This window comes from Perca flavescens, chromosome 9 (assembly GCF_004354835.1).
Source record: "Perca flavescens isolate YP-PL-M2 chromosome 9, PFLA_1.0, whole genome shotgun sequence".
NCBI lineage: Eukaryota > Metazoa > Chordata > Actinopteri > Perciformes > Percidae > Perca > Perca flavescens.
Genome location: NC_041339.1, coordinates 21,166,235 through 21,238,323, shown reverse-complemented (window position 1 = coordinate 21,238,323; position 72,089 = coordinate 21,166,235). Strand labels below are relative to the sequence as shown.

General features: G+C 38.6%; 2 protein-coding genes across 6 annotated transcripts; one reads left to right on the top strand and one right to left on the bottom strand.

Moving 5' to 3' along the window:
• Positions 1-14,073: 14,073 nt before the first annotated feature.
• On the bottom strand, positions 14,074-53,313 carry xxylt1 (xyloside xylosyltransferase 1). Of its 2 annotated transcripts, XM_028588124.1 has the most exons (6): positions 52,982-53,313; positions 52,747-52,875; positions 51,795-52,426; positions 42,539-42,686; positions 34,911-35,043; positions 14,074-17,326 (listed from the first exon to the last, which is right to left on the bottom strand). In XM_028588124.1, exons 3-6 carry the CDS (start codon positions 52,332-52,334, stop codon positions 16,930-16,932), a joined length of 1,218 nt encoding a protein of 405 aa, XP_028443925.1. In that variant the 5' UTR covers positions 52,335-52,426; positions 52,747-52,875; positions 52,982-53,313; the 3' UTR covers positions 14,074-16,929. The 2 variants fall into 2 exon arrangements, with proteins under 2 accessions (XP_028443925.1, XP_028443924.1); XM_028588123.1 differs by having other exon boundaries at positions 52,747-53,313.
• A 1,522-nt stretch (positions 53,314-54,835) lies between these two features.
• On the top strand, positions 54,836-63,474 carry LOC114561225 (serine/arginine-rich splicing factor 11). 4 transcript variants are annotated; one of them, XM_028587093.1, is made up of 12 exons: positions 54,836-55,206; positions 57,022-57,155; positions 59,848-59,957; positions 60,675-60,764; positions 60,852-60,898; positions 60,990-61,123; positions 61,356-61,437; positions 61,581-61,694; positions 61,957-62,046; positions 62,221-62,292; positions 62,381-62,558; positions 62,716-63,474. In XM_028587093.1, exons 1-12 carry the CDS (start codon positions 55,085-55,087, stop codon positions 62,920-62,922), a joined length of 1,380 nt encoding a protein of 459 aa, XP_028442894.1. In that variant the 5' UTR covers positions 54,836-55,084; the 3' UTR covers positions 62,923-63,474. The 4 variants fall into 4 exon arrangements, with proteins under 4 accessions (XP_028442894.1, XP_028442897.1, XP_028442895.1 ...); XM_028587096.1 differs by lacking the exon at positions 54,836-55,206 and adding an exon at positions 59,463-59,582 and having other exon boundaries at positions 55,226-57,155; XM_028587095.1 differs by lacking the exon at positions 54,836-55,206 and adding an exon at positions 57,408-59,582 and having other exon boundaries at positions 57,137-57,155.
• Positions 63,475-72,089: the final 8,615 nt, after the last annotated feature.

Sequence of the window (72,089 nt, the reverse complement as noted above, 5' to 3'; positions counted from 1 at the left end):
CACTCCATAAACCAGAAGAAATATAAATACAGTCCATACTGAGTAGGATTATTCAGGACAAATTGAAGACAAAGTGTTTATTGTTTTTCTTCAGGTGGCTGTTTTTCTTTTTACCTTCCATATAAGAAAACCCTCGGCCAGGGCTACGCTTCATGCAACATTCAGGTGTATGTTTTGTGTGTGTGTGTGTGTGTGTGTGTGTGTGTGTGTGTGTGTGTGTGTGTGTGTGTGTGTGTGTGTGTGTGTGTGTGTGTGTGTGTGTGCATGACAACATGTAGATGTTTGTGTAAATGTAGGGTGGGATGGGATGTTTATTTACACAACCTTTGTCTACTGTATTTATACAACAGACATTTAACTATATAAAATGATTAATTTTGTATTTGAGGATGTAGAACTATACTTTAGAGGGAGATGAGACCTTGTCAGATTATTAAAACTTCCTACATTGTCTGGATCGGATGCAGATGGAAATACATTTCAATGTCACTTCTATCTGTCAGACATTTAAGTGCTTTGTCAGACCTAACGTAAAAGCCTCATATCTGTGTGTGTGTGTCTGTGTGTGTGTCTGAGTCTGAGTTTGAGTTTGAGTCTGAGTCTGAGTGATTCAAATGCAAGAGAAAGCAAGATTTTGTTTTCATTTGTATGCCAGTTTTCCTTTGCAGCCCATTAGCAGCGTATTATTAAGGTCACAACCCAAGTACTTACTCATCAGTCATTTTATTCAGGGCCAGTAACATAAGAGAGAGAGACAAAAAATATTGAAGGCTGCGTATGACGTGGAAGGAAATCCACAGAGAATAATCACCAAACACTATAGTGTAGTGTCCTTCGCTGTAGGATCTTTTAACTTATTGTTTTGGTCTTTTGGCCCGCAAACTCCACTCTTATCAACTTCATACCATCCACGGCAGTCAGCTGTTTTTATCAAAAAAGCTCTGACAACCCACTGTACACTATTTGCCCCTCACTAAACATGCAGTCAATTGGTAGGGACTTATAATGACGCTCCCAACAATAGACACTGGGCTTGTTGAGAAGTTACAGTGTGCTTGTTGCTATGGCAATGCTGGGTGCCTCTAGTCTAGGAAATAATTTATTTATGGTTTGATTGATGTTCACTGCCTAAATAAGAATAAACTTTATATAGTAATGCTAGCAGCCCCGGGAGGATGTAATGCTCATTACTTACCAGAAAATGGACAAAATATTAGGAAAAGGGAATCATCAAGTCATTTTTGGACATGTCAGACTCAACTCTACATTGTCTGACTTGGCTCAACTATAAGCCTCAGATGTACTTGGCTCAGCTGTTCTTTGAGATGAAATGTAATGTTGTAATACAATGCCCACTTTAGCATGCTAACAACTGTTGTAGATGAATATGCTGAAGTAACATTTGCATGTTACCACGCTAAGCCTGCTGAGAATTGAGTCAGTTTTAGAGGTTTCTAAAAACATTTTTAATTAGTAGCTCTAGATGAAAGGTCGTTGAGTCACCAAATTCATTGGGATCCTCTGGGGACCATGAATGCAGGTACCAAATTATATGGCAATCCATTACATATTTGAAATACTTCACTCTGGATCAAAATGTTGGACCAACAGAGCAAATGACAATTTAGTTAACATTACACTTGGTAGCAGGTAACATTGGCCAGCTAGTAGCTGGCTGAAACATGGTTAAAATGCTGTATGCTTTAATGTTGATGAAGTTTGTGAATTAATGTCCCTTCTGTCAACTAAATCAAACTTAGAAAAAAAACTCAAAATGTGAATTGAAGCTGCAAGTGATATAGTACATTCCTTTGTCTTAGTCACTTGTTTATGGGTTTATTGGATATAAGAGCCTTGATATTTATTAAATTGATTCATGGTGGTCTTTTTGCTTGCCCTTCTCCATATGGGAGTTAGAGATGAAGGATCAACTACAGCACTGCTTGAACGGAAGGGAGTTCAGTGCCTTTAGTAGGGCAGCTGCTCAATGTCACGAGGCTTGAACTCAAAGCCTCTTGTTGACTGACCAGTCATGGCCTCCTCACTGATTGGTTCGGTTCACTGCTGTCTGGACATTACTTGAAGCCTGACAAGATGGTTTTCGTGTGAAATGTGATCCTGTAATTCTCGCGTGATCTCATGATATCGCGAGAATCCAGCTGCCTTGCAAGGTAATGAAGTACCTGCATCCTGTTATGAAGTGATTGGATATATGCAGTGGCATGACTTGAGTAGCTGTTAATCACCACTGGAGCTTCTCTACTGCTAGCCTGTTGCATGTACTGTAGAACACTGACCTACTTATGTCATCTGCTGTTTGTGTCCTGACACACAGGCAACAGAAAGGGTCGATATATCAGGGCTTCATTATCCAACCTTTCCCTCTCAGACTCTGGGCTATTTCCATCGACCAGCTTGTGTAAGATGAAAGCTGTGTGTGTGTGTGTGTGTGTGTGTTGTGTGCTGGACTGCGTAGGCATCTATGTAATAGCTCCATCATATGTGTCATGAGCGAGAGAGATGTTAAACCGCGTGTCAGATGTTTCCGTTGGAACGTCACTTTGCTGCCAATCTGGTGATTGTATCAACAACAGTAAATACTTGCAGCAAATGCGCAGAAATAATGGAACAATACCATTTTAATCAAACACTCTCCAGCAAACAGATTCATTTAAATCAGCAAAAATGAATGTTTAATGTTGTTAAAGCCGGAACGTCGATAAAGCAGTCTGCATTCATCTGTCAAATAATATGGATTCTTACAGATACTAAATATGACAGAGGCTCACCATCCAGACATCTGATGCACTTTGAGACCTTGCACTTGCATCATTAAAATCAGCAGAGTAAGAGTGAAAAGTGTCATGTTATAATGGCTATTGATTGGATGTAACTACTCAGCTGGTAGCCAAGCAGCTGATGAATGAGCCACTGATGGCGAAGCATGAATAAAGCAGATGATGTAGCTAATGCTAGCACCACGTCAGTGTTCTGTCAGAACTAATGCTATATTCCACCGCTAAAAGATTTTCCAATTTAGCACCGAATGCTGTAATTCAGAGTGTGTACAACAAATGAATGTGATAACTTAACAATATTAATATGAGGGAATTGAGCAGCATGATGCTACAGTGACACTTGAATTGACTTGACTGACTGAAGTAGCCACAACAGCCTGTAACATCAGTTCCCAATGCAAAAATAAATTAACAGTATTATTTGAGTGAGTGAATTATTAATTCAAGGGAGCAAATTAACTCAAATTGCTACTGTAATTTGTGCTCATGAATTACTGATTCAGGTGTTATGACACAAATTTGAATAACTGATGTTTTATTTAACTTATTTCAAGAAATTACTTCTTTTACACATAAGGTACATAAAATGATTGAACTCCACTGCAATTGGGACACATTCAATCAAACTCACCCCATCTTAAGAAAAGTTTGCCACCTCAGGTTTCAAATCAGATTCTGTGGCTGAATACAAGATTAGACATTAATATGGACATTTCTCCCCATGGACTTTGAAGTAGGGCGACACAGAGACCTAATTTCTGCTAGGTAGAGCCATATATTATGTGGGTCAGCCTCCCGGCCAGTTTTCACAGTTTGCATCCTCCCAGAAGGCATTGTGATTCCATATCCTGTGAATAAATGGCTGTAATATGTCTAGGTCTAGCTCTTGAGACAGTCTGTTCATATATCTCACTGTCTGCTCATTGTGAGATGGTGTGTTACGTGTGGTTTGTGACACACCTCCCAAATCCATCTTTTGTACACACCTGATCTCACATTATAGTTCTTCTGGTGTCATTGACATGATTAAAGTGATGGTTTGGAGTAATTTCACCCTAGGGTCCTTTGCACCACGACCTCGAGCCAAAGAAACCTCCAGAAGCTTTTTTCACCTGGGTTGAACATTGGGAGAGTTAGCGTTATCAGCTAAATAGCTTAGTGCAGGGGCTAATGGATCCACGTTTGTATCTGGTAAATGACCCCACTAATAATTCCCGAAATGATACCAAACTTCTACACTAGTACAAATAGGTTATGCACTCATAAAACGATGGATTGTAAAGTTTGTAAGTACACCAGAAGTTTATGTAAATAACACTTGCCTGCTGGCTTCTGCTCTCTGCTGTTGTTGTTGCTGCTGCTGGGCAGTAAGACGAGCGCTTAGGGCCGTCTACAAATTATAACACTGAAAAGAGATGCAACAAAAATATTTATTAATTACATTTTTTTTTTTAAAGTAAGTGCTGTAGGGCTGTCCTCGACTAAAGAAGTTCTTAGTCGACTAACACTTATACGATTTTGTCGACTAATCAATTAGTTGATTTAATAGACAGAGCTGTGCGCTTTGAGAGGTGGTTAAGACTAGAAAAGCACAATATAAATGTTAATTACCATCTGTAAAACTGAGTTTCTCCACAATTAATCCTGCAAAAGCACCACTTTAAATCTTGTGTTTACCATAAATGTGCTCAAAAGTTTCTTGGAAAGAAGTAATTAAGCATGAATAAGCATAAAAAATGACTAATCGACTAAAGAAATCTTAGTCGACTAAGACCAAAACGACCAATTAGTTGACTAATCGACTAAGAGGTGGCAGCCCTAAAGTGCTGTAGTATAACTAGCATGAGACAAGTTATAATTGAGGTAAGTTTGGAGACATTACCATATTTAATCATTAAATTAATAAATATTTTTGTGGTGCAAAGGACCCTAGGTTGAAATTACTCCGAACCATCACTTTAAGACCTGGACATATGCACATATGATGGAAATGGGTTTAAATGTATCAAGGTTGTATATGTACATAACACATTTTTCACTGTGTTTTTTACATACTGTGGTCAATATTTGAAAAATGTCATTTACACTTTCAGCTGTAGTCTGAAAATCTCCATTTCACATAATGTACTCAAACTGATTCAACAGTACAGGTTGATACCATACATGTATACACTGTGTACTTGCATCATGTTGTTGCACCCCTGTAAGTGCAGGATGTGTAAGAGACATTGTTATTATTAAGCGCTAAATGAGTACTATTTTGTTCTTACATTTCGTAGTGCTTTACAGATGATTGACAAACCAATAAGACATATGATATGACATACTGAAATATCAGTAACATATAATAATTGCAAATAACTTGCGTAAACTTGACTTCTGGACTGCTCCAACTTTATTTAGTATACAGGCATCAATCTTCTCATCCAACTCTCGACAACAAAGGTGATATGTATTTCCCAAAATGCCAAACTATTTATTTAAGTAGTTGTTAGTAATATTGTTGATCTACAGATTTCAGGTTATTCTGTTGTTGCCATTAGTGAATTTCAGCTTGAATAAGAGCATCAAATCAGTGCGTATAAGATACATTTTAAAATCACACACATGATTCAGACCTGCAGTTTATTTAAACTAATGAGCCACAGAAATGATGTTGACACTCAGTGGCCCAATTTCAAGCTATTTCATTTTGGCTGATATTTAATCTGTTGGTGATTCACAAAAGAACCCTCTGCTGTCGTAATCTTTTCTCTTGTTTATAAGTTACAGCTGTTCTGACACTTAGAGGTGGAAAACAGAGCAATCTCGGAGGACCACAGATGGTGGTGCTGTGTATGAGTGCATGTTAATTTGTGTTGTTTTTATGCATGTGCACAAGTTTGGATGTAAGATAGGATCATGATGAAAAAGACAGAGAGAAAAGTCCTTTATCTGTAGTGTTCTAATGTGAAGGTTTTGTTTCATTTTTTATAGTGATACTGAACCAAAAATCAATCTTTAGAGCATGAAATACTAACCCCTCTGTATGCTTAAAAGGTGTCTATAAAACGTTTGTAGTTAGTTAAGTCAGATCTTTCCTTCGCTGGTGATTTTGAGAAGCTCTCCTTTAGCATGTTTTTACTTTCTGGATCCTTTGGATCCAGAGGCACATGGAAGTCTTTTATGCGTGAGCAGCAGCATTCATTGTTTGTCAGGAAATGATAAGAGTTCAGCAGCTTTTGTGGTAGTGAATGAAACACTTTAATGCATATTCACTGTGTAAAGGTGAGTCAGAGGCTAGGGCTGCTCGATTATGGCAACCATCATAATCACGATGATTTTGGCCAAAGTAGATCAAAAATAAAACATAGAAAATAAACTAGATCAAATATGTTGTAGTGCATTGCAGTGTATTTCCTTGGAGAACGTTGGCACCAAGATCTTGGTTGCAGCTGTCGCCGTGGTCCTGCTGCACTCCCTGCTGAGCTCAGCGGTACCCTGTGTGTCATGCTGTGTCCTGCTGAACCCTGCTGCTTCCTGCTACGTCCATCCATGCTCTGCTGGGCCACGCTACATCCTGTAACGCCCTGCAGCGCCCTGATATGACATGAACTACTACGACTACCATTTGAAGTCACTGTTCCATTATTAATTTGACTATTATCGCCATTATTGTTCATCATATCCCCAACCGGCCCGTCAGACACCGCCTACCAAGAGCCTGGGTCTGTTCGAGGTTTCTTCCCAAGAGGGAGTTTTTCCTCACCACTGTCGCACTGCTTGCTCTTGAGGGAATTACTGTAATTGTTGGAATTGTTGGGGCTCTGTAAATTATAGAGTGTGGTCTAGACCTACTCTATCTCTAAAGTGTCTCGAGATAACTCTTGTTATGATTTGATACTATAAATAAAATTGAAATGAATTGAATTGCCAAAACCTACCAAAAAATACTGAATATATATTTAACATTTTGCTAAACTATATTCAACATATTGCAGTCAGTAACTCAGCAAAAATGGGCAAAAGTGCACCGCTTAAAAGGAAAGAGAGGGCACTGGATTTATTAAACAAGTCACAACGAGAGCATCATTGTGAAACAAGCACAATTGTTAGATCTCAGTTATCTTGTTTTCATAATTGTAAGAAGCCAAGTCTTAATTGAAAATAAAATTTGATTTATTGACCAGCCCAATCAGAGGCATTGGTAAAAACAATTGTTTTACAGCCACACCGCGACTGAATACTACAAATGAAATTAATAAAGGGTAAAGACGGTAGTCCATTTCTCTATAGATTTTCTATTTTTGCCCAAATCGCACTTGCACAACGCCAACGCGCCGATCCTCCAAACATCCACAGCTGTCCTCCGGCTCCGCTGTCCTGCCCGTCTATCTGTGCTCCGTCCCCAACGTTTCTTTTTCGCTCTCTATCCGGTCCTCTTTCCTCCTTGTGTCTCAGCCATTCATTATCAAAATGTGGAGCACGTTCCATGTTCCTCCAGCATCACTCATGATGAGATCTGCCTCAGGTGCGCTGGGAGGAGTCTTCAGTTCTGTGCCAGGCAAACCAAAACACCACACTAAATAAAAAATAAAACACCCAAAACACCACACTATATACAACATAAGAAAACTCTGGCTGCCTGGCCTCACTTTGTGACATATATACATGTAAAAAGTATAAATATAGGCTATAAAATATGAAGAAGAATTATAAAGGACTATGGATATGCAGCCTACAAGATTTACATTACTGTATTAACAGAATTGTGATGAACAGTACTAGTAAATAAATAGAAGCAGAACTGCAGCAAACTATATTGCACACTGAATATTAAAACAGAGAATATTGCACAGAATGTGAAGTATTGCACTACAATACATCTCTACACTATCTTGTGGCCACAAGATAGTATCTTGAGGCCACGAGATAGTTATAAATATTTTTTTTGACAAAGTGGGACCAGGGGGGCTCCGTAGATTTTAGCCGATTCTGATTTAATTTTTTCTAACCACTTTACAGCACACACAAATATTTATTTTCTATCTTTTCTTTAATAGAACATTTTGCACAGAACATAGAACATTTTTGAACAGATAATGGATCACTATAAAATAGAACTATATAAATTACTCCTGGTGTGTGAAATTCACACACATCTAAAGTGCAATGTTAGAACCATTTCCTTCTTTTCACATCCTAAAAAATTTTGGTTTTTGGTGTCGTCCCTCCATGCCCTACTTTTTCCTTGCAGGTGTTCACGAGGTTCCCTACATGTGCGAGAATAGCGCGGACACGCGCTTCACACCGTGAGCAGGTACGCGTAACACACGGCGGAAAAGTTGAGAGAAAGGAAAAAGAGACTGTGCTGTCGCGTCCGTGTGTGCGTGCGTCCTTGAGAACTGTAACTCGTAACTTATGTTGTCAGTTAATTGTAGCATTGACTGGCATGAAATCGGCATGTCAGACTGACCTGCCGGTCGCCAGTCATGGCCAAGCACGTGAAAACCGGCCAATTCCGGTCACCGGCCTTTCTATTGGTGCATCTCTAATTAATATCAATCGTTTAATCTAAACCTGAGCAAAGCAGCAACCAAGAATATTTCTCAAAATATTTCTGGAGAGGTATGAGAGATGAAAGTAGAGTGCACAACAAAACAACAAAAAGAGAAGTGAATAATGTGTACAAATGGATGAAGGCCGCTCATTGTTCAGAGCAGTCAGTAGTATTAATTTGTGAAACCACTAGGGCTGGACCCGAATATTCGTTCGGTGGGTTGGTATTCGATTTGAAAATTTGACATTTGAATATATAATATATTTTTAATTTCTTTTATTTTGATTTATTTATTTTCTGCATTTATCTCTCATTCACACTCCAGTCCAGTTGGTGGCGGTAATGCACATTTAAGTTGGTTTGCCAACCGCCAATAAACTACAAAGAAGAAGAAGAAGATACAGTCGGTACACGATGACGCCATGATGCCCACTTCGAGCATTTAGCAAGCTGTGCAGAGAAGCTAGCGGCGATAACAAGTGCGGAAATGGAAAACTGTTTCGCGTTTTTCCGTTGTGATTCGGCCAGAAACTTCAACATTGTGAGGCGAAGAGATCGTTTTGGAATATAAAGCTTGGATATTACATTTCCTTGGACTCTTGGGGATTTATGAAAATCAAGTTTTGGTCAAAATACCACTTTGTTGCTGAAAGGACAACGAAAACAGGTATGCATGCACTCTCGGCTGCGCAGATTACGGCTGAATTGTTTTATTTTCTGTTACTTTGTAACAGTTGTGTACATGGCTGTATATTTTAAAGATTTAATGCAATAAAAACACTCATGAGTGGAAGTTTTATCGAGGTTACAGCGACGCCCCAGTCACAAAGTGTCCCGTTGACGTAGAGGTGGGCGATATATCGTTTAGACGATAATATCCAAATTGTTGTCTGGACGATATGCAAAATTGGGATATCGAATATTTCATAATTTGTACAATCCGACCCCCCAAACATGAAAAGAGCTGAAGGAAGTTAAAGAGAAAACAAATAACGCACACTATAACCTTCTAAACAATTATATGTAGCGATGTTAATACTGTAGGGGTTTGTTTGACTGTATTTTTTGTACAAAATCACGATCGTCCCGCACAAGAGTAAGCTGCTACTAGTTCTTACCTTGCGCGTTATGACGTTCACTCATGTCAGCAAAGATGGCGGCGCGCGATTGTGCAGTGGCTCTCCTGTTGGTGTATATTTATACAAGTACATACAGCCACACTGAACTAATCAATACAGGACCTCGATACAACACAGCCGTTACGAGAGCCTTCCAGGCGGCTCATAACATCCTGGAGGAAATAGCCTGACCGAGCCCTCCAGGTTGTTGTCGGCGCTAGCACGCCGAGCTAGCTATCTACCGGCAGAATGAGAAAATAACTCCGGCACGACCAGAGGCGGAGGACTGCATTTTTGTGCACAATGAATGGAGTACCAACTGCAGGATTGTTGCCCAGCACGGCTCACCTGACCTGGAGCCCTGTCGGTAATATACTGACCATTTTATTTACTACGAAAACAGCACACTGCCGTCTACATAGCCCCCGATGCTAACATTAGAACAAGTTTGGTTCACTGCTAACCATAGTGAACAAACTGCAGCGCGATCACCTGGATACGGGATACAGGGGACTTTTACAAGGCGTCCTTAAAGTCTGTTCCCCTCCAGCTTTCTCCTAGCATGTAGATTGTGTTACTAGAGGGAAGAAGACACTAGATCATGTATACTCTAACATCAAAAAAGCATACAGAACTGCACCTCTCCCTCACCTCGGCCAGTCAGATCACATCCAACTCCTGATCCCAGCATAAGTCCCGGTCAGAAGGACTATACAGCCCAGTAGAAGGACTATCAGAACCTAGTCTGACCCGGCCCTGTCCCAGCTCCAGGACTGCTTCCAATAAGGACATGGTTGTGTGCAATATGTTACAGAACAGAGCCCTTTGTTTATGGTTATGATTTCATCTTGCTTGTACATTTTCCCAAGAGAACCACTGAAATAGCCTCCGAACAGGGCTTCTTTTAACTTCTAGAAGGATTTCAAAAATATTGTCTGAATATCGATATCGAGATATTGAAAAAAAATAAAGAGATATTAATTTTTGTCAATATCTCCCACCCCTACGTTGACGGGACAGTGATCCTTGAGAGGTTAAAAGTGTATTAATTCTGAACGCGTCTGGCCTGTCTATCTATGTTGCACCAAATACAACACTCCACTCCCTTGTGAAGTCGTTTGGATGAAAGGTTCTCAAAATAATCAAAATGCAAACAAACAGACAGACACATAGAGATTCCTGCCTTTATTAGAGATAATAATATGTTCAGCCCCATCTCTCCTAAGCTTCGAATATTCGATGCTCATTACTACCGAAGCTTCGAAGATCAAAAAATGGTATTCGGACCAGCCCTAGAAACCACAGGCACACATATATATATATATATATATATATATATATATATATATATATATATATATACTATCAAAAATTCATGTAGAGCGTCTGTCAGGTAAATGTGTTTCAGAACCAGAGAAGGCAATTACATTTTTAAATTTGATATGGTCTGAATGTTCAAATTGGACTGACTGTCAGTAAAGTCTGGAATTTCAATTAGTTTACTCTTTCTGACAAAGCATTTTTCAACATAAGGCATCAGTTTGAGATATGTAATGTGTCATCGAACATTATTACGTTTTTTGTTTATTATCAAAAACTGTTGTGAACACTGAGTGAAGAAGGGTGTAATGGAGAGGAATTAAATAAGCTGCTTTATCATACTAATACAAACATATGTCAGGAGCTGGAACACCTTGTTTTTGTAATGCATTCAGCTGTTACTCTGTCTGATGGTACAGGAGGCAAAACAAATCTTACATTGCCAAAATAAAGAATAGTTTGACATACTTACAGGATGTGTGGGTGTCAGAAGGAGAGCTTTCAAAATGAGGTAAAACCCGCCATGTGTATGATACCGGAGTCAGTGTTTTACTCTGAGAACAGCGATGATGGTAATGAGCCAGCACTCCTTTAGATGGCCCTTCATCACACAAGTCAAATAGAAATTAAGGGAACGTAACAAATTTGAGGAGTGCTATTCTAAATTAACAAAAGAATAATAATTAGCAATCATAACTGTAATTGTACAAAAATATTTCCAAACTTTTTTGGTATTGGTCTTGTCTCCAAAAAATACTTTCATCATTACTATAAAATGCAACATTGCTAGAAGATTAGTGTCAAATTGTCAGACAGAACAATCGCAGCCAACAAGAAAGAGATAATTTAAGGCAAATATATTTTGCAAGTTAAAGATAGTTAATGTTGTGTCCTTGCTGTCTACGCGTCCATATGCTGTTCTCTTTGTGTGCGTGTCTGTAGGAGCATCATCATGTGATGTTTATGTTGGCTTTGAATGCGGTGCTGACTGAGTGAGTCATCTATGATTAGCAGTTACTGCAGTAATAGATTCTGCAGAGCATTTGTCTTCACTCTTCTGTCAATCTGTAGGACAAAGATCTGCACAGAAACACTCCACCAAGCTCTAGATTGAGCTGTTTGTTTCTTGGAGAAGAAATCAATGCTGCTGCTGTATCAAATCTATACCAACCCACTGTTTCTGCTGCTTGCCCTGAAGGTAAATGTGCTCAAAGCGTTTGAATGTTTGTCGATGAATCCGGGCTGAGGAATGAGAAATCACAGCACAATGATAGGCTACATAGCCCAGGGCTATTATGCCCAACATAATATAACTTCATTAGTCTAGAAGCTGTGATATAAGACCAGGAACCTCAAGTGTAAAACGCCACGTTGTCAATGGTTCAGTGTATTTGCAATATGGGATGACCAGTTGAAACATTGTTGCTTGTTTACCTGCTGCTAAAATGTCTAAATATCCTTGCAAACAGATAATTGTGAGAGTGGTCATTTGGGCTTATGCATGTGCACAATTTCACGATGACTAGGAACAAAGATGTCCACATTTTAGGTGCCGTTTTATTCACTCTGCAGAGGCTCAATATCTGCTGTCTGATAAAACTAAAAAAGCTAGAAATGCATGAATCAGCCTTCTTCTCACCTATTGTCTACATTATAGTACATGTTGTACATGTGAACCAACAAAAGTCCAGTGGCCAGATGCATAAAACTGTAGATTTTTTATCATTTATTATTTAAAACTGTGTACGCACAAAAACAGATATATGCATTAACATTTAGATTCGTTAAGACGCATGTATGTTTAATTCTGTTGTAGGAACCTCATATATTGTGGATCAAAGTACACATGCACAAGCTTTAGTTCCACACCCATAGTCCATATGGATGTAGAAACATCCGTTCACAAAGGTTTGCATATTATCGTGTCATAATGCAGCCATTAGTTTTATTGGCTGCTCGGCTGGGGTGAGTGGTGGCCTATCTGCCTATTGACGTTTCTCCCTATCAAGTTATGCTAATGTTATGTCGACGTCTGTAATTGTTTAACAAATGAACGGTCAATCGAGAGAAAACGCCGTGGGAGGCTGCATCGTTTGACGAAGGAAGAGGAGCAGGCTGGCCAGCAGCGAAGCTGAGACTGGCGAGCCGAGGACTCGCCGAAGGAGGAAGACGCGGCGCCTGGAGTTGGAACGACAGGTAGGCCTCAAACCTGCAGCCTACCTGTTGTTCTACCTGGGCGGCCTAGCAGTTAGCGCCTATTATCAAATGGGCAAGCACAACCAAGTTCTGTTGTAAAACTCAGACAAAACGAGAGTGAGCAGTCCCAGGGTTGGTTATGCCGTGACAATATCGATAGTTGTTCCCGCTAAGACCTGTCAATGAAAAATGTGGCAAAGAAAGTGCAATTTCACCAACTGCACAAGCGTGTTTTTCCAATGTGCCAGAGCAGCTGTTATTACGCACGGCAGCGTCTGAACCACTCATTAATCACATACCTATAACCTATATTGTTGCGGTAAAATCTCAATCATCATTATTATTTAACGTCATAAAACGTGGTATTTAAGGGTGAAATTAAACAATCATAAAAGGGAGATGATGGCTCAATTGTAAATAAAAATTATGAAATTCATCACTTGTAAATTTTAAATTAATTTTGTAAAATGCGCCTTTGATTGACATTTAACAAAATAATAACACAATCAGTGAAATTGGCAAACAATGTAAAAACTATGTTACTCTTTTCTCAAATTGTATTCAATCTATTCAAGGTATCTCGGCTAAAACGGTGTGTATGCCTGGTCTGAAGTGAGTGTGAGGTCCGTACATTTTCCCTTTTAACATACCAGTTTATGTGTATATTATGTTTTGTGAGTACACATCATTTAGCTTTTAAAACCGGCCCCCAGGACTGTTTTTAAAAGAGCATACTGATTTAATTGCAGACAAAGAAAATATTATATTCCAGCATATCTTAATACAAGATACATTTTAGTTTCAGGTCAAAATATAACATCAGCACAATCAGCGGTCAAGGCTGGTTGATGTTTTTCTGTCTATGGAGTGTTTACTGCCTGTGTCTGCAAATTTGAGTGACAGAAATGGGTCATGTCTATCGTGCAGCAGCCAAACAAGAACTCAGTCATTAGTTTGTAAATGAGAAATGCCACCCTTATTAACATACTGTACAACCCTTTTTTTTATTTATATTTTATTGTCTTTTTCACAATGTGAATTTTACAGAGTAACAAGGCAAACACAGCCAATACTTTAAGACAATCACAACAGGTTTTCCTTGAATGCCCCTAATGATGTGACATTCGTTTTTAAAACATAAAACAAAGAAAGAAAGAAAAAAAAAAATTGTAGCTAAGAACCGGGGTGTGGTATGTGTTACTCTTAGTGACAATCCTTGTATAGTAAATGTGCTTTCTTCATCCTTCTACATAGTGCATTTAAGAGGTATTCATACACATTCAGACCTTACCACAAGTCCATAAACAAAATCCATTCTATGTTGCCTAATATATTTAAGCCATCCTTTCCAAATATTGTTAAATTTATCGACTTCCAATCTAATGAACGCAGTTAGCTTTTCCATATTATAAATGCTTAGCATTACATCAAACCATTCTTCCACTTTAGGCACCAAATCACTTCGCCATCTTCTGGTTATTGCTTTCCTACTAGCCCACCTTATTATAACCCTTAAGTGAAACGAGAATGTGTTGTCAGCTCTCTCTCCCTCCTACACAACAAACAAGAGGTTGTCTCTCGTGAGCTCTTTAATAACTGAAACATCAACGAAGAATAACTTATGTCGGCAATATTAGTTTACATAAAACAATAACACTGTAAAAAAAAGAGTGGACTTATATCATTTATTTAGGAAAGCTGAAGACAAAAAGAAACAATTTCAAAGTTATTAAATAATGTAGAGACAAACATCTGAAGAAAACAAAAACAGGAAGTTTACTGTATTTACTGTTCACATTTGCCTTTTTCACTGAAAAAAACATGTCAACTTCAGTCTTCAACACTGAACACTAGGGCTGGGTATCGTTAATGATTTTCCGAATCGATTTGATTCCGATTCACAAGGTGCAGAATTTTTTATTCCCAATTTGATTTTATTTTCGATTCATTATTAAATAGGTTAGGAACATTTCAGTTACAATACCAATTTAGCTTGGATATGAAAGAGATTCTACAATTGTACAAGGTTCCCTCTAACCTGCTGCATTCTTAAATTATCAATGTTTACATTAAGAACTGACCCCAAAGCAGTTACATTAATGTACTTTTTATTTAACATGAACACACAATGAAGTGCAGCTCCTCAGACTCTACAGTCAGTGAGTATTGAGTAACATTTTATTCAGATATCTTGAGGTGACAGAGGGACCCCTTTGAAAATGGCCATGCCAGTTTTTCCCTCAGCAAAATGTAGCCTAACTTTGGAAGGTTTTTTAACCCCCTTCCTTCCCAACAAGCTAGCATAATATATATAGTTGGTACCAATGGATTCCTTAGGTCTTCTAGTTTCATATGATACAAAGATCGTTTCTTGGATTTTTTTTAATCGATCTCCAGCTATTTTAAACATCCCATGTTATACAAAGGAGTGTTTGTGGGTAAAAGTAACACATAAAACATAACACTTGTAAAAGTAAAAGTGTTTAATTGGTACTCTTTGAATAAATAATACCTATAAATTGCTGGGTCTATTAGTCAGAGAACAGAAACTCAGCTGACTATGCAAAATGGAAAATGTGTCTACAGGCAAGAATTATATTGTTACGAAGAATAAAGTTTCCAATGATAAAATTAATGAATATTTATTTTAATTAAAATAGAGTAGTTCTTTCAAGGAAATGTAGATTGTCCCTATTTTAAGTAACAAAGATATTTCCAGTAAACTTTACTGTAAAATGTCCCACTGCATTACAACATAATTGTGTAGTGATGAAAAATACAAAATAAAGGGCTCACTGTGATGATTACTAATCTCAAAAAATGTTTAGTCTCTGCCATCATTATAATGCACTGGAAGCAATGGAAACCAATTGCTCCCTAAAGAGTAGAAAATCAACCAAAAAACTACAAATAAAAAATGTGTTTTGAAGTTGTAAAGTGCAATGAGGGAACAGTGTTTACTCTGATTCAACGGTATGGAGACTAAAGACTGTTCTGAAAGAGCCAAAATATTGACGAGCTTCAAGGTGAATTCAAGGAAATCGTATTGATTTGGGATGTTTATTCTTAAGTGTCTTCAGTAGCCTGTCTTTGACTCCACTGGTAGTGCAGGACATTCAGCTGCTTTACTCTCACTGTGTGTACGTGTGTGTCAAAGTGTGAATCACCTCAGACAATTTCTTGACGGATGAATATTGAGTGTTGACATTTCTTTGAATCCGAAGGGCAGTTCAGTGAGCACAGCAAGAACTCAAAAGTGGGTCAGTGTCTGCACGGCCTCTTCACTTAACTTGCGTTTGGCCTGAGCTAGACTGCAAATGCAACAGCCATCATTGTTAATTATTATGTCCCTGACCCCTCCTACCACTCTCTTATGTAATGTTTTAATGTTAGCCCCTATTTATTTTAATGATTCCAGCATTGAGACAGCAGGGTGCCATGCAGAGGGCCCATGCAAAAACTTTCTTCACAACACAATGAAACATCATTCAGCAAGGCGCTGCACTGGCCAGTCAAATATAGGCAAGAACACATTCTAGGTAGATTACTGTTTAACGTGAACTGCGTATTTCTACTCTCAAGCCTTCAAATTATTAGATCTGTTACTAAGCTGAAGTCCATAGATCATATTTAATAATTTCGTTATCTTTGTACCTAAAGAAAAATGGTCCAACTATTGCAGCTCCTTTTGTATTGCAACACAAGGTTGTTTTCAACCCACCAAAAAAACAGATAAATGCCATATTTGTAGCAACTTTATATGGGCAGGCCTTTCAGTAGCCCCTTGACCAGCAGGGGGCAAAGTATGCGACTACACCGGCAGTACACTGGTCAACAACGGCAACTGACATAATAGTCACAATTCTCCCTTCCAAAAAGCAGGACAAATATTTCCCTTAAACTATATTGTAGATGTCATAGACTCCTTTTCAGATCCAGCATCAGTCCAGTGCTTACATCAGTCATCTGGTATAGGGGAGTTACAGTTCCCATGGTAGATATAGACACGTCCAACACAGCGATAATACATTTGAAACACGTCTCCGTATCCGTGGTCCCTCCACCAGGTGCACAGCTGACGGTTCCACCCACAGGCCAGCGAATAAAACAGTTCAGGATGCTCCATGCCGATCATGGTGAAGAAGTCCTGGTCCCCCAGGTGGCCCCTGAAGCGATACTGGTCTGCTAGTTTGGCCACATTGCTAGGCTCCAACAGTTGGTTGTAGAGAGCTGAGTCCCTCATAGCACCTAGGTCCAATAACATCACACCACTGTTGAAGCCTGGGCGGCCGTCAGGAGGAGGATCACCTACTCTGGTCTGAGGGTTCTCTTTACGATACTGCCAAAAAGTGTGTCTGCAAGAGAGACAGCAAGAGGTTTACATGACTATGAAACATTTTGCTCCATAAAAGAGGCATGGAATGTCAGTCGTGAGACAGGACTCAAGGTACAAATGCATCATCTCTTGAATAAACGTAACTTATTGTGCGGTTAGCAATTAAGCTAGCTAGCTTGCTAACTGGCAGGTTAGCTCATCAGCCACATTAGCTTGCCAACTAGCCCTTACCAAGCTTCCAGCACATTTTCTGCAAGGACACATGAAAATCGTTTTTGCTTTATCCCTTTCTGGTGTCTCTGGGCACTAAGGCTGATCTGATTGCCTTCAAAGTAATATTTCCTCTTGGATATACTGACAACAAACCCAAGCAAAAAGGTAGCACATGACACAAATAGACTCATTCAAGTGGTTAACAAATATAGGATGACTGGAAGTATTTAATGGTGCGTTCTTTTTGTCTTGTAATCGCTACTAGTAACTTGAGTGTGACGTCACATCCGTGTCGAAAAACGAGAAACGAACTCGGGGTCCTCTGAGTTCAGACGACTTGACGAGTCGTATATACGACCTCGGGGGCGTTCTTTTTGCAACTTCCGGTTTGTAACTCCGAGAAACGACTGCACCAAAAGAATGCACCATAAAATACAATCACTTTTTGTGTTGGTGATTAAAAAGAGTATTTTTTTTTTATCTGATCTCATCCCTCTGCACAGTTTGGAACTTGTACATCAATGGTGAAACGCCTCACTCATATATGTATGTTTGGGCTGTTGCACATTTAGAAAAGTGAGGGTCAACTCTGTATCAGTCCACGTTTGCTGAACAAACTGAAAGCACTGTGGCCAAAAACAGGAAGAGAGCTGGTCCAGCAGTGTCAGAGCATGTTGGAGTGCCAGACGCCCTTGCCAACTCAGCACCCTGTTCTGCCAACATACCAACTCTGAAGTAGCTAAATGACACAGAGCTTCATTCGACAAGCATTTGTATGCACAAACATTACTTGGGTACAAACAAGTATACGACCTTTTGTGGGATTTATCAATATCTTATTTCCAAAGTAAACCTTGGCAAGAAAGGTTTTAGTCTAATGTAATAGACAGTGCTTGCTTTATATTATGTAATACATAGTGTAATAAAGGGTCACTATTTTTTGGCACACTCGACTAAACACACGTGCCAGCAACAGTCCTGTTGTATTTGTAGGTTGCATGAAATAAATTTGATCTAGGTAAGATCAGCCCTGACATTTATGAATATATGGAAGGTGTCTGTGTAAAACATACAGGTTTCTAAAGTGGGACAAGATGTTTAAAGAACACTGAGCTACAGGAGAGGAGCAACACTTGACAGAAGTAGAGTTGTGAGAAGAAGGAAGTTATTTGGGCAAGGGCCAGTTTATTGACCTAAACTAGGACAGTCCTTCTGCATCCAGAGAAAGAGAATTACCCACCCCATTTAAAGCATGTGTTTAACGTGTTTGTTTTCCTATTCAACCCCTGATATATGAGCATGTACAATGTATCTCTCAGGAGGAACAGACAAAACCCATATGGGACACATGAGAAAAGCAAGAAAAAACACAGGGTCCCGTCTTCAGCTGTCATTTTCTTACAACAGTACTTTCATGTTGCTGTGGTTTTAATACTTATATCAAGTATATGGAGACCCCTTGTTTCTGTGCTGTGGGTGTACCATTTTTTATATTTTGTTGGGGTGAAAGGTTCGCTTCAAGAAAATCAAAATGAGCCGGTCTGAGTCATGGTCTGCTTGCTTTTGTCATTTTAATTTTGTGGCCATGCTTTGTTTGATATTAGTTACATTTACAAAATAGTGTGACTAACTTAACAAGGCACGTGATTTGCTTGATGAATGGACATATTTACTCTGTTATCTTTAAAGAAATCAAATCATCAACCATCGACCAAACAATGGATACTATCCAAATGAAGTCTCTGCACGATACCATTCATCAGGTTAAACAGGATTTAATGACTTATTTTGACACTAAAGTTGATCCGATTTTTGGCACACTGAGTGGTATGGAGAGATCCCTATCTACATTGGGGGATCATGTGTCACTTCTGGAACAACGTGTCGGAGTAAACGAGGACAATATGACCGATCTCTCTACTCGAGTCAAACTACTCGAAACTGATAACAAATACCTGGCTGATAAGGTTGAGGATCTGGAAAATCGGAGCAGATCTGCAAATCGGAGCTTTCTCGGGATACCAGAGGCCGCAGAAGGCCGCAACATTCTGGAATTTATGGCTGGTCTGATTCCTCAACTCCTTGGTAAAGTTGACTTTCCCATTCCGCCGGCTATCGAGAGGGCACACCGCACTTTTGTCCACAAAGTCCGCTCACACGGGAGTCCCAATCAGAGGCCTATCCTGATTAAGTTGCTCCATTTCCAGGATAAATTAAAGATTCTTCGCCTAGCTCGTGAAAAAAAAGATCTGACTTTTAATGGCAGCCGCATCTTCATTTACCCGGACTATAGCGCTGACTTGACGAGGAAACGTAAAGCCTTCGTCACAGTTAAACGGAGGCTTTGGGAGTTGGGTTATGAATACTCTCTTCGTTATCCCTGCATTCTGAGTGTTGTGGTTGAAGGAGAAAAGCAACTATTCACCGATCACAAAGTGGCTGAGGCTGCCTTCATGACACCTATGGACTCCTCCATGAGCTCTTCTAATTAGGTAGTTCAGTAAACTTTCTTCTCTTTTTTTTCCCATATTGTTGTTTGCTTCTTCCTTTTTTTTCTTCCTTTATTTTGTTATGTTGTTCTTGCAGCCATTTCATCTTATTTTATTATGAACTAATTATGATTATTAACTTAATGCAGTTGTGCTTTTTTTTTTTGTATCTAGGCTGTTAATCTAAGTTAATATATGAAGTGGATACGGTAATATTTGCCGTAAACTGTCTAACTACCGAAGAATGGAAGTATAGTGTCGTAAAAAGTCATACTGACTGTATTGTATTTTCTCCTGTATTTGGAGCCATATTTTGTTATTTCTTTTAAGGATTAAGGATTTTTATTTTTTTATTTTTTGGTAGTCTTAAGTTGATTAAATTAATAAATATTACATAAAAATATGCATTTTCTACTTTTGTATTTATTTTGATTTATTTTCCCATATGAAGTTATAGACTACCTTTATTATTAAAATCATGTATTTTTCTTAATATCTTAACTCATATTTGGTTTTTGAGCCACCTTAATATTTTTTCTTCGTAGCAGGCCAAGCTCAGAAGTGATTTCTTTTTTTTTTTCTTTCTCTTTTTCTTATTTTTTTTTTTTTTTTCCTCACCAAAAACCTGGGCATGGTGACCAGGGTTAAAAGGCTAGTCTTGGTTTTGTTTCTTGTTGTTTTGTTTTGTCTCTGTGTGTATGAATTTGTTAAGTATTTTGTTGTTTTATTGTTATTGTTTTTTTAGTAATTTCGAGTCCTACAAATTACTTCCTTTAACTTTTTCTGTTTCATTATGTTTGATCAGTGGTTTTATTTTCTTAAACTTTAAATATCAAACTGGATGGTGATAAAGGTCTGAAAATAATTCATTTAAACATAAGAAGTCTTCTACCTAAAATTGACATGCTTAGAGCATGGGTAGAACAGTATAAACCTGCTGTTGTTACTTTGTCTGAAACCTGGCTCACTAACAAAATATCTAACAATGAGATTGAACTTGCTGATTATGTTTTATATAGGGCTGATAGAGGTGCAAGAGGAGGCGGTGTATCTATATATGTGTCTTCTAATTTGGTCTCAGAGTTAATTATTCCAGATATTGAACCTCTGTATTTTGAGTGCATTTTTGTAAAAATAACTCTGCATGTGAATAAGTATATAACTATTGGAAATATATATCGACCTCCATCTGCACCTGCTGAATCTATAAATTATATGATCTCTACTATTAATTCTATTAAATTCATAAACGAAATTATACTATTAGGTGATTTCAATAAAAATTGGCTTGATAAATCTGCTGCTAAAGATAAGAATAGTTTTGGAAATCTGAATTTAACCCAGTTAATCAGTGAACCTACCCGTGTTACACCAACGTGTCAGTCTCTCCTTGATTGGATACTAGTCTCTCATCCAAATAGATTCCTAAAATCAGGAATTATGTCTGACTGTTTTAGTGATCATGCAATTGTGTACTGTATATGGAAAATTAAACTGCTTAAATTACCTCCTAAACTAATTAATATTAGACTATACAATAAATTAAATTTAGATTATTTTATTAATGATATAACTTCAATCAACTGGGATAGGTATCAGTTAATTCCTAATGTTCAAGATGCGTGGGATTTTTTACTTTCTGAATTGAATACAGTTATTGACAAACATGCTCCTCTGAAAACTATTAAAGTAAAAGGTAGGCACCTGCCTTGGATAAGTGCTGATTTAATTAGACTTTTCAGGCAGAGAGATGCTGCCTGGGCCACATTTCATAAGTCTAAAGAACCCTGCTGATTGGGATGATTATAGGAGGTTACGAAATTTAAGTAAAACTATGACTAGAAATGCCAAATCTAATTATTACAAAGAATCTCTTATTGAAGACTTATATAAAATCAATAACTAATGCATCTGTTAAATCTGTACCTAAGCAAATTAAAGTTAATAATGAACTTCTACAAGAACCTCTTTTAATGGCCCAGGCCTTTAATACTCACTTTTCATCAGTCTCTTCTATATTACCTGAATCATCTATTTGTGGTAATTTACAACCTAATAAATCATTGACTATTAACAGTATATTTTCTTTTAGGCTTATCACACCTGTTGAGGTACAGAATGTTATTAATGATCTTAAAATGAGTACGGGTTCTGGGTTGGATGGTATCGAAGCTAGATTCTTAAAATTATCATCTCATGTACTTATGTATCCTTTATGTGATCTTTTTAATATGTCTTTGTCTACCTATGAATTACCCAATAGCTGGAAATGTTCACGCATTATTCCTTTACATAAAGGAGGCGAGGCACTAGATTTGAACAACTATAGACAAATTTCTATTATTAGTTCTGTTGTTAAAGTGTTCAAAAAATTAATTTATAATCAATTGTCATGTTATCTTAATGAAAATAATATCCTTTCACCTTTTCAGTCTGGTTTTCGTTCTAATCACTCTACAACTACTGCACTGCTAAAACTAACCAACAATATTCTTACCGCCTCTGACAATTTGGAACTAACTGGTGCTATTTTCATTGATTTAACAAAGGCTTTTGATTTGGTCAGTCATTACATTCTTCTAGATAAACTTTACGCTATTGGCCTTTCACGCTCTGCATTACTTTGGTTTAACTCATACCTTCACAAGAGAAAACAATGTGTTGTTATCAATGGGATCAAATCTGACACTAACTCAGCAGTGTGGTGTGCCTCAAGGATCAACACTTGGTCCACTTCTTTTTTCCATATTTATTAATGATCTTCCTTCTATTTGTAAGTGTTCTGTTCAGCTTTATGCTGATGATACGGTTATATACACTTCACATACAAGTTTAGTACAGATTGAAACAGACTTACAGTCTGATTTTAATAACTTACAAAACTGGCTTGCTGTAAATAAGTTACTTCTCAATAAAACCAAAACACATACTATGATTTTTGGCACTCGACAGAACATTAAACTTAAATACAAATCACATTTATTTCGTATTTCTTGTCTTGATGGCATTACGTTGCAGAAAGTTGACCATATTAAATACCTAGGCTTATACTTTGACTCTGAACTTTCTTTTAATTATCATATTAATCATATTGTACATAAATTGAATTATAGTCTTAGTCTTCTTTTCCGTTCACAAAACTGTTTTCCATTTAAGGTCAGAAAAAGAATTGCCCTTCAACTTATATTGCCAATAATGGATTATGCTGATTCAGTGTACTGCATTGCTTCTAATTCCTCTCTTACTCCTCGAGTTTATAATAGATTGTGTAGATTTATTCTTAACTGTGCATTTACAACTCATCACTGTATAATGTATGAACTTCTTGACTTGCCCACACCATTTATAAGAAGACAGATTCATTGGTTGCACTTTGTCTTTAAATGTGTTCATTTCAATTATCCTATTTATTTAAAACAGTTTTTGGTTCCTTTTTCCTCCACTCATTGTTTAAGACATACTGTACAGCTTTTCTTTTCAGTACCTCATGTTTCTAAGTCTAGATCAAAAAATGCTTTTATGTTTAAAGCACCATCTGATTGGAATAATTTACCAGTAAATATTCGTTCGATTTCAACTTTCAGACTGTTCAAACATGCCTTGTCAATTCATTTTCATACTAACTGTACATGTAGACTTTAATTCTCTCCAGTCGTATCTCATTCTTCACTTTTCTTTTCTTATTGAACCACTTAATCACACTCTTTTCACAGTAACGTTTGGTTATATGTTGATGTATCATTATTCCCTGTTATTTATTATGTAGTAATTGTAGGCTCTGTGTGTGTTTTTTTTTTTTTTTTGTGTGTGTAATGTTTTGTTTATTATGTTTGTATGTCTGTAATATTATTTTTGTTGCATTTTGTTCAGGACCCCCTCGAAAACGAGATGGTACATCTTAAGGGGTTATCCTAATAAAAGAATTTCGAATATTAAAATGCTCCTCCTGCAGCAAGTGCAACGATGTTTTATTCTTCCCGAATACGAAGGATGAATGAGATTATTCTTAGTACTGACCAAGCCTGAGGAAACCTACTGCCAATTAAATATTAATAAAAGTGTGTTGGCTTAAAATACATTGGGATAGAAGACAGACTGAGCTGTTACAGGGCAGTCAATTTATTAAAATAAATAAGTAATACAAAATCACCTTTTAAGTCACATTAACAAAATCAGCTGAGCTCTGCCTGCTCTCTTGATGCACATGTGGGAAAATTGTGTAGAATAACTATGATTCATATTGTAGAGGATACCTCTCTTTTTTTTCTGTGCAGCTTGATCAAATCTAGTGGGACCGGCAGATTCACTGAGTCATGCTTTGATATTATTACTGACCTATATTCAGCAGCTGTAGCTTGTCCACACAATTTTATACCATCTGTTGGTTGGGTAGCTGGGGACTTGTGGCCTTTGTAGAGCATCATTTATTATTTTTAAGACAAACACTGTGTCTACGTGCCCTGAGACACATTCAATTCTGCTGGTTTGACATTAGAAAGTGGAACATACTGACAGCATACTGGTTATGTTATATATATATATATATATAAAAATACATACATACATACATACATACATACATACATACATACATACATACACACACAACCGGTCAAAAGTTTTAGAACATCCCAATTTTTCCAGGTTTTTATGAAATTCATGCAGTTCAATGTCTTATTTTACTCTGAAATGAAAGAATAGAACAAATGAAGAATTGAAGTTAAAAAAGAAATCATGGAATCAATTTATAAACCAAAATGTATTCTAAATTTTTGACTCATCAAAGTAGCCCCCTTTGGCAGATATAACAGCTGAACACACTCGTGGCATTCTTTCTCCAATGGAAATCAAATATTCTTCAGAAAGTTCTTCCCAATTCTGTTGCACAAGTTCCCATAAATGTGTGGCACTTGTAGGTTGCTTTGCTTTCACTTCTCTGTTCATCCCAAACCAGCTCAATGGGGTTTAAGTCTGGTGACTGTGCTGGCCACTCCATGTTTTTAAGCTTACCATCTTGTTCTTTTTTGCTAAGGTAGTTCTGGCATAGCTTGGACTTATGTTTTGAGTCATTATCTTGCTGTAGGATGAACCCCTGACCAACTAGGCGCATACCAGAGGGTACTGCATGGCGCTGCAAAATGCTGTGGTAGCCGTTTTGGTTCAGGGTGCCTTTTACTCTGTACAAATCACCGACCCTGGATCCAGCAAAACAGCCCCAGACCATCACGCTTCCTCCTCCATGTTTGACAGTTGATGTCACACACTGAGGAACCATCCTTTTGCCTACTCAACGGCATACAAAAATCCTGCGTGATGAACCGAAGATTTCAGATTTTGATTCATCAGTCCATAACACCTTCTTCCAGTCTTCAGTAGTCCATTGATGATGTTTCTTGGCCCAGGCAAGCCTCTTTTCTTATTCTGATGTCTTAGCAATGGCTTTCTTGCTGCAACTTGACCTATCAAACCTGCAGCTCCAAGTCTTCTCTTTACAGTTGAAACTGAGACTTGCTTATTACGACCACTATTAAGCTGTGCTTGAAGCTGTTGTCCTGTGAGCCGCCTCTCACGCAAGCTGTTGACTCTCAGAAACTTGTCTTCTGATTCTGTTGTGGCTTTGGGTCTGCCAGACCTCTTCCTGTCAGAGTTTCTAAGTGCCTTTTGATGGTGAAGAATACTGTACTCACTGACACCTTGACTTTCTTCGCAATTTCTCTGTAGGAAAGGCCAACATTCTTAAGTGTTATGATGGTCTGTCTCTCTTCCATTGTTAATTGCCTTTTTCCCGCCATTTTTATAGCAACACACTACTTTCTGCAGTACAATACTGTTCAAATAATGCGCACGAGGGTACGGTACCAGTGTGTTCCAACAATACGTTTATACAAACAGAGGGAGTTGTAAGTAATCTAGAAAAGTTGGAACACTTGTGGGAATTGGTAGCACCAACTTTCAAAGCTTGATCAACCTCCATTGCCGCAGAACAGCTTTACATCGTTAACCCATTTCTTGTTCCCTGAAAAAGGCCTTTATGCAAAATACTGAAATGTACATTATTTTTCAGTTTTGGGTAACCTTACTTTTTTTTTTTAACCTCAGGCAGTTCACCTACAATCAAAATCCTGGCACCACTAGTGGTTTGGCCTCACATAATACTTACATAATAACTTGTGTGCTCATATATAACACATGGGATAACTTCAATATACACGGCATATGCGTCATTTAAAAAGATTCTTTTAAACTGCACATCAGTCATGTTTTTTCTGATGTGGTCTCTTTTGCTTCAGCCTTTGAGAAGATGTGAGATTTGGAGGACGAGCACAAAATGCAGCTATCTTCTCTCTCACAATGACAGTGCACTCAAACCAGACTCCTTCAAACTAGACGCTCTGCCAGTTCACAGCTCCATCGTCTCCTGCCTCCAAATTTCACAGTCAACCTGTCAAGTGAAGTTTCTCTCTCATTTGAAAGAGAATGAAAAGCATTAGCAGGTGACGGGACTTTCTGTACTGCTACCCCATCCAAATGCGTTCTCCATGTTGTTCAAGACAAGATACCGCCTGCTCTCTGAAAGCTGTGTAAAAACACTCACTGATAATGGGGAGCCTGATAGTTGGGTACACAAATCAAATGTCTGGTCCTTTTCATCTTGGAGTAGATTGGCAACATATAGAAAAGACCAAAAAAGAAAATTCCAGCATTCCAGGGAGACTTCAAACAAGAAGGCATACAGTGCTGTTGCATGTTTTAAAAACAAGGTTTACAGAATCATAGAGGCACACATAATGTATTGAATACCATATAAATCAAGGTTTATTCTAGCCTTTAACACCTCCTGTCCATTGAGGATTATGAAGGTACAATCTTTTCAAGAACATTAACTCTACTACAGAACAAAGACAGATAAGTGTGTCAGAGTGAGAGTTCTACATAGCTCACAGTCATCTGACTGTAAAACAAGATACGTAGCAATCGCAAAATTAAATATTTCTAAGTCAAGATTTAATTTGATTTGATTTTAGAGCGAAATTTGGGAACATGTGGGATGTATCACACAAAGGACACTCAATACATGAAGCTTAAAGAGAGTGACTGGCTCCTGGCTAATGTCTCTCATTGTATGTTTTTGTGGCTTTGACTGTGACACTGTGTGTGGGTCTTGTCTCTAGGGTTTTTAAAACATTACAAATGCAGCTGCAGGGAAAAGACAAGGTATTTTTTCTAATACTGAACTTTTCAGTGGCAGGATGTGCTCTGAATGCAGCTAGTGGGAGGATGCATTCTCCTGCATAATGCTCGGTCCATTAGCACTAAAACAGAGTGGGAGCTGAGAGCCCTCTATGCTCGACACAGGACACAATGCATCGCTAATACCAAGTTTGAAAATGAAAATATTACAAAGTCCACAGACTAATGGCTAACAAGCCAGCTCACTGGGCTAACAAGCTGGTAGCAGATGTGTTTCTCAAATGTTCACTTCGGCAGGATTTTCTTCTAAAGTAAACACTTAATATACTGACAGTGTAACCATGCTGGTTTGTTTTGGGGTGCAGTGTAGCAGCACAGATGGATTTCTCTCTTCTCTCTAGTGAATTTCCAGCAGATTCTCTTATTGCCCTGAATAAAAGACAACCCTGATAATAAATTGAACACAAACTACTTCCATTGAAGCATAGAGCAAATCCCACATTTGTCAAGCTTGTCTCTCATTCACATATTCTCTCCTGTCAGGCTCTTGGACGCAGTCAAAATCTTTGGCTGTTAGGTCTTTTTGAGCTTCCCATCATGAAATTCTGTTACACCTATAAATTTCACCCGCTTGACAGACGATTTGGTTCTTAGTTTGCATTTGCTGTAAAGATGTTGGGAGATGCTGTCGACTCGTTAACTCGTTGTTAATATTGCGTACCCCCCCCCACCCCAGTCAATACTACACATTTTATTTTGCAATGTAATGCTTGGATTTGTATCCAGAAGTTGCACCTGATATAACCAGCCCCCACAGTTTGAGAAAAAAATAGACCACCACTGACTGGGTGGATGGCAATATCCTTGAGATCCCCAACACTTTTAATTTCCTTTTTAAAAAAAAAAAAAAAAAAAAAAAACTTGAAAACTCCTTCATGTCCTTCATGACAATGCACACATTCATACACCCATGCTGGCCTATGAAAGTTTTTTTTTTTAACATCCCTTAAATTTGAACCGGTGGCTGTGCATGCTAAGAGGCACGATCCACTGCTATGTTGTGTGTTTTTAAAAGAGTGTGTTTGGGCACACAGGAACAACATTAGCAGGAGATTCCCAGGGTTAGAAACCCATTGAGCCAGTACAGTAGCCGGGCAGAGATACAGATCTGTTTGGAGATGCTGGTGCCAACTGGAGTCTGGCAGGAAAACTACAACTCCACTACTAAAACAGCTTACACAGAACGCTTACATCACCAACATTTACAGTATGCAGACTAAGCATTACTGTCTCACATGCATACACAAATACTTTCCAGTGATGACATACTTATTTCCCAACTTTTTACATCATGACAACCATGTTGTCCAACAAATTACGAAAAAAAGACACTATATGATATATATGTATATATTAGTAGGGGTGTCCTGATGTTTTTTGGCCGCAATATGAATCCTTTAATGTTGGGTATCTGCTGATCCGATACTTACATTTACCTAAATGTTGATTAAATAGGTTTCTGACATATTGAAATAATACCTGTAAACTACTAAATTTGGCATACCTCACAAACTTTTTGATCCAAATCCCTGTGTTGGAGTTTTTGGAACTTAAAATACACTTAAGTCCACAGTCTCAGTTGTACAGTGATGTTACAGAGTGAAAGGTTCTGCCCACACAAACAATATTTGGCTGAGTACGAATAACAGCTGCAGAGAGAACAAAAAGGAGAATTTTGTCCCGTTATTAAGTTATGATTGGTTCTGCTGCCATTGGCATTTGTCATTTTAACTGGTGAACAGTCAAAAAATGAGAACTTGCTACCTTTATGGTTCCTACATTGCTGCTCTTAGCTCGTAGTTTAGCAAATCTGTGTATTTTGCCAATCCAGGTGTCAGAACTCAGAGTTGCACTGGTGTGCAAAAATATATTCACAGTCACAATTTTTACTCATATATGCAGTGAAATGCTGCCCGTCTGTCATTGGGGAGAGCAGCGCTACAACAGCAGTAGCAGAGTACAGTAATGAAAGGTAATGGGATTATGAACGGTTTATTTTTGCCGATACCGCAATATGCCCAGATACTGATCCTCATGATCTGCTCAGGACATCTCTATATGCATATTACATGCATAACATTTGAGGACAAAAATAATAATTTCTTAATGCATTATTAAAAGCAGATTAAAAGTAAAGATTCCCTTTTGGCTAGAGCCAAGATATCTCTACTCATAACCAAGTCATAAGATGTGAATGTGAATTTAGCAAAGAGTGATGTGTACAATTATAATCCTCAATATCACATGCAATTGGCTGAAAAGGAAAAAATAATGCCTTGAGAATTTCATTAATATGGTGGCGGTTGTTTAAAAACTTACACACACATTTACATCCTAATATGTATTTCAACTCAAATCAAATGTTGTGATTTGTTGTTTCACTCACACAGTCTTTAAAACCCTGGAGGAAACCACCTGGCTGTATGTTTATCCCAGTAAGCAGCTGCTACATGAAACCTCCCACCTGACCTTGCCTCATTTACAGTAGTCGCTCTCTCACACACACACACACACACACACACACGTCCTGTTTTGATGGTGTGGCTGGATGGAAAACAGTGAAGTAGTCTAAACGAAGCAGGCATGTTTATATTACTGTCTTGGAGAAGGACGGAAAAATCAGCTGAGGAACAAAGAGCTTGAAAGTCAAGAATCCCACACACACACACACACACACACACACACACACACACACACACACACACACACACACACACACACACACACACACACACACACACACACACACACACACACACACACACACACACACACACACACACACAAAATATGAAATTTGGATGAATAACAACTGGTGTAATTATTGAGTGTTTTGTGTGCATCTTAATTATCTTAATCAGACGCTTCTGAACAAAAGTCAATATGAGAGAAAAAAAAAAACTGGTTTATAGGAGGTGTAAAACAGGAGGAATTGTATTGAAAGATCTTTACCCATTCCCAAAACTTCTTACTTAACAACTTACAAGACTGATATGAAAATACTTAAGTGTGCCAACACAAGCACACGTTTATCTCAACTGTAGGAACTAAAATGACTGAATTAATTTTTTTCCCATTCAACAAAATAGGCCAAACTTCTCAACGGATGAAACCTTCTGCATAAGTGGTTAAAGTTGTTTTGACACAAGAAAGAAACACTCAAAGTAATGACAAAGACTAAGAATCCAACTAAGTGTTTAATGCTTCAATACTTGTGACTCTTCCACAAACATCCTTCCAGTTAGAGATAGCCCAATACCATTTTTTGCTTCCCAATACCGATTCTGATACCTGAACTTGTGTATCGGCCGATACAGAGTACCGATCCGATACCAGTGGAGTCATATATTTTATTATGTTTTAACAACTGTATACTACTATCCCTGTATGGATGTGATATTATTTCTTTGTTGTCGGTCTGGCTCAGGTTAAACTCTTTGTGAAACATGAACAAATACAAACAATGAATGCCACAGAACTTTCTTTTATTCTCCAGTTTGACAGTCAGTTATAACGGAAAAAGAACAAAAATAAAACTACTTTAACGTAGATTTTCTTTAGGGCTTTATTACGTGGTATCGGATCGGTGCATAAACTCCAGTACTTCCCGATACCAATACCAGCGTTTTAGGCAGTATTTGAGCCAATACCGATACTGGTATCGGACCATCTCTACTTCCAGTGTACACACTGCTAAGGTATAAGCTGTGTTTATGGAGGATAAAAACAATGGTCTCAGAGGGCGGCCTGGTGTGCAGGGCTCAGGGTGAGAGGAGGTGGTCTTGAGCTCTGCAGTGCCACTACGAGGCGCTGTAACATAAAGTCAAAGTGGGTTCAATCTTATCAGTGTGTTTGTCCGTTCTGGGGATGAGCAGATTGTTTATTTACTCCAGACAGATCTACCAAAGACAAAGAGGACACTTCTAAATTACAGGATGAGAACAAAACATGTCCCAACAAGAGGCGACACAAAGGACTTAAAAACGGCTTATTCATGAAAACATTGCATCTTGCAACTGTGACTTAATGTCTGCCATCATGGATCACTATCTTGCAGCACTGACTCTAGATGCCAGGTACAAGGATGGTTCTAAGGGGTTTGTGGCTGCTTGATTTTGTACAATGGAAACAATTATCTTATAATGAATGGGGGGGGGCAACACCTAAATGTTTTTTTAACACGACAGCAGAGTTTTAAGTTTTATTCAAAGCCCAGACAGTTGCATCGTGCAAGCAGCACATTAGAACTTCAGCATACGCTGTCTAGACCAGAGGTGTCAAAAGTATTCACATTCATTACTCAAGTATAAGTATAGATACTAGGGTTTGAAAAGACTTCTGTAAAAGTTGAAGTATCAACTCAAGCTTTTTACTCAAGTAAAAGTGTAAAAGTACTGGTTTCAAAACTACTTCAAGTGTAAAAGTATAAGTAATGTAAGGGAGAGGAAAATGCCATTAAGGACAAAAGCTTAGCCCCTACAGGGGCCTATAGTGCACTAGGCTACCCCACCTCCAGAAAAAAACATTTTTGTAAAGGCCATAATGACTATAATGTTATATTAAAATCATACCTGCAAACTCAGAAGGGCTGAAAAAGGTTACATTTCTCTCTCTCTCTCTCTCTCTCTCTCTCTCTCTCTCTATATATATATATATATATATATATATATATATATATATATATATATATATATATATATATAAATAAAACAAAGGAGCACCCCTTGTTGTATTGTAATTGTATTTGTCTGTTCAAAAATATTAAAGAATAAAAAGTTGATGAATGGCTTGTGTATTACTAAGGCCACAGGGTCAAAATTAAATGATTTATTAAAAATGTAATAACAATAACTTATAACAATAACTTATTTCAGGTTGAGTCTGTGTTTTCAGACAACGGCAGCTACAGCCTGGTGTTAGAATCCTCTACAGTGAAATACAGACACACTTTTACACCGTTTAGCTGTCAGCATTTTAACTGTGTTTACTCCAGCTGCTAGCTAACGGTAGGCTAACGTTACCTGCTGCCAAGTGTAACTAGCATCCTGTGCAACGATGTTTCAGTTCCCTCTAACGTCCATTTTCGGAGCATCGGAGAGAAGTGCAGGCATTTAAGTGGCACCTAAATAAGGCACCGAAATCAGCGCTACTATTCGGTCCGGTAGATAACGGTCGTTAAGGCACCGGTGGCGTATTAGCACCGGGTCTGTGCAGGTGCGATGGATCGCGTACAAACCAATAGGGTGTTGGAATGGTATACGTTTATACTTCTCATCAAACCACAATCACATTTACTCTATCCGGATGGCGCGATATATCTGGATAGGTTTTTTGAAGTATTTGTACTTCGTTACTTGACACCTCTTGTCCAGACTGATCTCATGAAGTATAAAGGGACGTAGGCCCGCAGAAAGAGGTTGGTTAGGGTGGCAGATGGGTAAAACACAGGACATTCACCCAGGAGAGCCGGGATCACGTCCCGCGTGTGCCGATTTTCAGCTGTTTTTTGTTTTATTTTTTTTAAGCTTTCCCCAATGTTTCTTTCCTAATCCCAACCATTTATTGTTTTCCTAAGCGTGTTTTTGTTGTTTCTTTCCACGTTTTTGTGTTACTAAATCCTTTCCCTGTGTTCTTTTCCTAAAGCCAACTTTTTTTTTTTTTTTTTTTTTATCGTTCTCGCGATAACAAGCAATGTGGTGACGCCACGTGGTGGGTATGTTTACATCTGCTGTATACAGCGTAGTAGGGCTGCTCCCTTTTAGTCAATTAGTTGACTAATCGGTCGTTTTGGTATTAGTCAACTAGTCATGTTTTATGCTTTTTTTCATGCTGAATGACTTATTTCCAAGAAACGTACGAGCACATCTCTGGTAAACACAAGAATTAAAGTGGTGCTTTTGCATGACTCTTTGCGGAGAAACTCAGATTTACAGATCTGTCGATTAAATTAACTAATCGATTAGTCGATACAATTGAATGAGTGTTAGTCGACTAAGAATTTCTTCAATTCGAGCACAGCCCTACAGCGTAGACATACATGTGGATAGCTCAAAATGCGTACAGATAACATGCCATTCGGCTTTAGGAAAGTGGCGTGTATGTTTACGCAAAGTCATGATGCCATGTTGCTCTGTCAATGTTCAAAGGGCTTCTACTCAGTTACATTTACGGTCACACATTCAGTAAATGAAGCCTGGAAATGATAAAGCACACTCAAGTGGGACAGAGCTGAAGCATGATACCATCCAGATTTAGGAATGTGGTTTCGTGTGTAATGAATCAACCTCCTGACTTTGTATTTGAGGTTGATCTGATCATTTACATCCCTATTCTTTTTCCAGTTTTGAGTTTAGAAATTGCCATTATTCAAACACATTTTTAATGTTTCAGGTTGCATTTCATTTATCATGAAAATCCTTGACTGACAACCATGACATGGATCATTAGAAAGGCCACTAATTGTCTCAGTTAAATGTTGCATTACAACTTTTAGATTTGTGCCTGTAGTTGGGGAATGACAGATAGATAACACTGCTGAGGTTCTTGTGAATCAGAGCAGGCATGAGAGACTTCTGATGTTCTTTCTCACTTAGAAACTGTGAGAGAAAATAACATGTGCAACTAAAATCCATCTGGGGTCAACAAGCGTGGGTGAGATTAGTATGGTGGCTTTTAAACCATTAGTGGGAAAGAGATATAAGTAATGTGGCTTCTCTCACTAATGCCATGCATAAATATAGCATATCAGCATTGCAAAATAAATCTTTGATGACCTTTACAACATTTTTAAGCAAAATAAGGCACGGACCAGCTCATAGGGAAGATACACTGAGTGACCAAAACAAGAAGACAACACTGTAATCAGTGTACGTTTCAGTCTGGCTGCTGTGGGCCTGGAACCTGACTCCGCCAGATGGATTGCTTCAAATTTGCTCGGCATATCCATCTGGGAACTTTACGTTGGAGAAATTTTGGGAAGTGGTGAAAATACTGGTTAGGTGATTGGATAAACCATCTGTCTATCACCACCTATGTTGGTGATAGACAGGCCAAATCAACCAATCACAGCGCGCAAGATCAGGACAGTCTCACGAGGGTAGGGGGCCCGACCATCTTCAAGAAATATCTGTCCAAAGATATTAAGAATCTGACCAAGCATTTCATTTTTAGTATGTAACCATTTTCCATAGAAATAGAATGAGAGTAGAACTGACATTCCTCTTCAAATCAATACAACAAGAGATAGCATAGATGGTCAGAGCTGTACCGTTATGCGTACCGTTGCCATTGCAAAGATTTGTGACCGTTAACGTCCACATAAAATGACTTCACTGGGGTGAGGTTTTGCGACAAACAAGCAGCGGAGTAGTATGAAGCATGGAGAGGTGTCTTTTGTGCACTATGTCCGTTGCCTTGATGCTAGAGAGGAATTTAGGATTGCTAGATTCCATAATTTCTACAGGTAAGTCATCAAATTCTATTTATTAAAAGATAGTGAGTGTTACACACTTTACGGCCCGACTGAAGTGCGTAGTCACCATTAGAACTAACAATCGTCATTTTCTCTTGAACTAATCAAATGACCCCGGCAAACAGTTCAATGTTCGTTTTACTTTCATTCTATTTCTGTGGTTGTGCCACACTGCCTACCTGTAGACTGGCTGCATCTCTCTTGCGATGCCTATTACTGCTTCTGGAGGAAACTGGTCAAATTCTTGGAAAAGGTCCCTGATGTTGGTCCTGTATTTCAGGTCCAGGTCAAGCTGCACTATGCGCGTCAGACCTGAAAGAAGAGCATAACACATTGATAAGGCAACATCAAATTGTAAAAAAGCGGAGATTAGACAATATTATTCGAAATGCTTAAACTGATTAACGTTTGACAAAGAACAAGCAACCTCTGAATGCTCCATGAGAGTGAATGATGAATTATCATTTATTTTAAGTTAAATAAATGACAAAAATGAGTTCTCGATTTTTTTTTAAATCATCCCAGGAAATGTACTGAGTTAACTGTGCATGTAGGTTGAATTTCTCTGATCACTAGAACATAATCCAGTGACTAACTAATCACTTTTAAAAGTCCTTCCAGGAATACATAGTGAGAGGAAATAGGGGCAGAGAGTTAAGCACAAGCTTAACACAATTAAATTGTTGCTCTGCTGTGGTGTTTTTGACCTTTTCGTTCTGTAATGTGACAGCTGACCTAAACAAAGGAAATTGCATGAAAAAGACTATAATTTGGGGGGGGGGAAATGTATAGAAAGTTGAGCTTGACTATAAAAAAGTGCACGTTTGCCAGTTGTGAGCGAACACACAGTAAAAGAACACAGTTGTGTGCAGATGAAATGGTAACAGCAGTATCCAGGATATTCGGACCCTCACTGTTCATTGTTTCAGCTTCCTATGTTTTGCCGGTAGGCATGGTGATGAAAGGATTGGGAAATACTCAGGAATAGTGTGCCAGGGGCACACCATGATTATTGTACCGATGAAAACACTTGTCAGCTCTAGATAAACTGTCAAAGATGATAGCCTCTAGTTTGAGGGCAGTAAACATTTATTGGGTGAAGGTTAGTTTGACAACAACTGCAGTATTGGTACAACTGGTGCTGAAGAACTTAAAAAGTATAATTCAACATGATTTCAGATCTGTTCAAAGCCTTGTTGAGATCCAGGAGCCAGCAAGTGTATTATGTGTGAGGTAATTATAATTACGACCGCATAAATTGTGTACTATATTTACAGGGGGGAAATGTGTTGCATCGTCCATCAAGTATGTAAACAAGAAATATTTATTAGAAGGAAAATAAAGAGACTAAACTTAAAAAATAAACGTAATTACCTACTAGTTCAGTTTATGTGTAAACAAGGCAGGGCAAATAGAATTTCACCTTCATCTTCAATGCTTCACTAATCTTGAAGCTAAGGTCCCATCTTGATTCTGTACGGTTTATCTACAACAGTTTCGTGATGTACGTCAATGGTACTTTAAAGTAATTAGAAAACAACACACAAATTATCCGTGCTAGTCTTATTCTATTGGGGCAAGGACTGTATTCAAAAGGGGCCAACAAGGAAAAACAATGGCAACCTTGGCCTCAACAAAGCCAATGAAATGCAACACAAAGATATTTGAGTGCTAGTATCTGTTGAAACAAGTGATGGAAAAAGAAGACTCAGCAGTGCGGCAGCAACCGGTTTTCTGTGCTCTCCAAACAAGGAAGTTGCCATCACAATGCCTTCATGTACTCTGGCAACAGAGAGGGGCACGTACCAGTAATCTCCGAGTGGTCAACGCTGTTTGTTTGTACTAACGGGGCTTAACTAGTGGGAGAATAACAGGAAGAGTCTGAAGTTGTTACAACAGTGTGATGTGGTGGGTTTGACGTTAGATCAATGACTCAACACAAAGTCCTGTGGAGTTTAAAGTAGGGCAGTGTTTGATCACGGGATATTATGGTTCCAATAAAAAGCTGATTACAATATATTACAAGACACTGAAGTCGCATGTTGCACTTTATCATCACGTCATAAAGCTAGTGTTTTCCCCACTGCCTTAAAGCCATCCCTCTCACCAGCATGAATGGGCAGCATGTCTCCCATAGATGCCCAATTATGTTGTGTGTAAAAGTTTGTAATCATAAAAACAGTAACTACTCATTTACTAAAGCAACCATGTCTACACTGCGATAATTTTTTTTACACCCCAACTAAAGCTGCCTGTGTGTGAGATTAAGCACATCTTGAATATTGAGGTTTTAGTTTAATTTTGGTTTCCTTTGAGGTATAGTAGTAGTACTTCTTTTTGGTTATATATATATAAAAAAAAAAAAAAAAATATATATATATATATATATATAACCCACAGGCCCTTTTTCCTATGTAGTTTGCCTCTTTGTTTGTGTTTGTAATAATCTATGTTCTTTATAAATAAAATTACATTTAACTAATTCTCCATTTTGAATAATCATTTCGTTTTGAGGTGATGAAAGAAGTTGGTTATAATGCCACCTCTGTTATAAATTGTCTGCCTTCATAACAAGAGGGACATCTGACATGCAAAAAAATGGCTTGTATGCTTATCGTTACAGTAATAAAAGTTGTACTAATGCTCACAGTGATAAAACCCATTGTTTAAAAACAGCATATGTCCATTGCAAAACCCTTTCATGATAAGCAGAAAAATTATAATCTTGAAAACTGTGAGAGATTCTTCAGTAGCTGTCAATTAATGTATGTGCACTTCAGGCTTGACAGCGTTCTTTGTTTATAGAAAGCTGGGTATGAGCCTGAGGAGACGAGAGAAAGAGAGAGAGCGAGAGAGAGAAAGAAAAGTTGACAGAAGGTGCATTTCTCTTATTTGCATCTCGTTCTCTTAATTTCCTCTCAGCAAGAATTAAAAGGTGAAGAAGAAGCAACAGGTTTTTATGGTGAAATAAAACTTCCTACACAGACTATTGTCTTTCTGTAGTGCTGCTGGTCACTTTTGATTGGTGCACAGCTGTCCTATACTGTATTGTTGTCAATTCTAGGTCTTATAAGGATAAAGAATATTGACAAACAAAATGGATAAGTAGAAATAAAGGTGGTTAAATTAAATCTTGGCCAGGTGTGTGGGTGTTGTAAATGTATTGCTGGGATAATGTTGTTAGGGTGGCTAAGAGCTTGCCTGAGGCTCTGGTCTGATCAGAGTAAACCTCAACTCAGCCACAGTAACAAAACAACAGAGACACTGTTATCCAACATCACATTTTTTTCAGGATGAAAGTAGGTCATCCTCATTAAGCCCTAATATCAGTCTTGATGTGAGCACTTATGGCCTGTTTGTAAGGGTCATTGTTGTCTGCTTTCATCAACATTCACTGGGAAACACCCTGCCTTTCTCAAAGGAAGGGATTGCTTGAAATTAATTCTCACCCTCGTTATGTATGCAAAAATTGATGTGTTTCTGCTGCAATAATAAACTGTCCACGGCTGTTTGCAGTAAACAGGGTCCTCTAGTCACAAGCACTGGTTAGAAAATGCTCTAGGAATGTAAATTGAAAAAGAATTGAGACAGCTAGCTAGACTATCTGTCCAATCTGAGTTTTCTCTCGCACGACTATTTTGCAGCGTCTCTGTGCGGAGTTTAGCACCGCCCATGACGATTCTGACTGGTTTAAAGAAATGCCATTAAACCAGAGCACGTTTTCCTCCCATCCCCAAATGCTGTGTGAAGTAGTAGCCAGATTCTCCTTCAGCGCGCTTTGGAGGAGGGTCTGGCAAAACAAGACTAGCGACAGTATGACTACCTAGCTAAGCTACACTAAGACACCGGTCCAATCAATTTAAACCATGAAAATGATATAATTCATATTTATCACAGCTTTTTTTTGTCTTGTTTATGGAAACTTTGAATCAAAGTAGAGAGTTTCTGTCCGATATGTTATTAGGTGTCATTGCGAATTCTAAGGATTTAAAATGTTGCGCATGTGCTTTTCAACATGTGTCAGTCAATCAGTAGGGACATTGACTCTCCACTAGTGAGAGGAAGTCAGGATATACAAATTTAGCTCTAGCGCTATCCACTCCACCATTGCACTAATGTTCAATCCTGGCATGTTATGTTATATCAATAAATCCATGGGGAATAGTTATCAGCTCTGGAGACACAGGTGGGAGGTCAGATTATAGCAGGGGTATCTACATAAGGGTTTAATAAAGTGTGATTAAACTAAAGTATGTTTTGCTGCTTCATCTTGGAATTTCACTGGGAGGTGAAACCGATGGCTGCCAAAGGGGGCAAATGAAGATAGAAACTAAAAACTATTGCAATGAATTAGCATTTTTGACATCCATCTGCTGTGTAATTTTAGGCCTGTGTGACAACCAATAGTTTAGCTACTACCTCACTTCTAGGTATCTTTTTTCTTTTTTTTTACTTTAGCAAAGCAATTCACACATCAGCAGTGCCACTTCTACCTGAGGTGGAAAATAGAGATTGTAGGAGAGACTCAAGTCCCAGCATGTTGAAACCTCTAGAGGGGATGGAACATGGTTCTCTACGTACAAAAACCGTGTTTCTTAGGAACCTTATTGTTTCCATTGTGCAATTTTATTTGTCATCCTCTAAAGGACAGATGGTGTGGAAATAGAGTCCTCTTTTTAAAGCCATTTGTCTACTTACTGCTTTTAACATTGTCACATATATAGTATATAACATTTATATTTAAATGTCTTCCTTTAGCAAAGATTGTGATATATTATTGACAGCTGTTATGGAATATCTAATAGCTATTTAGCTTATCCTATTAAAAATACAGTTAATACAAAATATTGTTTTAATGACAAAAATGTCAATAGGTCTAGTAAAAATAAAAATACAGACCTCACAAACATTTTATTTCCTATTACTGTTGTGCAAACACTTTTATATTCAGACTGTGTAGCTGGCTTAACACTGAACCTCAAACGCTGACATTTCTACTTCTTCCGTCTCTTTTGACAACCAAATTAAACTCGCTGAAATCACGTCTCCCACTTTGCAAGTTAAAGGATGTTAAAAGTCCAGTCCTCCCACTTGCAGCTGCTATTTGTATTTATGGACATCACATTTGTTTCACTGTCTTTAATCACAAATTATTTTCTGTCTGCAGTGAGACTCGCTGAATGACGAGTTTCAGGAAAATAGTACGCCCCCACTCTTTCAATGTTAAGACAACCACATTATGCCCTTTAGAGATAAAAAGGATTCTTTAAATATAAATCAATGTGTGACCACTTGGACACAAAGCAGACGGATGGCACATGGGGTTAATCAATAAGCATTTAAAGTACACGTGAGACACAGTTAGCGGCAGCAGCCGCCCGCCTCCACGCAGCACGGAGTCCAGCTCTCAAATCCAGGAGATGCAACTCTGGACTGGCTGCTATATACTTGGCCAGTTTGTCAGTCGGGGGGATCTCACGTGAACGGCTTTTCACTGTGTCTATTGTTGTTCTGTTCAGACTAATAGATGTTAATTGTTATTGAGGCTTTTGTGAATGAATATTGAGGCACTTGTTAACTACCTGGAGACTGGGCCAGATACAGTTTTGCTTATTGATTGTCGCACACACACACACACACACACACACACACACACACACACACACACACACACACACACACAAGGAGCAGGGGCGGCGGTTTTATTTTCATTTTGGTTTCCTTTGAGGTAACGTAGTAGTAGCTCTATTTTTAACATCCACAGGCCCATTTTCATTTGTAGTTTACCTCTTTGTTTTTGTTTGTTATAATCTAAGTTCCTTGTAAATAAAATAACTTTATTTTACTAATTTCACATGGTTTTATGTTGCTTCCCCTAGCGCGAGCTGGGTCGTAACAGACAGCATCAGACACACACTTCCAGCTCATACAAGAGACTGCTCGGAGGGAGAAAAAAACGTTCACACACAAAACAGCCGATGCCACATGGTCAATACTGTATATTTAAAATCCAGTCAAAACAACTTTGTGCTTCACCACAAATTACTTTTCAGAGTCAACAGCTGAGCGAAAACCACACACTCAAACACCCTTTTGGTCATTTAACAGCAAATGACTGGTGAAAAAAGTTGTTCTTATGAGTTATTGTTGTAACATTTTAAATAAAATCATTTAAATGTAATTATATGACCTTAGCAATAAACAAGCATTTCTGTAATCTTTAATGTTGTATGTATTTTTTGTTATTTAAGATAAAATACTATTTCAGTTGCATATTTGATAAGAGGACACATCTGCTGTTTTGCAGTTTATCTAAATAAAAGGAAAATTTTTCAATCATTTCATTCTGAACCTAAAATCGTGAATCATATTGAATCGTGAGTTGAGTGTATCGTTACATTACTTCTGAGAATTGTAAATAGCATACTTAGATGTGCTAAAAAAAATCCTTAAAGAAAACCTGAGTTTGACCACAGCCTTCAAATGTGGACATTCAGCATCGTTCTATGGTGGAAAGCTAATAAATGAAGAAATTCAGCTTCCAGATCACGCAGATGACGGTGATTCCCAGTACTGCAGTGTTTATGAAAACAGTTTAATGCATGGAACTGCTGAACTCTTTGCTTCAGAGTGAAAAACAAATCACTACATCCACTGTTCATGATTTGTCAACCCCTATTTAAATCACAACTTTAAATAAACTTCAAAGAACAAAAATGTGATGATCTAAAGTGTTCACATCGTACCCGCTGTGCACCCTGAGTTAAAGTTTAAAAACCTAAAATAGGATGGTGCTCTGCTGTCTGTAAGACGGAGACTTCAGCTTCATATGTGCGCCTCTGGGAACTACTGATTTAGAAGCCCATTGTTTTGGGTCATTTGTGGACTGATGCCCCACGCAGCACATCCACTAAAGTGAACAACAACAGAGGAGATCGCCATCGGTCAGACCCAACACAGGGGGCACTAATGTGGGCAGCAATGACAGAACACATCCTTTCTTCCTCACTCCCCAGGGTCTCTGCAGAATCCCACGTGTCTGTTAGATACCTGCCCAGCCTTTTCCAGCTGTGCACCAGCAGTGAATCAAAGTGAATTTAAATTTAAGTATGGTCTGCCAGAGAATAAAATCAGAATTCTCATTGTAAAGCTATATACAGTAACATACAGTATTTATTTAAAAAAATATGCTTTTCTTAGAGGCAATGCGTAGGCCTTTGTTACGCCAACAGGTAAATAAAGTATTTTAATAACTGACCGCTACACACAATTTCCTCCCCACAGAAAGCGATATATTGAAACTTTAAGGAACAATTCTTGTTCTCAAATTTGAAGGGTAACTCCAAAAACAAATTACTTGTATTAAAAATACAATATTGCAATCTGCTGTCACATTTATGTTGAATGACATGGAGTGGATTAATACACAGAAAAATACTTAACATCAATCAAATCTAAGTTTTTAATGAGTCAGTTAAAGTTTGTTTACATCAATAGTGTCTGTACATATGTCAGTTGAAAAACACCCAACATGTACTTGTCAACTATGGGCCATTGTTTCTAGAAGGAAATCCCAGAGACACATTTCTCAAAACCTCTGCAAATAAACTAAAACTATCTACATCTATAGAGAAAATATGCATCAGTGATTAAAATTACAGCAAGTCATCAACACCTATTAGGGATATTTGGACTCTACAGAGTTGATTTAATCAGACAATCATTGATCAGCCATAGCTCTAAATCTAAAGTTAAATCTGTGGTTATTTAACTGACAAAAAAATGTGACAAGATGTGCTCTTCTTACTTTCAGGCATGATATGATGCATGGCAACAGAGAGGAAGAAGATGGCGTCGCTGTAGTAAGCCCCAGAGCCAGCGCTGAAGTGCTTCTGCATGGCCTCCACAATAGGGAACAGCTTCTGTGTGAGAGCCACCACGTCATGGAACAACACCTGCAGATCAACACAATGGAATTATGTTAGTACAACAAAATACCAACTGCAGTAGAGCTGTGAAATATTAGGAACCACTTAAGATTTGTATGAGCCTATTGGTAGGTACATATAAATCTCTGATTTGACCATAAACACGGAAAGTGCACTACAGACAACTACTTGTCTCGTGCAACCTCTCAAATAAAGCTTTGAATGTCCACAATTAGTAAGAGAACCATGTTGTCTTAAAGTGATGGTTCAGAGTAATTTCACCCTAGGGTCCTTTGCACCATGACCTCGAGCCAAACACCCCCCAGAAGCTTTTTTCAGCTGGGTCGAACATTGGGAGAGTTAGCGTAGAGTAGCGTTATCAGCTGAATAGCTTAGTGCAGGGGCTAATGGATCCAGTGATGTATCTCGTAAATGACCCCGCTAATAATGCCCGAAATGATACCAAACTTCTGCAGTAGTACAAATAGGTTATGTACTCATAAAACGATGGATTGTAAAGCTTGTAAGTACACCAGAAGTGTATGTAAATAACACTTGCCTGCTGGCTTCTGCTCTCTGCTGTTGTTACTGCTGTAAGACGAGTGCTTAGGGCCGTCTACAAATTACAACACCGAAAAGAGATGCAACAAAAATATTTATTAATTAAACTTTTTTTTAAAGTAACTGCTGTAGTATAACTAGCAGGAGACAAGTTATAATTGAGGTAAGTTTGGAGACATTACCTTATTTAATCAATAAATTAATAAATATTTTTTTTGCATCTCTTTTCGGTGTTGTAATTTGTAGACGGCCCTAAGCATTCATCTTACTGCCCGTTAGGTAGCAGCAGCAGCAGAGACGAGAAGCCAGCAGGCAAGTGTTATTTACATACACTTCTGGTGTACTTACAAACTTTACAATCCATCGTTTTATGAGTACATAACCTATTTGTACTAGTGTAGAAATTTGGTATCATTTCGGGCATTATTAGTGGTGTCATTTACGAGATACATCACTGCATCCATTAGCCCCTGCGCTAAGCTATTCAGCTGATAACGCTACTCTACACTAACTCTCCCAATGTTCGACCCAGGTGAAAAAAGCTTCTGGCGGGGTGTTTGGCTCAAGGTCATGGTGCAAAGGACCCTAGGGTGAAATTACTCCGAATCATCACTTTAACAAAGAGAAAAATAGATATAAGGGTAAATAAATATTTTTTGTAACACACTAGCCTTAAAAGTTATTATGATATATCATATGATGGTCAGACGCTCTTATTGATCTACAACCCAAATTCCATTAAACGCTGTCTTCTTGTGTCTGAGTTTCCTGCCTCTCAGTGCTCCTCCTCTGAGTTTTAAAATCACATGGCAGCTGTGAAGCAGCAGTCTCTGCTCTGATCATGTACAGTAGATATATCTACAGATTACTGAAAGAGGATTTTTTTTAATATATATATTTATATATATATTAAGTACTGATTATCATGAAAGCTTTCCTGCAGGAGGAAACATCAAATGTGTTGGTTTAGGACAAACTATTTCTGAGAAAAATCTTGCCTTTTCTGGTTAATCCAGACATCAGTAGGTGTGCATGTTAAAGGCTTGAAACAAAACCTGGACAATACGGCTGTCGTATTATAAATCAGGCCCATGTGCCTCGATGGGCAAACACCATTTAATGATCCCTTGCAGATTAAGGTAAGCGCTCGGTCGTTTGTGGAAATCAGTGCTGTCCTGGAGTGCTGTTGGTAATGATGTAATGGCACATAAATCACTGCCGTGGGTAGAATTAGTGATATTGCTATAAATAATTCTCACTAACTGGGACTGCAATGGACACATTTTTTATTGTATGGGTTTATTAGATTTCCATAACTCGTCCAAAAAGACTTACGGTGGTAATACAAGCTGCATTACAGTGTTAATATCAGAATCTGCGTCTCATTTCCACTTTTTGCTGCTCTGGTTTCCATGTTTCTCTATGCAGAATAAAACTTTCAACTACAAAGCTAATGCTCAGTGTTTGCATTATGACATCTCACTGTCAATCACAATCAATTAAAGAGACAAACCACAGGAAGACAAATTAAGTGAAAAATAATTATGGATTTCGCTGCAATGAATATCGCCTTGGTGAAACAGGATTAACAACAACTATGGATAAAGGAAATTAGTTAAGGACAGACAAACCTAATTCCCCCTTTCATGGCATGTATATTTCTAAAAGATTCTTGTATATTTTATAAATTGTTTTGTAATGGCTTCCCATTTCATTCCACAATTCACGGAGAAAAGTCAGGTAAACCAAGTTTACTACTTTCCCTAAATGGCCACAATAAATAATGCAACTAGTGGTTAAAAAAATAGATTGACATATTTCTAACAGTGTGATTTGCTCAACATTTGATCGATAGAAATTAGTTGATACAAAAGACTCTTACTGTGTGTCTTTTGAGGTTAGTTTCTATTTTATTCTTGAGTTGGATGATAACTAAAAAACATCAGTAAATGGGGAAAGCTTGCCATGGGAGCAGCTATGGATATATTCACTCTTGTAGCTTGCACAAGAAGACCAAGTTATATATTCATCTGTGCCACGTAAAATATCACTTTTAGATGCTTTAAAATTGAGAACGAAGCATTAATGGTCCAAATGTTATACATATTTACTGTATTAATTCCAAAAATGACCCCAATGCGTCATCAGATATTAAACATGCTAAGTTGAAATACTATCTTTTCTGACCACAATGCAAATGCCAGTATTTTTTCCTTTTAAAATTTCCATTCCATTACTGAATTTTATGTTTTGGCCTGTGTGTTGGTATCAACTGCCCAGTTTGACAGCCAGGCCGGGTTGCCAGATATACCTGTAAAAACATAAACCCAGCGCGCTACAGCTGTAACGTTAGTACAGCCATGGAAGCAGCAAACAAACAAACAGGATCAACGGAGATAGATTCTACCTGACCAAAAAAAATTGCATATTTCTAACAGTTGCGTGACCAGAGACGTAACAAACCCCGGGTATATTTTGGGACATGTATTTGAAAGATGGAGACAGCTTAAAGCCCAAAAGGTCGCTGAGTTGGCTAATTTCCTCCTGAACAGGTATCTAAGCATTAGCTTTAGGCTAATTTATCACGGCTACAAGGGACGGGCATTTAATGTCATTTCAACATGCATGTACTCACATTGAATTATATAGCTAGAGAACCCAAGTTGGTTACTTGCAAAAACAGTTGAGACACAGCCAGTAAAGTGATCTCGACTGGTCCTGGCTAACGCCGCCATGCTAACCCTGCTAACTGCTAACGTTACCGGAGGACTAGGACGACTATCTCCAGTATTTTGAATTTGTACTGCAGTAACTATTTTAAACACTAGCTGTCAGTATTACATATTACACCTTTAAATATGGCCATTCCTTGTGCAGCATTCACTTCGATAAAACGGATCGAAACCAGATGAGTTAACCGACTAACCAGCCTTGAAAACAGAGGTGCTTGAACACATAATTGAAGCTCTGCTGTTTTGAAGTAGCAGCAAAGTTTAAGATCCTAAGTACTAGTTACTATTTTATACTTAGGAGCTGTGGCTTGTGAGGGAATAGTTAAAGACCCTCCCTTCTCTAGGAGTTGAATACAAATTAATTCTCAGCCTGTCAGAAACATCTGTTGATTGTTTTAAACACAGAAAGGGATTTGACGTTTGGCAAAAGGTTGCAATCAAGTTAGAAAATTGATTTACAAACTACTGCTGCTTAACATTAACGTTTTTTTCAGTAGGCACTCCCCACCCCATTCTAGATTTTAAAAAGGATCACAGATTATTGGACACACTGACAAGCGCAAAGTAGCCCAACATCATTATTTATCCAGTGATAAAATAAATACTGTTCTGTTTTCTAAACGTCTGATACTTTTGGCATTCACTAGTGTATTTGGCCAAATATTATTATTAGCTCACAAACAAAACTAGCTGCACAAAGTTGACTTAAGAGGCTGGACACAATTGGCAGTCATTGGCAAATTGTGCTGGTTTTCAGTCGTCCGAGACATCAGTTCTGAGCAAAATTTCCTTTTTTGACTGTTGTGGCCAGGCTTGCTTCCCGTAACTTCTACTGAACAACAGATAATAGGGGGGAAATTGGGATGTTTAAGCCTGTATATACACTTAAATACAGAAATAGCAGCAGTAAAAGCTGAATACATACACTACTGGTCAAAAGTTTTAGAACACCGCAATTTTTCCAGGTTTTTATTGAAATTCATGCAGTTCAATGTCTTATTGTACTCTGAAATGAAAGAATAGAACAAATAAATAATTGAAGTTAAAAAAAAGAAATCATGGAATCAATTTATAAACCAAAATGTATTCTACATTTTTGACTCATCAAAGTAGCCCCCTTTGGCAGATATAACAGCTGAACACACTCGTGGCATTCTTTCTCCAATGGAAATCAAATATTCTTCAGAAAGTTCTTCCCAACTCTGTTGCACAAGTTCCCATAAATGTGTGGCACTTGTAGGTTGCTTTGCTTTCACTTTTCTGTCCAGTTCATCCCAAACCAGCTCAATGGGGTTTAAGTCTGATGACTGTGCTGGCCACTCCATGTTTTTAAGCTTACCATCTTGTTCTTTTTTGCTAAGGTAGTTCTGGCATAGCTTGGACTTATGTTTTGACTCATTATCTTGCTGTAGGATGAACCCCTGACCAACTAGGCGCATACCAGAGGGTACTGCATGGCGCTGCAAAATGCTGTGGTAGCCGTTTTGGTTCAGGGTGCCTTTCACTCTGTACAAATCACCGACCCTGGATCCAGCAAAACAGCCCCAGACCATCGCGCTTCCTCCTCCATGTTTGAGAGTTGATGTCACACACTGAGGAACCATCCTTTCGCCTACTCGATGGCGTACAAAAATCCTGCGTGATGACCGAAGATTTCAATTTTGATTCATCAGTCCATAACACCTTCTTCCAGTCTTCAGTAGTCCATTGACGATGTTTCTTGGCCCAGGCAAGCCTCTTTTTATTATTCTGACGTCTTAGCAATGGCTTTCTTGCTGCAACTCGACCTATCAAACCTGCAGCTCGAAGTCTTCTCTTTACAGTTGAAACTGAGACTTGCTTATTACGACCACTATTAAGCTGTGCTTGAAGCTGTTGTCCTGTGAGCCGCCTCTCATGCAAGCTGTTGACTCTCAAAGAAACTTGTCTTCTGATTCTGTTGTGGCTTTGGGTCTGCCAGACCTCTTCCTGTCAGAGTTTCCCCCAGTTTCTAAGTGCCTTTTGATGGTGAAGAATACTGTACTCACTGACAACTTGACTTTCTTCGCAATTTCTCTGTAGGAATGACCAACATTCTTAAGTGTTCTTCCATTGTTAATTGCCTTTTTCCCGCCATTTTTATGGCAACACACTACTTTCTGCAGTACAATACTGTTCAAATAATGCTCACGAGGGTATGGTACCAGTGTGTTCCATCAATACTTTTATACAAGTTGTAAGTAATCCAGACAAGTTGGAACACTTCCAAGTGTGGAATTGGTAGCACCAACTTCCAAAGCTTGATCAACCTCCATTGCTGCAGAACAGCTTTACATTGTTAACCCATTTCTTGTTCCCTGAAAAAGGCCTTTTTGTAAAATACTGAAATGCTCAATTTTGGTTAACCTTACTTTTTTTTTTTAACCTCAGGCAGTTCACCACTTACCTTTGTACCATTTCAAGCTATTCATTGGACTTGAACTGCTAAGATTTCAATAAAAAACTAGAAAAATTGGGGTGTTCTAAAACTTTTGACCAGTAGTGTACATAGCGAACAATAGTATCCTTTCATTTACACTCATTTTCCGATCAATAATGCCGTGGATTGCCTTTGTGTGGGCACAAAAATCATGCACACATCTTTTAATCTAATCAATAGCACAGGAACAAGATAAAAGTTGACAAAGTACAGTCAGAACACAGCGTGCCTGTTAGCAGGACATTGATTTCAGAGGATCGCCATCAAGAGGGGAAGATATTTACACTTTTCTCCTTATTAAAAGGTGTGGTTCTGGATCCACATACAGGGTCCCAAGGCCCCCGAAGTCTGACTTAACAGGAGCAAAGCACACTACTGCAGTATGCTGCGTGAATGATGGTCCGAAGTAATGAGCACAGCCTCTAGGCAGCGTGACTCTGTGTGCCGTTTTTTGCGAATGTTAAGTGTGTCATTGAATTTAGCACTATTGAGAAGTGACGGAGGCTAAAAATCTTGCAAAACTGCTGTCTTACCTTCAAGCTCCTTTTAGATAAATAATTAAAAGGATAAACAGACAAGGATATCAACATGCTCATTTACACTGCTTCCGTCTGCCCCTGGGGAATCCCCGGCCCATCTGTAACTTTGGCAGGACTTCAGTGTGCCCCTGTTTGTGTGCACTTCAATAGCTCACAGCGGCTGCACTTGTGTCATTGGTGGCAGAACATAATTTCATGATTCATTACCTCAAACCATGATGTCTAAAAGCACTGGTCTGGAATGATACAATGACTATGATAAAACCACTGGGAGTACAGCCTGCTGGTACAATTAATGGAGCACACAACTTTGATTTACAAAAGCACAACATTTTGTAAGAGAGTTATAAAAACTTCCCTGAGCCATTATGTACTAACTAGAGCCTGCCTGATACATCTGCATTGAGATTTTTGGCCAGTTTAAGCTAACCACATATATTGGCATCAGTGTGAAATCGCAAATATCAGCTGATAAGTCAAATATGCTGCAGTACAGACAGCCAAAGTAAAAGCTAATGTATTTTTAATTAGGATTTTGGGGGAATTTAGTTCCTTCATTTGAGAGTGGACAGTCAATGGGTGGCAGGAAGCCAGGAAAGAGAGGTGGGAAACGACATGTGCCAATAGTCCAGAACCGGGGACGTCGTTTGAGGTGAACAGAGGCTCAATACATATCTTGGTCACAATTTAAGGGCTCCTTATCAGAATGATGGCCCAACATTTAGCCCCACTGGTCAATATTTGGGAATTTTAAAAATCTGACAACAAAAAAAATCTTGATTCTAAAATTCTTTTCTTAAAGAATTATGACCAAGCTACCTACTGAGTGTGACGTTTTACAGTTGAAACACCATTACATCAACAACAACATGCATCAACATGTCAGTGCTCTCCAGTGGAAAAACTACATAATGGAGAAACTGTTTCTAAATGACCTCAAGCCAAGTTTGGCATTACTGTGTAGCAAGCTCTTAATAATTACCGGTTTACATAAACCAATATTATTTCTCCATTTTGTGAATATCGGCCGATATATCTGCCTCTGCATACCAGCTTGGGCTATATTTTTGAGAAAGAGACCTTGTCTAGTCCTCTCTAACACAACACATCCATTTCATATTATAGTGTAGCTTGTATTTTTTACATTACACACTTCAGCTGTGTTCCTAGAAGACTTTGAGCTCAGTCTGAGTACAGAGAGTGAAATGAGCAGGAAGCAATCTGACCCATAGGCGCAAAACTGCCAAGCTGAGCAAACCTTGAACCAACCCAAGCAGGCATGGAATCGGCCTAAGCTAATACAGAGCTGTAACAACACCAGATGTTGTAGAAGATGAGACATTCCGGAGAGAAAAGGCCTAGCTGGTGAGGAGGATTTGGAAAGGGATAAGTAATTTGTAAATAAGTTTATGATCTTGTGCTCTGTGAATAATACAGAAGAAGAGAAACTGGCCAGGATGTTGCATGCAACAGAAAGAGCAACAGAGAGAGGACATAATCCTCTGTTTTGGCAGAGAGAACATAGTAGGGGAGGGATTTCCCAATAAAAGGGATGAATTTGTTTGGCAGGCCAACACTGCCCCCATGTGTTTCAACTTTAAACAGCACCTACAGCCAATGTGTTTGTTAGGCAAGGCCTGTGTTAAGGGTTAGTTTCCAAGTTACGTAACTTTATAAAATCTACAAACTGTAAAGCGTACCCAATTCATTCAGTGATCACAAGCTCTTTTTTTAAATTCTTTACACAACTATTTCTATCACTTTTGACAAGTACAACCCTATGAATGCCTTCCAGAAGAGACTGTCCAAAAGTGTGGGTTGTTATCCATATTTGTACAACTATTGGGTCTCATCCCTGTCTGTGATGCCAGGCTTTTCACCTTTTCTTCGAGTGTGGCTGAGAGAACAGGGTGTACAAAGTAGTTTGTTTCAAGTCTTTACTTTTGTTTGCTATACATTAAGTAACGCTAATTATATTGTTTTTAAATCTGTTATTAATATCTAACCCATTTGGAGCCGTCTCCATCACTCAAAAATAAAATGGTACCCAATGTGACAAAGTGTTACCCAAATGAATAATTTATATAAGTCTTTTACCCAACATTGCCAAAAATATTTTTGGATTGTTTATTTCCTCCTGTTAGAAATCTGTTGGGAAATCAAGTTGAATATACTGTACAATCTGTCTAAATGGTTTTTAGTTGCAAAAATGACTCTCCTAGTCAAAAGTTAACTTGTAAATGTTTTTTTGCATCTGACTGAAGTGTTGAATGTTGAATTGATAAAACTAAATACATTTGCATTCTAGAAGAAACTCTGGTACTGGTTCATCAGAGTTGTGCAGTTAAAATACAAGATGTGTCTCTTTTTGTCTGTTTAACGACAAAGATCTTAATATCAATATTTTGCACCCGGCTTAAGACCCGTGGTGATCTATATTTTGAGCATGCAGCACCGAGACTGTGGAATGGTGTTTCTGTGTACTCTGTAAAACAGTTAAAGACCTACCATTTCAAACAGGCTTTTGGTAGACCAGTCTTCACTTTATTTTTGTTTGCATTTTTGTTTTAATATGTATCATCTTGTATGTTTTATGTAAAGCATTTTGTGATTTGTATCTGTGAAAAGCGCTCTATAAATACATTTTACTTACTTACTTATTAATAGGTTAACTAATACTAACTTTCCTTTTTGCCTAAGTTTTATGCTAATCACATTAGCAAAGGCAACTTTACTAGAAACAGAACTGGTTAGTCAAACATCATGAGGATTTTCTTCTTATTATATTGAAATCAATAAATACCAGAGCCATGGTACAGTGCAAACATATTTTTAGACTGCCTACCTCATACTTAAACGTTGCATCAAGTAGAAACTCCTGCAGCATCCTCTCTCCCAGTTCTTTGCTGGCCTGGTCGCTCACAAAATGAAGGACCAACACCTCTCCTTCCATGAAATGTCCGTGCTGAACCATAGATAACATGGCCACCCTGAACTTGTCCTGAAGGCTCCGGCTCTTGTCCACCTTGGTGAACATCATGAGTGCGTGGTAGCGTTGGTCACCAGCGCGATCGCTGTCCCCTTTCCTGGGCCTTAATCCCTTGCTCTCTCCTCCTTCATCTCGCTCTTCCTCTCCTTGCTCCTCAGATCCAACTGGGTGTGAGAGCCTGGTGTCCACAGTTAGGTCAGCATCGTTTCTGTTGGCGTTGTGGCTGGCCTGGGTGTGCTTGATCCTCTTTGTGGTGCTGGAGAAGTTCTGCCTCTCTGAGCCAAAGTAGTAAAAAGCTACAACAGCAAGTGCAGCAGCCAGGAGAAGCACAAACTGATAGGACCTGAAAGTACTGATCCTACCCATGATTCTGGCTACCAGTCTTAGGATGCCCATATCTCCCTCTTGGGGTCATGAGAATGGGAATACATTCAGCATTTTGTGTCCCTCTGGTTCATTATTCTTTTTGGTAAGTTGCCGACATTTTCCTGTAAGAGAAAGAAAATACTTATTTTAGTCCTGATGCACAGAAATACAGGTGTTTATAAGGTCAATGGATTTTTAGAAAAATAAGATTTTGTGTTGAAAACATTCTTGTACTTTTTGTTAAACTGAAATGGAAACTCTTTTAATGCTCCCCATAACAAATGGTTTTGGTTTGACATCCACAGCTGGATCACAATCCAAAAGTTACTATCCTGTAACGTTACTATCCAATTCAGTATTTAAACCAACACATCATGTAATCTATCTCAAGTCATCTTTTCTTACATGCATTCCTACTATTATACTATTCCAATAACGTTACCTTTTTTGAAGCGTTTTTGAAGGTCTCCTCGACTAGGTAAAAGGGGTAAATGGGGTGTCTTTACAGGAAAAGGACAGAAGTGCCTCATGTCGTTGATCTCTGCAGTTCCATGTTGACAGCTTGTTCGACCTGTTACAGCATCCTCACGTTTATGAAGCAGTGTTACATTTTCTAACGTTACACTGAAATATAACGACACCGTTAACGTTCACGGAATGCCAGATAATCCAAATACCTGCAGCAAACTGTTGACATGCCAAGTGATAGCGAGAATGCTAGTTATTAGCAAGCGACGTCTTTGCGCCTGATACAGTTGCCCTCCGACGCTGTTTGTTTAACCCAAGCATAAAGCCAAGCACTGTTTGATTGTTTAAAATTGCTGATGTATCGTTCCATACATTTGTCGTTCTTAAAGTATTACGGAATTTGCATGGCTTTGTGATTTCGAGAAGTAAAACGACTATTTGGAGAAATCACTAACGTTAGCTAGCAGCCTAGCAACTACATGCTATGACACAACTTTAGCCACACCCACTTTGGCTTCAGCTTTTTCCGAGCCATGCTGCCATTACGTACAGTTGGAAAACTGAGACTCGTTGTAAATTAATTTGATTTTAATGTATTGATGTCTTTATTTCTCCATTGTATTGACCAGATTTTCCGTCATTGTTTATTTAAGATTCTACAGTTTAAATCACGCTTTTAAATACTCAGTATTTCAAATGATCAAAAACCTAATTTAGTTTTTTTAGCCTACTAGTGGAGTTGCAAAGATGCGATAGTTTCTACACCGGTACTATATCATGTTTACATTACAGCTATAAACATAATAACATAAACCAGGTGTCTTCAACGTTTTTTAGGCTAAGGACCCCTTAGCTGAAAGAGACGGAGCAGGAAGCCCCTATTACATAAATTGTATGAAAATTGAGTTGCATATTAAACTGGGCCAGATGAATGAAAATGAATGGATTGATAGTTATATATTATTTATACATCATGTTTTAATGTGGAAGGCGCAGTGAATCCTTAAGCTTAACTGTATATGTGGGTGGCTACCATAGTGGCTCCCATACCTATAGTAAATGTGTAAATTAAATGGGGAATAGGCCGATTTATCTTTACTAATAATATGTTGGATTCATGTTAATGTATATTTTAGACATATTTTAGTTTTTTTTTTTAAAAAGATAATTTGGCGGTCCTCTGCAGTAACTCTGAAGACTCCCTGTTGAAGATATCTGATATAAACAATGAACCATACTCATGTACTGCACATGATGCACATTTTCTCCTCATTGTGCGGTTTCTGGAGCTTTATAAATATACAGTAGGCCTACATATAGATATTTACTTGAGTAGCCTACTGTACTTGAGTTCAGTCTTGGAGAACTTTACATGAGCTTTTTTCCATTTAATGCTCTTCTATACTCTAGTCCATTTCAGCAGAAACTATATTGTAACTAATTTTGAAGGTTTTCTCTATAGCTTGAGCTAGACTGATAAACCTCAGGCTGATATCAGCTGATGCTATCGTATTGAAGATATATTGGTATCAGTGTATATGTCTGCCGAAAAGGAACAAAAAATTGCAGTATATAGGCCTACAGAAATGTCAAACTAAATTTGAGGTAATTACAGTGTCTCATATATTAGACAGTTTGTCCGCCAGAGAGCACTGACAAGTTGATTTTTCAACTGTAAAATATCCATCTTAGTGTGTAAATCTAAGGGTTTTGTATCACAATGTTTTTTACTGACGACTGTATATATGAATAAAAATGCATATAACATATATATATATATATATATATATATATATATATATATATATATATATATATATATATATATATATATACACACTTTTTATAAGTCTATGTGTATAATATATGTTTTAAACTCACAAATATTTATATCAGTATCGGCCTCAAAAATCTGGTATCGGCCAAGCTATAGACAAAACATTACCCTATAAGATATGATGCAATGCAATACAATGCGAGTATTTTTAAATGGTATTATATTTTGACCACCGGTAAATATCAACCAAAAACATTATTTTCCCGTGTTTGCTAGGGAAAATCTTGAGTTTACAAACTGCACGTGAAAGCAGCATCCGTGCTTCGCGACATTTTCGGCAGCGGCATTGTTGCTCTTTGCTGCTCGCGGCCGTTGCGGATTTGCCCGCAGCAAATGTACCACCTTCTATCTAGCTACAGGAGCAATGCTAGCTTTTGTAATCGCCTAATGTTGTTTTTCTCGTAAACGTTACCCAGCTCGTTTCGTTTTAAATTCAGGCACGTTGCTAGCTAGCTTGATTAGCACTCGCGAAAAAATGAATTCCAACACGCACGTCATTCAGGTGACAAATGTCTCCCCGAGCACAACGTCCGAACAAATGAGGACTCTGTTTGGATTCCTCGGGAACATAGAGGAGCTCAAACTGTTTCCACCTGAGTGAGTATTGTGAACTATTAATTGGTAAAACGATGTCTTTACTGAGCTTACGTGGCTCACGCTGGGCTTCTCTTGAGGCCTGTAGTGTCGAGTAACGTTAGGCCTCTGTGCACGGCATGCTAATGCTAACGTTTGCCCGCGCCTTTAGTTCAGCAGCATCACTCGCCTTAACGATTCCGCATGAGGGATACATGTACTTATAATTGCTCATGTTATGCAATTAGGTGAGGGTTCAAGCAAGGGTTTAAATGTCCTTTCTTCTACAGACTGAGATGTATCTAGGTAACCGTTTAAGGGGCTTTCACAGCGCTGCACGGTAACTCGCCGCCTCTAGTCATTTCAATGAGGGGAAGGCGGCAGAGGCGAAGCGGTTTTGACCACGGCGATAGGGGTATGCGGTTGGTGCCCATGGGAACGCGCAAGTATTCTGCTCTGCTCCCAGGGGTGCTTGAGTGGGTTCCATGCGGTCCCCAGCAAAAAGGGGAATTTATTTCATTAATAACTAACACAATAACAGGATATATGACTATTTTGGCCATTAGTTTCATACACTTTCTGTAATAAAACCTCCTAAAAGCAAAACTATCAGATGCGGGACCCTTGGACAAAGTTTTATCAAGTAGGGGTCTGTCGTCTAATTTGTGTCAGTTTAGGGGATTATTGACGTAAAAAACAAATTGGGAACCACTTGTATAACAAGTAATGAGAAAATTAACTGACAACAACTTTGATAATATGTTAACGTTAGTTGTTTGAGTCCCTTATCAAGCCAAAATGCTAGGACTTCAACTAAAGGTTGTGTGTCCTCTATAATCTGACAATTACTTTTGATTAATCTTGTAGCAGTCACATGTCAGAAAATGGTTTCAAAAATGGCATTACAATTTCCCATAGTCAAGTTTGTATAAAAGCTAAAGAAATATTCAGTTACAATAACAGAAATAAAGCAATAAATCCTCATATTTGAGTAATTGAAAATAGCATAAACACAGCATTTTAGTTTGATAAATGGCCGTTAAAATCATTATAATTGTCAAAATTGATGTCTGTTAATTTGTCTAATTGTTTTAGCCCTGAAAAATACCTAGCATTAACCAATTTAAGCTTCTGTCTTTTTCTGCTTTACGTCACTATAAATTTAATAATTTGTGTATTTTCTCTTTTTCTGACAGACTAAAAAATTAAGTAATGGGAAATTAGTTTGTCAGATTAATCAACAGTGTAAATGAACATTAGTTGCAGCCCTAGATGTAACAGCTGCAGCATTTTCTTAACGTAGGAATTGCTGATTTAAACAATGTGGAAAAACAAATTAACTTAGCGTTAATGTTGTCATGTCATTGAAATCCTGTTGGCAATCCCTCGGGTTCCCCATATCTCCCTTGGGATGCTAATGAGCTACTGCAATAGGTACTCTACAGTATTTTAACATTGACTATAGTAGGAAATAATTGTTGTCTGCTTTGTATTTTCCTGTATCCAATTACACCTGGCTTCTCAGCAGGTAGGACATGTCGAGGACCATAACAACAACAAAGATTCAAAGCATCAGTGATCAACAGTGTTCTTTGATTCTCAACAGATTGTCGATGAGAGTTGTGATAACACTACATCAAACTGTAAAAAGTCTCTTATGATACCTTGTTGGTCTAAGCAAAGGATGTAGAGGTCAGAGAGTGGATGCGATTGTACAGCCCATAATCCATTATTAAGTTAGTGGTCCCTGGGGACACAACACTCATTGTCAGTTTGAAGAAGGCATGTTGGGTCTCCTTTTTTGTATTCTTTGCACAACATATCTGTATTTTCTTCCAGTGACTCTCCCTTGCCTGTGACTTCACGTGTCTGTTTTGTAAAGTTCCTTGAGTCTGAGTCGGTGGGAGTTTCCCAACACCTGACGAACACCGTCTTCGTGGACCGAGCCTTGATCGTGGTCCCTTTTGCCGAAGGTGGGTGTCCGTTTTATTCTTGTCTTACTTACATGGATATCTGTGAACATGCATCAAAATGTGTAGGTTGTTTTGATAGAATTTGCAAACGCTATCTGAGCCATTATGAGTTTTTGTGACCAAGCAAAATTTGCTAAGCTTTTCAGTGCTCGGCATTTTTAGGTATGTAAAAGGGAAATGTACATTTGTGTCCATGTCTGACAATCTAGCTGTAAACCTCTCTCTCTGTTATTTGTGTTGTGGTTTTCATAGTGGACAAGTCATTTGCAGAGAGCCCCTTCCTTGCTGGCTGAAAGTGGTCCTCTGCTGCCATCAGGAGATTAGAAAAAAATAATGGCACCAGGCTCGCAAGCCCCCTTCTTTCTCTTGTTCTGCAGTAAAATATTAACTGTTTATTTTTTTTCTCTCTGTTCAAGGCATCTTTTCTTGAAAAAAAAAATTGCCACAAAACTCTTAAGTAAAATAAGGGGGTGGTAGGAGAGGGTGCAGGTCAATCTCAATTCCAAGTTCAAAGAGTTTAAATATATTTTAAATAAAATGTATGTCGATTAGTAGGCATGCACCAGACTAGGGATGCCCCGAGCAGATCTGCTGGATCGGTATCGAGGCAGATAAAGACATTTTTTTTAGTTAATTGGTATTGACTTTAAAGCCATTTCTGATCCTGTTTATATTGGAACCTTTTGCACTCTGGGTATGCCAGTTGCCAAAATTTCCCATTTGTGCTTGAACCAATAAACATAAACAATGAGTTCACTTCATGTTATCCACACTGATGGCATGGATCAGCGTGCTGGTGTTATACACCGCTTAAAAAAACAGTTTAAACCTGGGTATACTGTGTAATTTGTGTTGCGTAGCATACATGTAGTTGATTTGCTGCCACAACACATCCATGCCGACACTCCTTGTGCACTGATAATATATGCGCTGTAGGAAACCATTAAAGACCCTGCACGTACACACTGGTGTTTTCAGTTACTGGCTGATGAGGCATATTTTCAGGTTTAAGTTGGGCAAGGGCTAAGGTGGGAGTTTGCTTTGGTCACCAAACTCAAGGTGTAAGTTGCCCTGCCCTGACAGGTGCAGCAAAGCCTAGCAATAGAGTGAGGGAGATGACAATCAAGCACGGTCTTATAGGTCCACAGTTCTGAGGAGAGGTCTAATCAACCAAATAAGCGAAGACTTTACCTGTGTTGTGGTGTTAGGGTGTGGCTTTGTTTTCTTAATGTTAAACGAACCTATCCAAACTGAATTACTTTATTAAATGTAATCTTGGCCTGATAGGCTGAGAATAGGCTGCTTTACAAAAAGGAAAATGTTCGGGGCATCCCTACACCAGCACAAAGTATGCATAATAAATTAACTAAACAGCTGTGCATGCTAGAATAGATTTTGCAGATGTTGTGGAAGTTGAGTATATAATTTGGTTATTAATCATTATAAGCACACAAATTGCCTTTGGCATTTACTTGCTTCATGTGCCAAAGCCTTGTATTATTTTTACACTGTGCATCTGTATTTCAAAATTTTCACTAACACACAAGATAAAAGTAGTTTTAAGCCTCTGCTTGATGTTGCAGTAAAATGCTTTTTATTGACCCTCTCCACACATGACTCTGATAGAGTTGAGTGAATCTCACGTTTAACAGTGGTGTTTCTTTTGTTGTTGTGTTTTACAGTTCTTTTTCCTGGTTCAGCCAGCCCTATATACCAGGCCCTGCTGAAAATGCCACCAACAGTTTTGTCTTCTGCAGCCTTATCCTGTTTCTCAAGTGTCCTTTCTGTTGTGTGTGTGTGTGTGTGTGTGTGCGCGTGTGTGTGTGTGTGTCTCTCTCTTTCTCCCAATTTAAAATGTAAAATGTCAGATAAAAAAAATAGCCTGTTTTCAGATTGCACCATGGATGATCATCTCCATAAGATTTTCCCTTTTGATTTTACTGTTTGGTTTCTTCAGCTTTGGGCACATTTGTCGTGATTTTATCACAGCTTTTGCTTTTAGTAGCCCTTAACTGTTAGTGCAGTTTATCTTTGACATTGTTTTGTGTTTTTAGTAACATGCTGTTGGCTAAAACCTAGCAGTACTGTAGCTTGTTAGCAATACTATCTGGTTGCAAAGTAAGTTTTTCTTTTTTTTGTGGTGGGATTGTACAAAGTAACCACCAACAAAAGCCCAGAAAAGGTAATATGTCTGAACCTTTTCTGTTTTTGTATTGGTAATGGTAAGTGATGTTGAAATGTACCCTTGTCTACACCCAAATCATGAACTTTTCTTTCTGTATCTCAATGTTCTTGTGTGCTTTATAGCGAAGCAGCCGGCACGAGTCGCTTGTTCATAAAACATCTAATGAAAGTTGAGAGCACATCCCACGGGACAACTGGCTGTGCTTGCTTACGTTTGGTTCATGACTTAAAAAACAAGTACAGGTGATAAAAATCTTGGCAGTGTTGACCACAGTGTGTATTGTGACTTATAAACTCATAGCTGCTAATCCTACAATCATACTTTCACACAAAAAAAAGTCAGGGATCAAGATTTACAGACAAGACAAAAAAGTGGATTTTTGATCTTTTTTTTTTATTTTTTTACTACAGAGTAGTTAGACTAAGGTGGCTTGTCTGCAAGTCTTGTCTGAGTGTTTATCAATGTTTGCATGGAGCATGTACTGAAATATTGTTCGATTTCCTCCAGGAGTCATTCCTGATGAATCTAAAGCTATGTCTCTGCTGGCCCCAGCCAATGCCGTGGCAGGAATGATGCCTGGGGGAGGCCTTCTTCCAACACCCAATCCTCTGGCAACAGTGAGTTTGACTTGAATGCTAACATTGTTCATGATTATTTTGGGTGTCTCTTTTCGATTGCTATAGAAGTTCCTTTTGATCTTAAACGTAACTAACTGTAAGCCAAATTATAGTTCATGTAACTTACACATTATTACACTTGCGTGACTCCTGACCATTTCCCAAAACATGCAATATGTTTTTACCCTCCAGGCAGCACTGTGACTATTGGGCATGTTTGTCAAAGTTTTGAGAGACTGTAAATTCTTCGTGGTTGTGTTTTCCAAAACCCAGAGTTAGACATCTCAGAAATTGGCATTTTATTGATTATGTGTTGACGAAGGTAAATGTGAACAAGATGTAGAAGGAAATTGGGAAAATACCACATAATTGTTCATATTGTTACCGTGCAAAAAGGAACAAGTGTAATGTTCAGAGAGGGAACTTTAATTCCTTTGAAATAAGTCACCATCATTGCAATAAATACAAATGTTGGACCCAGTGTGAATGGAGCCTATTTCAAAACTAATTGATAGTGTTTGAGCCAGAATTACCAGGACTACCATGGATTGAGTAGGTGTGAAAGCACCATTTTTCATTTAGTAACCTTCATGTAAATGGGCACAAGAATTCAGACATGATGCTGTGTTGAATCTGCTGGATGTTAAATAAAATGTTTTGTGGCGAGTGCTGATATTTAGCTCTGCAGAGTGTAACAGCGTCTGCGTTTTATTTCAGATGGGAGGGACGCCATTCGGAAGTCTTGGGGCTCCCAGCATGGAGCAAATGGCTGCCATGGGAATGCAGGGCCCTAACATGAACCCCCAGGTGAGCACTTGATCAGTCACCTACATAGTTGCAGCATATTAAAACAAAATGTTTCTAATGGTAATAACCTTGTCGCATCTCTTTCAGGCTCTTTCTGCAGACTTCCTGAAGCTCATGCAGTCTATGGACCCCAAGTAAGAAACTATACACTATTTTATCGTAGTATGCAATCTAGTACGCCTAAATACAACAAAAAAAAATAATAATAATTGACGGCACTTGCAGACTGAATCCATTAGCTGCCGGACTGAACTTGAATGCAGGGCTGAAAAACGATGCCTCCAATAAGGAGATTGAAGAGGCCATGAAGAGAGTCCGAGAGGCCCAGTCTCTCATCTCTGCAGCCATTGAACCAGGAAGTGAGTGCCCATTTCCTCATGTCCCCTTTGCAGAAAAGGCTACTTGTTTTATTTATAGTACATTAAAATGAAAATGCTAATGTGAATTAAGGAAAATGTTAATGTCCTGTTAAAAAACATTGTGCTAGAATTTTTTTTGTTCAGTCAGTAGTGGAATTTTTTTTTTTTACGTCATGTGAGCAATACGTCTGTACTACCTGTTAGACATTTAACTTTGTCATTGTTTTTACAGATAAGAAAGATGACAAGCGCAAACATTCCCGCTCCCGTTCGCGGTCACGGCGCAGACGCTCCAGATCTCGCTCAAGACACCGGTAAAGACACCTGCATAACAAACTCTGACTCTGGACGAGCAATATCAGATGTGAAAACAAAAAAGCAACAAGACATTAACAGTGCATTTCATTTCTGACAGTAATTTATGGTTTTAAAATGTGCCGCTGCTTCATTTTGGCAGACGTACGAAGAGCAGGTCTCGGCGGAGGTCTCATTCAAGGAGTAGGAGGAGGTCCAAGAGTCCGCGGAGGAGGAGGACCCACTCCCGGGACAGAGGCCGGCGTAGTAGATCTAGGTCAGCATCTCCACTGTTGTCCTCAGTACTAAAATATAGCTGCCTTTTATTCATTTTATTCTCAAACACGTGTGAACCACTGCTACAGAATTTGAGCTGTAGTTGTAGTCATGATTTTAATTTATTTTTTAAACCTGCCACTCTCTGAAAACACAATACTTTGCAAAAACATTCACTTCCAAGAGCTGCCAGTACATCCAGTTTTTGTTTCCTGCAATGTGCTGCTGTTTGCTAATGTTGACCTTGCTTGTGTCTTGATCAGGGACAGGAGGAAGGAGGAAAAGTCTAAGAAAAGGTCTAAGACGCCCCCCAAGAGCTACAGCAGCGCCAGGAGGTCTCGAAGCATTAGTCGGTGAGTGGTCTGAGCGCTGTTATGGTGAATCACAGGCACACATTCCGGTCACAACAGGTGTACTTCCTTTTGAGTTAATGTGAAGCTACGTTCACAAAAGCACATAACTTCAAATGGCAGCAGTCCATAATGGTATAAATGTTTATTTGTATTTTTTTTTACTCTGCGTCTCAGGAGGCACAGGCGAAGCCGCAGTGCATCTCGGTCCCCCAGGAGGAGGTTGTCCAGGTCTCCGTCGCTCAGACGGTGAGTTGTCAAGTGCATTTTTCATGCAATTAACTAAAAATGTTTCGTTTCATACAATGACTAAAAATGATACATTTGTCTTGTTCAGTCACAAGAAAGAGAAAAAGAAGGACAAGGAGCGTGAGAAGGACCGGGATAGAGACAGGAGGGAGGACAGGGACCGGAGCCGAGATGAAAGGGAACGCTCCAGCAGTAAGAAGAAGAAGAGCAAAGACAAGGAGCGAGATCGGGAACGCAAATCTGATAGTGAGAAAGGAGACGTTAAGGTACGTTTAGAGTGTGGAATTTTTATATTTAAATTACTGGCATCTAATTGAACATCCCAATAGGTGGCTACATTTTAATGTGAATTTTGCTGAGGCTCCTGAATTCCCCCCTTTTTTTATTTTTTATTTTTTTTAACTCCTTAAATTGTCTTGACAGGTGACCCGGGATTACGATGAAGAGGAGCAAGGTTATGACAGTGAAAAGGAAAGAGAGGAGGACGACGACGAGAGGAAGAGCGACTCCGACTCTGCCTCATCCCCCAAAGGCCAGGATGAGATGGAGAGATCAGAGGGTCAAATCCCCAAAAAGTCCAAACTGAATGGAGATGACCACCATCAGGAAGACATGGAGATGAGCGACTAAGAACATCCCGAGCCAGACCTCGTTACCTTTTCCACTTTCCTCTTTTATATTTTTAATATAGGCCACAACATGTCTGTGCCTGATCACTCAAAGTTAAAGATTTGTTGTCTTAACTGTAGAAGCATTTGGGGAAAAGCGGTTGTAGAAGGAAAGCAGTCCAATAATTTTTTTTAAGAGGACTAAAATATGAATAACATGAGACATGGTTTTAAATTGTCATTGTTGTACATTTTTTAATATCCTGTTTTTTCTTTTTGCCTTTTGTGTTCAAACTCTGTCTTCCTGGCAGTAGAATACACGGCATTTCCCATTTAAAATGCTGTTATGTAAATATTTTGCTAGTCGGGATTGAGTCCTCTCTCCTTTCAGATTGTTAGTCACTCACCTTCAGCACCAACCATTTTGCTTTAACTGTAATGCACGAAGTCCTGTTTCAGCTGACCTTCCTATGTACAACCCTTTGTAAGTGTACACTGTAGATTGAAATGTGTTGTTGCAATGAAATACATTAGGTTTTCCAAAGGAAACTAATAAAATTGGCTCAACTGTCAACTTGCTTTGTCACTGAAAGAAAATGTTTAAGCAAATGTTACTTTTCTACAGTTCATCACTTTCTGTAATTTCCTGGCATCTTTGTTGGTTGCCTGTTAACCGCTCAGCGCAGACATATCAGACACATAACTACCCATAAAATAGCAAATTGTTTAAGCTTTGGTATTTGTACAAATGAAACCAGGGATATTTCAAAGTTTTGATGACAGTGCCAGAATATAATTGCGGGCTGCACAGGAAAAGTGCAAACAAAATGTCTTTTCCATCTCCCTTCCACGTTGTTCTTGTGTGGATCATCCATGTTTTGCCAAATAATACCCTTCATACCTTTCAACTTCTTTTACAGTCTTACAGTTTTTTACAATCACTTTGGCACTAATTTCAGAACCTTGACGTCATTTTTCAAAACTCACAACCAATGATCAAAATGCACATTTTTCAAAACTAACTTTTTTCAATTGCTTGGATACAATACACATAAACAAAAGATCATTTGTTCATTTAACAAAGATCACTTGTTCAATATGACACAACATCAAAGTACTACTATTTCAAAAAGCAATTCACACATTACATTGCAGATAATTGTCTATTCATTCCATTACAATCATCTAACTATCAATCGATACAACTACTCAAAATGATAAGTAACTTGCATTACTCTTAATGCATAGTTGTATGGAAACAGACAAACAATATTCCATGTTTAGACCATGAAAGTTTCAAGGTAACGAGATTCACATGTCACCAATTAGTGTGGAACATGAACCAATTAGACTACATTATCTATGGATGTAATATTTCATCATCATTCTTTACTGTAATGTACTACTGTTTGTATAGTACCATGTACCACACTTTCAGACTATTTACAGTATTGACAGTACTGCACTGTATGGATGCAGGTCCTTGGAATTGCTTGTCCAATTCTGCCAACTCGTTACTGATGATTGAGTTCACATTGTGGTACAAGTATAAGAGTCGATTGGGATCCACTTACAACACCATAGAGATATGTAACATGGAGCCGGCAGGTGATCCAGGTCACAATAGAGGTCAAGCAGTGGTGGGAGGAAGACAAGGAAGACGTGTTGGTCAAATGTATGGCAGGGGACAAGCACCCCTTCTGAGAGGTGGTCGTGGGCCTCGTTTGAGAGGTATGGGGCAACGTGGTGGAGGACAAGCCACGGACCAAGACAGCGGCGGCGGCAGCAACAGCAAAGAGTGTCCAATGCAATCCGAGCAACAGTTGTAGACCATGTCATAAATCATGGTATGACAATGACTGAGGCGGCTACTATGATTCAAACAAACCTCAGAAGATCAACCGTGGCCTCTATAATCAGAACTTTCCGCAAAGAGAACCGGTAAGTCTTCAGCATGCACCAAAGATTACAGTATGCTACTCTCAATTGTCAAATGACTGCATACCAATGTGTATCACAGAGTAGGTAATGTGACTAAGTGTGTTCTTACTGTAATTTTCTCTGTAGAACTGAGATTAGTCCAAATAGGGGAGGCAGAGGCAAAATTCTGACTGACCAACAAGAGCAGGCTGTGGTCGATTTGGTTCGGGCCAGAAATGATATTTGCCTTACAGAAATTCGCCAGCATATCTTGGACAATGAAGACATGTTTAACAGTGTGGAATCCATAAGTTTGCCGACTATTGCACGCATGCTGAAAAGGCAACAGGTGTCTTTAAAACAACTATACCGTGTGCCTTTTTGAAAGAAATGCAGACAGAGTTAAGCAAATGAGGACAGAGTATGTTCAGGTATGTTGAGTTTCAAGATGGCTGTTGTAAAGAAATTCCCTAACAATTCAGTTATCAGTAAATCTCTTTCTAAAATGTATTTTTAGAGTGTGATGGGGCTGGATGCTGATAAAAACCATCACAAATTCATATATTTGGATGAGGCAGGCTTTAACCTGGCCCAGACAAGGAGGAGAGGTCGGAATTTCATTGGCCAGCGAGCAACCATCCAAGTACCTGGACAACGTGGGGCCAACATTACCATGTGTGCGGCTATATCAGAAGATGGTGTGGTGGGACGCAGACCTCGTATTGGATCATATAATGCAGCTCTCCTTGTAACCTTCCTTGATGAGCTCAATCAGGTCTGTAGAGCTGATGGCGTGTGTAACAATAGGATTGTTTATTTAAGTACTGTTGTACGGGGGACTGATTTAGAGGTTACACCGCGCATGCGGACCAGTTGGGAATGACGTTATGGTTACTAAGACGGAGAGTTGAGATGTGATGACGGAGCATTTGCAATAAAGTTCAAGTAAGCAAGACTGCTTTAATCGTCCACTGTGTACAGTCCAGTTAGAGGCAGAACATAGTGAAACTGCGTGACCTATGTCATTGTGTGGGATAATGTCAGGTTCCACCATGCTCATATGGTGCAAGCATGGTTTCAGGCCCATGCACAATTTACCACCCTGTATTTACCCCCTTATTCTCCTTTCCTTAACCCGATTGAGTAATTTTTCTCCAAATGGAGATTGAGAGTTTATGATAGGCGCCCTCATGAACTCTTCTCCAGGCCATGGATGACTCATGCAATGACATCACGGCAGACCAGTGTCAGGCCTGGATTCGCTATGCCCGAAGGTTTTTTCCAAGATGTTTGGCTAATGAAAACATCCATTGTGATGTAGATTAGAACCTGTGGCTAAATCCACAAGACAGAGTTGATGAATATGTAGAAGTACAGTAATCACTCCTTTTGTTTTGCTTTTTACACTGCATTTGATGTTCTACAGTACTGTCTTTTCTGTTTCATAGCCAATTACTGTATGTATTTTGCTTTTGATTTACATAAATACACCTATGTTGTGATTGAACTGTATTGTTTTTCATCAATAAATTTCAAATTTTGTTCAATGATTCCACTGTCTGTAGTATTCTCTACTACTGCAGTACTTTTACAGGGATGCATTTACCTGCATTACCATAATGAAACATACAATATTTAATGATTGTACAAACGATGACCCAGTGAAACTATGGGTGGCTTGTGTGTGGGTGATCTAAAGTAATGTTTCAATGGTATTTCACAATAAATTTGTTTTTTGAACCAGTGATTGTGCAATATTTCTTTAAAGATATGAATGCACAATCCAATGTTTTGAACATTGGATAGCCTGTGTTACAAGTGATGGCTGTGAGTTGTGTGTGCCCAGGAGGTGAACTGGCACCTCCCCAGCTACCAGTCCACCACCATACTTTGGTCCATATGAGGACTTGAAACAGCAACCCTCAGGTTCCTAGGTTACTGACTGAGCTACTGCCACTATATGTAGGGATATATTTCTGAGAATTTAAATTATCATAAATACTGTATATGACACTAATTGTTTAGGAGCACTCTGCACCCAGCTCAAAATAGGATGTTCTTTTAAATCTGACCCCCAGGGAACTCTATAGCCTTTACAGGCCGACCTTATTCTAAAGTAAAAGAGTGTTTCTCAATACCATATTGAGAGACCAGTTATTGAAAGTTAAGAATATTATTTGGCCCATTAATGTCCTTAAGAGTTATAACTTTATCTTCCCAAGCTTTGTTAGTAAATGGTTTCCCCCTGGTTAAAAGGTGATTATTGTTCTATAATGGGGAAGACTTACACCATACACTCTTAATGTTTAGCAATTTTCCTGCCGCTCTGAATACTTTAAGCATATGAGTTAAAATTGGACAGTAATATAGTCAACATTTTTTGGTAGATAAACCTTTAAGGAGAAAATCCTTTAATGTTACTGGTGCCATTATTTTCGTATTCCATAACCTTCCAAGATGACATTTTATCTTCATTTACCCAATAGCTGAGACTTCTCAATTTAAATGCCCAATGATACAGTTTAAAATTAGGGCATGCCCATGCCCCATCTGATTTTTAGTATTGAAGAGCTGACCATTTTATACCGTGTCGCTCACCATTCCAAATATAGCATCTCAGTAACTTATCTAGTTTTGCCAATATCGGAGGTGCTAACAGAATCTTTGAGCTAACAAAATTAATTTTGGGTAATATGTTCTGTGACGTCACGAGAGGCCGTGTCCTGGACGGACGTTACATCCCCCTGAGATGGCTGCAAGCACAGACATCTATGGCTCCATCCGCTGGTATAATCGGGAACTCCACCCCTCTGTGGCCAATGTTCCCACACAGCTGTGACCAATCAGGAGCTGATGAGCTGAAGGGTTTTTAAGGGATAGACACACACTTAGAGAGGGCTGTGTGTGGTGGAGAGACTGATCTGTGGAAAAGACTCGCCGTTGGAAGTGTTCGCCGGTGGAAATACGCGAGAGACATTTGGAAGGACTTACTGCTGGCTTGGCCACTAGCTGCAGCCTGGACTACCGTAAGGCTGAGAAAAACTGTTTATTTTCCTGTGGGAGAGATTTATGATTTCAAGATGCCGAACAGACATCCCGGAAGTGTTAGCCCTTAAAGAGCAACAAGATGTCTGCCTTCTGTTATGTTTTCATTGATGTCCAAGAACTTTAATAAATTCCTTGTTATTTGAACCTCGTCTCCTTGCACTACTTGGGCCACCCCGCTGACAGCTGTGTAGCCTCTCATGACGTCACAGTTCATTTATACAACCAATATATGAGCTGGGACCGATGCTGGGAGGTGTTTTTTTTTTTTTTTTTTTTTTTTTTTAAACTAGAGAGTAGTTTCTTTAAGCTATAGATGTTAAGGAAGTAATACCTTTGATACCCAGGTAAATGACCTCATTTGAAATGTTAATCTGGGGAGGAAGGGCAACCTCATTTTTGTCTGTATTAATTGGGTATAAAATCAGTGTTGATTTCGATCTTAAATCTTGAAAGATACCCAAAATGATCCAGTGTTTCCAGGACACAGGGAAGGATTTGCTAAATGTCTGCCATACAAATTAATGTGTCGTCCGCATAAAGCAAAATTGAATGTGATGTCCCACTTATTGTAATAGTGGAGATCTGAGGGCGGTTTCTAATTAACGAAGGATGAATTAAAAATCAAAGGAGACAAAGGGTCCCCTTGTCTCGTCTTATGTCAAATATGTCAGAGAAGCCTTTTCCCACACACTTGGGCTGTAGGATTTGTATACACTGTCTGAATCATATTGATAGATTTATCTCCAAATTTAAATTCTTTTAGCACCCTCCAAAGATACGGCCATTCCAGACAGTCAAATGCCTTTTCGGCATCCAAACACAAAAGACCACAGGTAGGTGGAATTTTATGTGTTGTGCTGAATATGTGTAGGAGTCTGCGAATATTATAAGAGGTTGAGCCACACCTTAATAAAGCCGGTTTGATCGGGGCTGATCATTTTCCCAACCAAGACCTTGGAAAAAAACTTGAGGTTAATCAGTGATATTGGCCAATGGTTAGCACATTCTAATGGGTCCTTACCAGGCTTAGGTGTAACTGTGATCAGAGCTGTATTTAGATCTCTGTGGAATGCACCATTATCGGTATCAAAATTAATTGTTTCCAACCATATGGGTCCAACAATATCCCAAACTGTCAGGTAGAGTTCCACAGGTATGCCATCTATACCTGGTGTACGGCCCTTATTCGTAGCTTTGACTGCTTTAAATAACTCCTCCAATGTAATTGGTGAGTCTAGGCTTTTTGTGTCATCTAGTGATAGTGTAGAAAGGTCTAACCCACTAAAGAACTTAGTAAAGTCCTCCTGTGAAGGAACTGAGCTATTTGTATACAATTCTTTAGTTTTTTTTACAATTGCACACTAAAATTAAACTTTCCCACAAGTAGCAAAACATTACACTCAAGAAGCAAAACACTAGCCTAGATCTGCACAACTGTAAGCACATTGTCAGCTTCACCCTTTTTGCAAAACATCACACAGTGATTTGCAAAACACTAAACACACTTGTGTTTGACACAGAAATGTATCATGTCATTTCCTTGCAATTTCAAAGCAAAGGCTTTCAAATGAACACACCCATGAGCCAATTGGTTAAACACAGCCACCAGGTATGAAAACACATGATTGCTTAATTGTAGACACCAATCAGGTTTAAGCACTATATAAAATGCAGCAGGTAAATTCACCTGGCCTCAACCAAAATGGAAGGAGTCAGAAGAAGAAGACTGAGAGTGAGAGGGAGAGTCCACAGAGGAGGAGAAGGAGGTAGAGGAAGAGGAAAAGGCCCAGAGGTAGAGGCCGAGGTGGAGGTAGAGGAAGAGGGAGAGGGAGAGGGAGAGGAAGACCTGAAGCCGGAGAATATGCTCAAAGAAGAAGAGGACCAAATTTATCAAATGAAAGTTGGGCAACACTAGTGGACCATGTTGTGAACCACGGACTGACGCTGAGGGAGGCTGGACTAAGAGTTCAGCCAAATCTTAGTAGATATACAGTGGCATCTGTCATGAGGACATTTCGACATGCAAACAGGTAAAAGAAAATCTGTCTACAGTTACAGTAATCAGCTGCTCATTGTTTGCACCATATCAGCACTTTTGATACCCCTCCCTGTGACATTTGAGGATTGAGGCTCAAGAACGACAAGGAGGAAGGGGGGCCCATATTCACGAGAAGGTTTACGATCTCCGGCCCCAGGCTCAGGTACCCCTCACTGAGGCCATGGAGGACGCCTGTGACCAAGTCGACGCCGCAGCTGCGCAAGATTCGACATTCAATTCGACATTCATGACGGTTGTCTTGCCAATGAGGATGTTTGCCTGTGATGTTGATGAAATTCTCTGGCCAGATCCAGCTAGGCGAAGAGATAATGTCTAGTATTTTTCTGTGTATTTCTGTTCATTTTTGTGATTGTAACCTGTACTGGATACTGTATGTTATGTTTGTCTGTTGTTTGCTGAGCTAACAGTGTTATGCACACTACTGTAGTAGCATGAAAACTGGGACATGTTTTGTTGTGATTCTCCATGTTGACATGTTGACTGATTTGGGTATATGGAGAGAAATAAATTATATTTTCCTTAGTCTGCAGCATTGGTCTTGTGTAGTGTTTGGTGAAAAGGCAGCATGGTGGCTCAGTGGTTAGCACTTCTGCCTCACAGCAAGAAAGTTCTGGGTTCAAGTCCAGGTTGTTCAGCGCCTTTCTGTGTGGAGTTTGCCTGTTCTCCCCATGTTTGCATGGGTTTCCTCCAGGTACTCTGGTTTCTTCCCACCATAAAGACATGCAATGAGGACTACAGTTGAAAATTAGCTGACTGGCTAACACTGGTGCATTTACAGAAATGTTGATTAATGTGCATTGTCCTAATCGAATAAACTTATTGTAAATTTGCACTTTCTCTGTGTACTTCATTTACAGTAATCTAATCACTGAGAAGTAGAATTGCTAAAAGTGTTTTAGGTTAGCAACAGCAGTGTGTATCTGGTTCAAACAGGATTAAGTCATATGGAACATGTGTGTTTCATATGGTAACAAATATGTTTTTTATAAATTAGTGTATAGTTTTTGCAAGAGTGTTTCATTTTGCAAAGGGTCTGAGGTGTGCTAATTAGGTGTGTGGTTGTGCTAATTGTATGTAGTATTTTTAAAAAGACTGTCCCTGTTTTCAAAATTGTGCTTAAGCAATTGAAAAAAACTGTAAAGTAATTTTTGAATGTTTCATTTATCTCCTCTGTAGAAGATACTATTTCACGTTTATCATGTCTAATTGCTGGTATAGACCTTTTAGCTTGTTGTTGTTTAAGAGTTAGTGCCAAAAGATGACTTGGTCTGCTGCCTTCTGCATAATACTTACGTTTGGTTATATGGATCATATATTCTGCCCTGTGTCTTAATAAATCACTCAGTTCTGCTTACTTTGTTTTAAGCTCACTTTCTTTTGTTCTGGTGTATCTCTTTATGATGTCACTTTCCATAATTCTACACTGTTCCTCTAAGTCCAAAATCCTTTGCAGTTAGCTTTTATGTAGGTGGGAGCTGAACCATATGGCATTATTTCATATAAATCCCTTGATGGAGGCCTAAACCACTGTCATATCTGAGACACTATTTTTATTCAAGGTTATAAATTCAGTCAGTTTTAATCCTAGTTGTGTCACAAAAAGTCATAAAAAAGTAATAGTATAGTATGTCGAAAAAAGTCATAGTATAGCATGTCGAAAAGTCCCAAAAAAAGTCATAAAAAAGTAATAGTATAGTATGTCGAAAAAAAGTAGTATAATAACAATAATAGTAGAGTGTATCAAAAAAAAGTCATAATATGGTATGTCAAAAAAATTATTAAAAATTCATAGTATAGTATGTTGAAAAAAGTCATAAAAAGTCATAGTATAGTATGTCAAAAAAGTCATAAAAATGTCATAGTATAGTATGTCGAAAAAGTCATAAAAAAGTCATAGTATAGTATGTCGAAAAAAGTCGTAAAAAAGTTCATGACATATGTCGAAAAAAGTCCAGAAAAAGTCATTGTATGTCGAAAAAAGTTCCAAAAAGTCATGGTATAGCATGTCGAAAAAGTCATATATACTACACTATGACTTTTTTGAACTTTTTTATTTTATACTACTACTGTGACCTACAGTGCTCTGCTACATCCTGTGACACCCTGCAGTGCCCTGCTATGCCATGAACTACTACAACTACTAGTTCTAGTCACTGATCCAT

Excerpts from the sequence above, each read along its gene's own strand:
- xxylt1 (XM_028588123.1), bottom strand. The coding sequence starts at position 52,334 with ATGGGCATCCTAAGACTGGTAGCCAGAATCATGGGTAGGATCAGTACT. Across the intron at positions 35,044-42,538 it reads GCATCATATCATGCCTGAAA|GTCTGACGCGCATAGTGCAG; the intron begins GTAAGAAGAGCA and ends CTCTTCTTTCAG. Across the intron at positions 17,327-34,910 it reads GAGATGCAGCCAGTCTACAG|ACACACTTTTTGGCAGTATC; the intron begins GTAGGCAGTGTG and ends TCTCTCTTGCAG.
- LOC114561225 (XM_028587093.1), top strand. The coding sequence starts at position 55,085 with ATGAATTCCAACACGCACGTCATTCAGGTGACAAATGTCTCCCCGAGC. Across the intron at positions 60,765-60,851 it reads GCCCTAACATGAACCCCCAG|GCTCTTTCTGCAGACTTCCT; the intron begins GTGAGCACTTGA and ends CATCTCTTTCAG. Across the intron at positions 62,293-62,380 it reads AGGTCTCCGTCGCTCAGACG|TCACAAGAAAGAGAAAAAGA; the intron begins GTGAGTTGTCAA and ends TGTCTTGTTCAG.